This window comes from Leptodactylus fuscus, chromosome 8, assembly GCF_031893055.1.
Source record: "Leptodactylus fuscus isolate aLepFus1 chromosome 8, aLepFus1.hap2, whole genome shotgun sequence".
NCBI lineage: Eukaryota > Metazoa > Chordata > Amphibia > Anura > Leptodactylidae > Leptodactylus > Leptodactylus fuscus.
This window is the reverse complement of record NC_134272.1, coordinates 18,667,499-18,726,814: the sequence shown is the minus strand read 5'-3', so window position 1 is coordinate 18,726,814 and position 59,316 is coordinate 18,667,499. Positions and strand designations below refer to the sequence as shown.

General features: G+C 42.1%; 2 protein-coding genes and 1 long non-coding RNA gene across 3 annotated transcripts; 2 read left to right on the top strand and 1 right to left on the bottom strand.

Annotated features, from left to right (window-relative positions):
• The first annotated feature begins 1,543 nt into the window (after positions 1–1,543).
• LOC142217320 (uncharacterized) lies at positions 1,544–12,890 on the top strand. Its single transcript, XM_075285522.1, has 7 exons — positions 1,544–1,609; positions 3,716–4,008; positions 5,461–5,517; positions 7,753–8,052; positions 8,207–8,554; positions 8,791–9,105; positions 12,496–12,890. The coding sequence occupies exons 2-7, from the start codon at positions 3,732–3,734 to the stop codon at positions 12,861–12,863; spliced, it is 1,665 nt and encodes a 554-aa protein (XP_075141623.1). The 5' UTR covers positions 1,544–1,609; positions 3,716–3,731; the 3' UTR covers positions 12,864–12,890.
• A 490-nt stretch (positions 12,891–13,380) lies between these two features.
• Positions 13,381–58,564, top strand: LOC142217150 (uncharacterized). The gene is made up of 15 exons (XM_075285340.1): positions 13,381–13,466; positions 18,650–18,979; positions 19,887–20,222; positions 24,432–24,554; positions 25,261–25,611; positions 30,371–30,715; positions 32,026–32,238; positions 36,764–37,108; positions 38,200–38,412; positions 43,699–44,043; positions 45,123–45,335; positions 49,082–49,426; positions 50,506–50,718; positions 55,887–56,231; positions 58,122–58,564. Exons 1-15 carry the CDS (start codon positions 13,418–13,420, stop codon positions 58,562–58,564), a joined length of 4,209 nt encoding a protein of 1,402 aa, XP_075141441.1. The 5' UTR covers positions 13,381–13,417.
• LOC142217324 (uncharacterized) lies at positions 34,791–35,625 on the bottom strand. Its single transcript, XR_012717381.1, has 3 exons — positions 35,610–35,625; positions 35,451–35,500; positions 34,791–34,830 (listed from the first exon to the last, which is right to left on the bottom strand). It is a non-coding gene; the product is annotated as an uncharacterized LOC142217324 (long non-coding RNA).
• Positions 58,565–59,316: the final 752 nt, after the last annotated feature.

Sequence of the window (59,316 nt, the reverse complement as noted above, 5' to 3'; positions counted from 1 at the left end):
AGGCTGCTCACTACCGCCCTCCGCAACCTATAGTACAAGGGGAAGCGGGGGCGGCAGTGAGCAGGCCCGGGGAGGTTGGTAAATAGGCCGCTATCTGCTGGAGATACTCCAGCAGGTAGCGGCCTATTATAAAACAACAAAAAAAATGTTATTTTACATACTGTTCTCGCTGCTGCTCCCGCTGCCGCCTCCTCTTCACCTGGCTGTAACACATCTGCATCTCATTGTAGGTGGCATGATGACGCCATCTGCACTGAGACACAGAGGTCTAAACCAGCGCAGGAGAAAGCCGTATGGCTTGTTTTAAGAGCGGCCGTCCTCCTGCGTTACTTTAGGCAAAAAAAGTAATGCCATCCCCTCCGGAGTGCCGCCTGAGGCTGTCGCCTCACCTCGCCTCATTAGAGGTGCGGCACTGGTCCCATCGCAGCTCAATGGAAAGGGGGCTCGGCAGCCGGTGGTAACACCTGGACAATTTTCATTTCTGCCGCTGCAGTGAATACTTATAAATCAAGCAATTTTAGGATTCACTGTTTATAAGACCGGTGTGGTACAAGACAGGCCTTTTATGTATAGTTGCCAACTTTTTGTGTAAGATGTCCAGGAAACGCATGACGATGAAAATTTCCAAGAGGTCATTTTCCTTTTGTAATCCTCCACTTCTTTTGGAGGTGTGACATCCACTTTTTATTGTGTGCCAACCCCCCGTTTTGTGCCGTAAATATACAGTGTGCTGGCTACACCCCTTTTTATGCTGGCCACGTTCCTTTCTTCTGATGTGACTAGCACATAACATGATCATGTCTCCTATAACAGGACCAGGACACTAGGCTCAGGAGTGTTGCCCACTCTTCCGGGACTCCAGGAGGTCACCCCTTTTTGTGGGAACTGGTATGTATACCTTTATGGCATACTCATCCGCAAGATTTTGAGATCGTAAATCGAATTTAGGTGGGGGCCCCACGTGGTATAAATGCTGCGATTTGGCAGTGGCTTTTTTCCAGTCCCTGCTATCGAATCCCATCTACACCTTACAGAAAGATAAGCACAGCAGAAACGCTGTGATTTCAAAAACTGTTGCTTTTGATGTTCGAAAAAATGCAGCGCTTTTTCGCTACGGCCCGATACATGTAGCTTTAACAACACTTGAAAAATCTCCAAACAGATATTTTTTTCAATAGCATAAAATAAATGTCAAAAATATATACAACAAATAAATAATATAATTAAAAAAAACAGGAAAGTCAACAAAAAGTCACCTTGCTGATGTGAACACGACCATATTTCTGCAGCAGGTACACTATATGTATTTTTACAATTTCAGTTCAAATGTAGGGAACAGCTGCAGAAATGTCTGCAACAAATCTGGTACATGTGAATAAATCTTTACACAAATTTCTGACTTTAGATTACAAGGAAAAAAAACTGTCGACTAGAAATCCATCCACCATACCATACGTCCACCATAGGCTTAGCTGCACAGTAAATGCTCTGACACCAGCTGCTGACTTCGCTGCCCCCTCCCCGATGGGTGTGATGTTCCCGCCTGTTGTTTAACTTTTGAAGGGGCCAAATACAGGAAGGAGAAAGCGAAGGCACAGAACAGAGCAATGTAAGCAACTATAGTGCACTAAATACCATCTTATCTATAGTCTCTATATGTTATATAGTACTCCTGATGTAATGATTAACTCTATGTAGGTGATTGTGAACTATGTATTACATTAGCCTGAGCTCCTACAAGTCCCTAAACTCTCTGCTCTAGGCACAAAGATACATATACATATAGATAGATTTCTCCTTTCACTTTCAATGACTTCTACAGAAAGGAAATGCTTGAAACTAAAATGAAGAAAACCCTGAGAAAATTCTTGTAAGGCTCAGCCATGTCAGTAAGAGCAGAGGGTGGAGAACCCTGGGTGTTTATCTGCGCTCTAAACTGGGGGAAATATTAACTCTTGTTTGCCCTTTCTATAAGGAACAGCCAATGTAAAAAAAAACTACTACTGTCCTCGGTAACCCTAAGGTAAGAAGATTGTTCACGTTCAATGCATTTTATTTCAGTGTGTAATATCCAGAAAGATAATCCACAGAATCCGACATATTCAGGGAGTAGAATTCCCTTACCATCAACTTACCACTACTACTGTATTTTGCTATTTAAAGCAAATCCAGACATAATAGGTATATATATATATATATATATATATATATATACATACACACACACACAAACATGGACAAAATTGTTGTTCCCCTCGTTGAATGAAAGAACATCCTACAATAGTCACAGGAATAACTTGTCCAGCCACAGATTTTCAATGATCAAGGGACTGTGAGGGCCGTGGTAAAACCTTCAGCTTGTGCCTCTTTAGATAGTCTATGGTGAATTTTGACATGTGTTTACGGTCATTATCCATTTGTAGAAGCCATCTTCATCCTCCTCCTCTTTTCAATTTCAGCTTTTTTACAGATGGTGTTATGCTTGCTTCAAGAATTTGCTGATATTTCATTGAATCCATTTTTCCCTCTACCTGTGAAATGTTCCCCGTGACATTGGTTGCGACACAACCCAAAAGGATGACTGATCCAGCCTCCTGCTTAATGGTTGCAGAAATGTTCTTTTCCTGAAATACTGTGCCCTTTTTTCTCCAGACATACCTTTGATCATTGTGGCCAAAGAGATCTATTTTAACCTTGTAGATGATCTTTTGCAAACTTCTGAAGCTGAATTGTATGGTGAGGACGCAGGAGAGGTTTTCTTCTGATGACTCTTCCATGAAGGCCATACTTGTGCAGGTATCTCTGTACAGTAGAAAAATGTACCATAACTCCAGAGTCTGCTAAATTTTCCTGAAAGTCTTTTGCAGTCTGACGGGGTTCTGATTTGCCACACTGGCAATCCTAAGAGCAGCCGTCTCTGAAATTGTTCTTGGTCTTTCAGACCTTATCTTCACCTCTGCTGTTTCTGTAAATGCCATTTCTTAATTACATTTTGAACTGCGAAAAGGACAACTTGAGAACGCTTTGGCATCATCTTATAGCCTTCTCCTGCTTTGTGGGCCTCCACCATTTTCAGAGTGCTAGGCAGCTGCATAGAAAAACCCATGGCTGCTTTTTTTTGGTACAAGATTAGAGGCGGCACCAGGGATTTATAAAGATGTAAAATTTGCATCACTTGGTTTTTCCTAACAATGATAGTGAACAAGACATAACCCTAACTAGCTAATGAAGGTCTGAGGACTTGCTCAAAGTTATCGGGGCACACAAATCTACAAGGGTCCCAAAACTTTTGCAAGCTACTCCTTTCCCTTTTCACTCTAAAATTGTACTCAAACATAATAATACACTGATATTACTTAAAATTATTGACAAGAGTGTTTAATCTTTATGCCTTTTAAAGATCATTTTATCTTCAACTTGCGTAAATGTTCACAATAACAGTCATTTTGACCAGGGGTATCCAAACTTTTGAATGCCGCTGTATATGTGTACTGGGCCGATTTTTAAGTAGATATGGAAGAAAGACTTAGACAACCTGCAGCTGCCATGCAGAAGCATCAAATACCACCCCCCTACTCAAATTATTTATACTTTATTATAATAATGGGGCTATATATGTAATATAATGGGTCTGTCGCACAAAAGGCAACTCTATAACATTGTTTACAGTTAATGATATTAAGATAAGTGCATTAAGGAGGTTGTTTTGTGATAGCCCCTTATAGGAAGAGATGTGGATGACAGTCAGAGACACCCTGCTCTATGCTCTGGAGAATCTGGAGAAGATGGAATTTAAAAAGTTCCGAAAGCAGCTGCACGAAATAGAGGTCAAGGAGAATTATAAGAGGATCCCGAGGAGCAAACTGGAGGACAAGGATAGGGACGATGTTACTGACCTTATAAGGGAATACTATAAGGATGTCTATGGGGTTGAAGTGACCCTGGCAGTTCTGGACAAGATCAATGAAAAGCAAGTTGCAGAAGAGCTTCAGGAACACTTGAATAAAGGTAACAGGATGCCATAAACATATACACAAAATTACCTATAGCATTAAAGGGGTGGTCCAGAATAACTTTTTTTTTTTTTTATAATAAGAGGCCAGGGATGGGACCGATGACCTTGCTCCTGCACACCCTCACTATGACACCTTTTCAGGAAAATAGCATGGACAGCGCAAAAATGCTAAGACAATTTATGCCACAACTGGCATATAAAAAGACAATCTGGCATAAAATGATACAAAAGACACTTTACCAATGTAACAAACACATGCACAAAACTGTACATTAGCATCTTGAGTGGGATGTTACATCAGTCACACACACACTTAAGGCGCACCGTATATACTCGAGTATAAGCCGACCCGAATATAAGCCGAGTCCCCTAATTTTACCACAAAAAACTGGGAAAACTTATTGACTCAAGTATAAGCCGAGGGGGGGAAATGTAGCGACTACTGGAAAATTTCAAAAATTAAAATGTTTTTTTTTGGTGCAGTAGTTGCTGGGTGATGGGGAAGGGGAGGGGGTGTTTTGGTTGTCTGTCTGCCCCTTCCCTGAGCTTGAGGACTGGAATTTTTTTCCCCCACGTGGAATTCAGCCTGGCTGAATATAGGGTATCTGCAGTGCTCCTATTAACCCCTTCCCGACGGAACAGGAGCACTGCAGATACCCTATATTCAGTAGACCGGGCACTCTCAGACACAGGGATACCTAATGTGTTTGTGTTTCACAATAATTTTCTACTTTTATATGTATTCTAGGGAAAGGAGGGATTTAAAACTTTTATTTTATTTTTTTATAATATTTTTTTTAAAGCTTCTTTTTTTTCACTATTTTATGGGAGATTCTATACATTGCTATTGCGGCTGGTTATAGACCCCCCCCCCCCCCCTTCAAAAAAAAATAATTTATTTTTTTTTGCTTGACTCAAGTATAAGCTGAGGGGGGCTTCTTCAGCACAAAAAATTGTGCTTAAAAATTCGGCTTATACTCGAGTATATACTTTGTGTGTGGGGGATGGTTTCTACCACCTTATACATCAGTCCAGTCTGCTGATGCTTCTTCTCTACTTGTTAGAGAAGGAAAGGACAACTACGCATTCACCACATCCCCTCTGACAAGTAGAGATCAAGCATAGGAGAATGACAACATCAGACAAGATTAATACATAGGCCCAAGAGAGACCAAGGAGAATAGCACCAAAGTGTCCACCCATTTTAATCAATAGGTAGATGCAGCCATGAGCACTTGAAATAAAAAAGTAAGCGACACCATTGTCACCAATGTGATGAATCTGAACACAAACAAGATATTCTGAATAAATTTTAATTGACAAATTTCTTATTTTAATAAGTTCCCTCATTTATTAATATGATTTTATTTATCATTTACTTTTAATTCATGTGACATATCAGTCCACTATTATTAACCCTATTCCTACTGTATATTTTTGTGCAGTGGACCGATTTGTAAGGTTAACTCAATTGAAGGAAACAAGTTGTTTGGCTCCTGAAGGTAAGAATACAAGATTTCCTCTTTTCTCAGCTCCGTCTCCAAATGTTCCAAATACAGAACATTGTTGTCACAGAAAACCTGTTTTACGGGACGGCTGCGGACCATATCTATTTCTTATTTGATAGACCTATAAGTAGATTAGCTGCCATTAGATCACCAACAACTCTAATAGATGGAAAGGGCAGGCAGGAGAGTAAGAGATTTTGTCACCTGTACTCTGTATAGAGAAAGACTATTTGCTACCTGCACAAATTTGGTACATGTGGAAAGTCTTTCTTGGAAAAACAAAAATGTTATGAACAGATGTACTAAAGCAGGTGCTACACAGGAATTATCCACAGCCAATCCAGCAAAGCATCGAAGGATAAATCTAACACATTTTCACCAATTTGGACAGATTTTGGGTGGATTTGCCTCTAAGGTCCTGAACAACGTACCTAAACAAATCACCAAAGATTAAAAACAGACAGCGTACCCACTTTACTGTTCTCATGCTGATACCCATCCACCCCATCCCCCACTGTATATTTTTACCGAGCACCCATCATGATACATGTGACCACTATAACCAGTGACTGGCTACAGAGGTCACTCATGTATGTGCTGAGGGCCAGTAAACAGAGATCAGCATAGGCCAGGCAAGAACGGACAAGGGAGCAGCAGGGGATTGCCAAAATGTGTATTCTTTGTTTTTTATTTTATTATTATTATTGTTTATATATTTATATAGCACCCTTATTTCCATGGTGCTTTACATTTGGGGGTTACATACAATACACAAAATATACAGGTAGATAGAATACTAACAGTGACCAACTGGCACAGTGGGGTAGAGGGCCCTGCCCACAAGGGCTTACAATCTATGAGGGAAGGGGGGTAGAGACAGAAGGAGAGGGGGAAACTGTACAGGTGGCGGTGCGGTGACAGTGTTATTGGAGGTTGTAGGCCTTCCTGAATAGCTGAGTCTTCAGGGCCTTCTTGAAGCCTGTGATTGTGGGGGTCAGTCTTATGTGTCTTGGTAAGGAGTTCCAGAGTATGGGGGATGCACGAGAGAAATCTTGGAGACGGTTGTGTGAGGAGCGGATGAGAGCAGAGCGGAGTAGGAGGTCATTGGAGGATCTGAGGTTATGTGTGGGCAGGTAGCGTGAGATTAGGTCAGAGATATATGGAGGGGCCAGGTTGTGGATGGCTTTGTATGTTAATGTTAGTATCTTGAACTCAATTCGCTGGGCTATAGGTAGCCAGTGGAGGGACTGGCAGAGGGGAGCAGCTGATGAAGAACGGGGGGTGAGGTGAATTAAGCGCGCAGCGCAGTTTAAGGTGGACTGGAGGGGGGCGAGGGTGTTAGTTGGGAGTCCATGGAGAAGGCTGTTGCAGTAGTCTAGGCGGGAGATTATGAGGGCCTGGACGAGCATCTTGGTAGTTTCAGAGGTGAGGAAGGATTCGGTGGATGTTCTTGAGTTGGAGGTGGCAGGAGGTGTTGAAGGTTTGAACGTGTGAATTGAAATATGGGTCGGGGTCCAATGTTACCCCAAGGCATCGCGCCCGTGGGACAGGGGTAAGTGTGGTTCCGTTGACTTTGATAGATGGGTCGTGTGGAGGGGCCATATGGGGTGGGGCAAAGATGATGAACTCTGTTTTCTCCATATTGAGTTTGAGAAAATGGGAGGAGAGGAAGGAAGCTCCATTTATTCTGTACATTCAGATTTTGCTTTAACTCCTCAGGTAATGCCTTTTATTGTGGATTTATTGCATGCAGGATTTTGATATCAACGCTGTAGTCAATGGGGACATTTTACATTAAATCTGTGACTAGTTGATGGACTGAGGTCTTCATCCAACCTCATCTACTATGTAACTATGTAAGCAATAGAAAATGTCACACTGATGGATTAAAGATCTTCAAGGAGGGTCAATTTTTGTGCTAAATAATTCTGGAGCATATGAGTAATAACTGTAAGATCATGCATGCTATTGTATTCTGTGCAACACTCTCCTACACAGGCATGCAGTTAAAGTTTGCAGCAATACCATCTAGTGAGGACCTGTCCAAATAATGCAAAATGCTGTAAAACAAAATTTCACTCTCAATATGTTTTGAAGGCTTTCCAGTTCTCAGAGAACTGAGCTACCAGGCAGTACAGATAGGAGTAAGAGGGGTTATGTCAAAGGTAAAATAATTGAATATTAAAGTTTAAAAAACAAAAATACATTAGGATATTACGTGTTTTTCAGCCAGACCAATGGCACTAAGCCTAAGCGACACAGGGGAGATGGTCTGCTCCATCACACTGGAGACATTTTATCCTGGATATCTCCATATTGAATGGAAATGCAGTAAAGGTAACTCTACAGAAGTGTTATCGTCCCAAGAAGTCTACAGAGAGAGTCCTGAGCCAAGTTCATTCTCAGTGTGTAGCGAAGTCAGAATATCACAAGATTTCCTCCAATATCCAGAATCCACAGTACATGTCAGTTGGGAACATGAATATACAAATACCAAGGGGCAGCAAAAGTTCTCTATCAGTGATCAAGGTAAGAATAGATCCCTACAGAGAAATAACACTTTATCACTAATATTCATTTGTTGTGGTGGTGGTGGGGGGGTTACAATTAAATTGAAGAAGCTGAGATAGAAGGTGCTGGTTGGCCGAATCTTTACACTGGTACTTAACATTTCTCTCTGCAGATTTCCATTGGAGGCCAGTAGTGGATGACATACAGACACCGCCATGTTTATATCATGACACCCCGGTCGTCCTACAGTGTCACATATCAGGATATTATCCAGACGCTGTCACTGCAAAGTGGTTCAAGAAAAATAAAAAGAATCTAGAGTTATGTGAAGAATGTGATGAGGTTTCAATTCCAAAAATCAAATCAAGTAAAAATCCAGACAACACCTACAGCTGTACAGCAAGGCTAATGATGACACCTACACTAAGAAACCACCAGGGGGCAGAATATATTTGCCAAGTTGAGCATCCTTCTCTGGATACGGCGATCAAGAAAAGCACAGGAGGGATCAAGATGCTGGGTGAGGTTCTGTAAGATGTTGATATGTAAAAATAAAGCACTGCATACAGCGCTGGGCACAGACACGACAACCTGCCTATCTGCAAACTTGTATATTGTCTTCACTAAGCAATCAGATAATACTGTGTAGACGAGGTCTAGGAGGAAGTATTCACATTAAGGTTTGGAGTTTTTTGTTGTATTTTGTCACATTTTTTCTAATTATCTCTTTCTTTACAAATGTTCTTCTCTGTGCAGCAAAACCTCAGCTGGAGCCCATAAGGAAATCCCTGGTTGATAATATTTTGGTTCAGTTTTCGCTGCATCTTACAAAGTTTTACCCTAAAGACATCAAGGTGAAGTGGCATCGAGGGGAGGCCGAGAACAGAAAAGGGGTGAAGCAAGCCACGAAACACACAGAAACATTCACAGAACGAGAAGATTCCTTGTTTGAAGTTATGAGTGAATGCTGCATTCTGGGATGTGGCTTTGGGGATCCTCAGTATAAACTGTATGTAACCTGGGAGCACGAGGCAATGGAAGGGCCCGAGACTAGGGCATTGTCTGTAAGAGGTGAGAGTCCGTATTATTCTCCCATCTGTCATTCTGCTTTCTCCGACAATTTCATCCCCTCCATTCTGGGAGATATCTTTACACTAGGCTCTGTGCAGCCATATCTTGTATTCCTTTCATTGTTCATATACATATTATATCACACATCATATAAGACTACAATCAACAGAAAGTGACAGCACTCCATAACTGAAACAATAGTGGAATTTTGTTAATTCAGTGTTGCGACATTTCATCTTCCGCCAGACCTTTTCTTGGAGATTAATGAATAAAAATCTGCTATTTTTCAATTATGGAGTGCTGTCACTTTCTAGTAATTGAAATCTATTTGGATCATTGAGTCAAAGTCTTCTATGATGGCCCCCGGCTTTATTAGGCTGTGTTGCTGAAATGTATGCCACAACTCGAAACCTAAAAGTCTTATAGTAGTCAAGTCAATTAAAAGACTATTTCTTAGTTTCCCTCATTAAAGGAATTAAGGACTGTTAATTACATATGTCATCCATATTAGATCAGGGCCTGACACCCAGAACCCCTCACAGATCAGCTGATAAGGGTGTCAGCAGTCTCACAAGCCATATGATGTTATGCTAACTGGTCATATGGACTTTATTTATATAGCACCAACATATTCCGCAGCACTTTACAAATAGGAGGACGTGAACGGACAATATGAGACATTACAATGTGACAAAGAAATCAACATATAAAACAATAGGAGTGAGGACCCTGCCCATGAGAGTTATTCTATGGCCTGAACGGGGCTGAGCTGCAATACCAAACACCGCCACTGTACAATGGAGTAGAGAAGAGGCCATGAATGCTGCGGTCTATTTGGTGGGGTGACAAGTTTTGGACTTTCCCCTGTCTGATATGTCATTAATATTTTAGTTAATCATTTCCTATGGGGGTCGTACAACAACATACTGCAGTGCTGAGGGTAGGTTCAGATTTTAAACAAAACTTGAAGTGACGACTAAAACTTATCTTCTAATTACGGTAACTAATATTAAGATTAATTAATGTAAAGTAAGTTTGACGAATAAGTATAAGTCCTGCTATCTCATGTGAACTGGTATATGAACAGAGACTACTGATAATATCCAATAGACACCTCAGTACCTATCTGATCAATGCTTTTTATCAGGGTGCTGAGGTCTATATTGCTGCTGCAGTTATTGTCTCTTCCATCTCTTGTAAATATACAGCGCTGGATCAGTAATAGAGAGACATTTATATTTGCAATACAATCCCAAAATGAAGGGAAAGTATATTATATGGCTCTCTATGTGAGAAGAACAGGGGTGATAGGCTATGGGTCACTGGCTGCTATTGAGTTACTATCTGGATACATTTGTTATTAAGCAGCCAATTAGGTTATTTAGCTATATAACCTAATTGGCTGGTCTATAACAAATGTATCCAGATAGTAACAGGCTAGTAATAGCAGACAGTGAATTCATCACATTATAGCCCGGTTCACATCTGTGCATGGGTTTCCATTCAGGGAGTCCACTTGGGGACCCCCTACGAATGGAAGCCTAATCCGCATAAAAAAAGCGGTTATGTAAGGAACCCGGCAGACCCCATTGACTGTTCTCTCCACTTTTTTCATACAGAAACCACATGGACCCCATTATTGTGTATGGGGTCCGTCGGTTTACTAAGGTAATCACTTTTTTATGTGGATTAGGTTTCCGTTCAGGGGGGGTCCCCAAGCGGACTCCCCGAATGTTAACCCATGCACAGATGTCAACCGAGCTTTAGGATTTTATTCCCCAATCTTATTATTAGTAAATAAATATAATAAAGAGTTAAGTTTTAGTCGTCACTACAGGTTTTGTTCAGAATTCCATAGCACACACAACTTATCTTCCTGTATAGATGGATGTTCTAGTTGTAGCTTCAGATTTTGCTACAGATTTACGTTCAACTATGATATTTTACCGCTTGTTATTGTAGATTGTTTGTATATTTCCTACATTGCTTTATTGTGAAATTCAGTGGCCAATCTACAACATAGATGGGTGATAATGTAGCACATCTTTTGGTGAATGTGAGGTGGAGATGATTGGTTAGTGACTGGGATCAACTACTATGTATGCGCAGAGGCATATGCTGGGTTTATTAAGACACCGGAGCCTCTTGATAATTCAGGTGAATCATTCCCAGCCAGGTGTACAAAACCCCCCTGTGTATCAATAGGGGTGGTCAATACTGGTCTGGCCATCAGCGATTTATCCCGACTCTACCATACACTTACACGCTTGGTTTGGCCAAATGTGCATTTGCTTTGAACATAAAGAATAACGTAAAATCCAAAAACTGTAACAAATCTGCCATAGATGAATGTGACTTAAAACATGAGCTAATAATCTCAAAGGTGGGATGTTTTGTTCAGCCTGTGACATATCAGCTCTGCTAGTGACAGACATCATGATATAACATACAATGTATAAGATGGGATCCTATTATGCAGATATATAGGAGGGACAAGCTCCTACACTGGTCTATCTGGCACAAGCACTGTACGTATGTTATTTATACCTAAGGAGGGATTGTCCCGTTCAGCTCTTGTACTTTCGATTCAGATGTTTGGGACTAATTTTTTTCTGCAATATATCTGTCTGAATTTACCCTAATACTGTCAGGGTTACCTTAGGGCTGGACACAATCTGACTGGCACCACTATGGCTACAGGGAAAGTGAGGAGTGGGATGTGAAAATGGGGGAAATGGGGAGTGAAAATGCGAAGAGAGAGGGACACAAGTTTTATTACTAACGATAACACTGCTGTTAATACTGTGCAAACCTCTACCGATCTACTGTGAAACCTCTCTAAAGACAAAGCCTTGAGACTGAGAAAGACTTGTGTATAAGAGATGAAACATTGCTGTCATGAGGCAATACAGTACTTTCACATTTTTTCACCTAATTTTGGGAGTGCTGCCTGATTTTGATATCTATCTCATATCTATCTATCTATCTATCTATCTATCTATCTATCTATCTATCTATCATGTATCTATCTATCTATCTATCTATCTATCTATCTATCTATCTATCTCCTATCTATCTATCTATCTATCTATCTATCTATCTATCTATCTCCTATCTATCTATCTCCTATCTATCTATCTATCTATCTATCTATCTATCTATCTATCTATCTATCTATCTATCTATCTCATAGCTATCTATCTATCTATCTCCGTCCTCTACTTCTTCATTCAGTTCCAGCATCAGTTATTAGAGAGACAAGATACAGAATAAGTATAATAGACCCTGAGTTACAGAGAACCTCTATATGTTGGTTAAAGAATATTACAGAATCACACTACATAAAATGAACTGTTTTCATAGTAATAATCTGGATATTTTCTCCCACAGATCTGCCCTGGATCCCGTGTGTAGATGAGATATTTGTTCTCAGGCTAGAGGATAATCTCAGAACACGCATGATGTGCAGGATTACTGGATACTTCCCCGCTTCACTGACTGTGTCTTGGCATAAAAAAGTGAATGGAGCTGTGTCTGCAGTGCAGGACGGCGGGGACATAGCTACAGAGGTTGAACCACATAAACGGAAAAACACAACATTTGCTTGTACAGCAATTTTATGTTTTACTCCTAATGCTGAGAAAGACCAAGGGTCAGAATTTATCTGTAGGGTGGAACATCCTAGCCTGGAACATCCCATAGAGAAAAGCAGCGGACCCCTACATATATTACTGCCTGGTGAAGAGGAGCGATTGTAAAATCTGTAATGCTGTGACACTGTTCATTTCTGTACCCCATGTTTAAGTGTACCCCATTCAGCAGTGGGCTGAATTCCTTGCACTTTCAGTTGTTCAGGGAAGTGCCCATAAACTGGATACACATTTTGTTACAACTGTTTATGCCGCACATTTCACTTCTATGAAACACAATAAAAAAAAAAAAAAAAAAAAAAAAAAACTAATGTAAACCCCTCCTAAGATACAAAGGTCAGGGTCTTGCAATACTTGAGCTCAATAAAATAATTCAGCATAGACAGAAAACATATGCAGATAACAGAGTCCAAAAGTGCAGCTACTATAGCTATAAGAAAGCTCTGGGTCATATAAATATATCATACGTGTAAGTATAGACTCACAAGAAAAAAAAACATACAAAATGAAATATCGGTTGCTTGCAATGAGGCACTGTAAGAGTTAATATACAAAGTGAAAGTAAATATTTCCTCAGCAAATCTTTCACGGAGCTTAGAAGCCATTCAGTTTTGTAACAACAACTACAAGCAGTGAGATATCGGAGAGGATCTGAGCTAGAAATGGACATCACAAAGAAATATGTCGCCTTCCTTCTCCTGTGCCATACAGGTCAGTTTTATTCCACTTTCTAATGTGTGATGATGGCAATATATATGAGTGAGGGGCTGAGAGGACTTCACAGGATTTAGCTGGCACATGAAGGTGTAAGTGAGGACTGGGGAGAAAAAAAATCTCAGAATTTCCTTCTGTCTGCAATAAGAGGCCATGGGCACTATGTCCTGGCCCCTTGTCTAAGACCCACCTCACAGCTGAATATAGCTTACTGTATATCTAACAGCAAATTTATTGTATGCCTTTATTTCCTGTCCTGACTTGGGCTTGAAAAATCACAGCAAAATCTTCAACAAAAAAAAGCTGCGTCTCATGTGGGGCCTCAGCCTTAGCCTTTGGGTTCTGGAAAGAGGGAAGAAACAGACTTAAATCTTTGTATATTCTATTAGATTTCTAGAAGACAATTATTTTTTCCCTGTACAGTAGCAACAATCATCACTTCTCATCACTTTTATCATGTTTTTTCATGTTTAGCTTTTTTTGTACCAAATCCTGATAAAAAAAAACTATAGTGACTTCTTTATGAGCTGCCACTTCTGAGAAATACGTACTTCCTACTAATATTATAAAGTTGAAAGTTTGTGTGTTTGGATGTTTGTGGGTTTGTGTGTTTGGATGTTTGTTCCGGATTCACGCCAAAGTGCCCCAACGGATTGCAGTGAAATTTGACATATACCTCCAATGACACCCGGAAAGAAAGATAGGTGCATTAACATCACTGTAGGATGCCGAGTTTTCCAACCGCAAGCCCCCAAAGCACGGCCAGTGGAGGCTGAAGGACCTGCGGTGATGTCATCGCAGCCGTGCATGCTGTTACCCCATTGGACCATGCCATGGATGGGGCGGTGCTCTAGAGGCTCAGGCCGGCCTCCGGCCCTTCACGCCACTCTGAGATTGGAGCGGCCGCTACAGAGGGTGGAACTACAGCAGCTCACAGGGGCCGCGCCACACGAACACCATGGTGTCGCATATGCGGGCTCCCAAACATGCCGGCTTCGGAGGAGGCTGTCTTCCATCGGTAAGTCTGGCCGGGGCCCCAGGAACTGCCACATAGCTCCCCAAAGCGCCGTCCTCATTGGTGGTAGAAGAGCCAGTGTAGTACTCCATAAGATACATACAGAACTACAACACCCAGCAGACCTATATTTTACACAGGTCTTCTGCAGCCAGCTACCTGTCTTTCATTACTGCTATCTCTCCCTCCATGTAAATCAGACAGTCCTGTGGAAAATATGATACTTTACACAGGTCTGCTTTATATGGAGGGAGAGGCAGCAGTCCTACATAAGGCTAAGTTCACACCTGCGCTGGCGTCCACTGGGGGATTCTGCGCTCCATTCTGTTTTAAAAATGTGGAGAGAAAAGTCCTGTAAGCAGTGTTTTTTTCTCTGCATTTTTCCACCCTTTTCAGGCGGCAACTGTGGCTGACCCCATTATAATCTATGGGGTTCATGGGTAACCTCTTCTTCAAAGTGATTTTATCATTAAAATAGCAGTTTTAAATTAATAGCACGTAGGAATAGCTTCTATAAAGACTATTCATCGCTTACTTTTATCTTGAAGGTCCGTGCCGCCATTTTTGAATTTTTCTTCTTTATGCTAATTGCACTCAGAAAGCACAGGGGGTGTGCCCTCGGGGGGGCATGTCCTGTGTACTATGAGCGCAGCATTCCAGCGCCACCTTTCTTCTGCTCCGTCTGGCACTCTCCTCCTCTTCTTGCAGAAGATTACTGCAAAATGGCCGGCGAAACAGCCGACTACGGATGTCCACTGCCCATTTTGCAGTGGTCTATTATATCAGAGACCACTGAATGGTCCTTACTAGAGATGAGCGAACACTGTTTGGATCAGCCGTTCCGAACAGCACACTCCCATAGAAATGAATGGAAGCACCTGGCACGTACACTTTGTCGGCGGCCGGTCGTCGTGCCAGCTGCTTCCATTCATTTCTATGGGAGCGTGCTGTTTAGAATGGCTGATCCGAACAGTGTTCACTCATCTCTAGTCCTCAGCAGTCATGACGGTGTTATTGTCTGTCATGATGCTGATGTGACCTCTGAGACCAAATCAGTGGTCTCTGATGTCAGGCAGAAGTGTCAAAGGGTTTGATTGTTTGTATGGGACATTATACTGAATGACATTATACTATGTGGAGAGGCCACTATGGGACATTATGCTGTGTGGAGAGGCCACTATGGGACATTATGCTGTGTGGAGAGGCCACTATGGGACAGTATTCTGTGAAGGGAGTCTATGGGGCATTATTCTTAAAGGGGTTTTCCAGGCATTGGATAAACTCTAAGAGGCCTGGGGCAGTAGTAACATAAAAATAAATAAATAAATAAATAATTAAAAAAATATACTCACCTGTTACTGGGGCTCTCCATTTGGTAGTTCACCTTGCCTCATTCCCCAGAAGCCCTGCTACTTATGTGGTCAATCAGTAGCCCCAGTGGATGCTGGAGAGTTCAATGTATGTGAAATTCAATGTATTCAAATTCAATGTATGTGAATGGGGCTATTTACATGCCAATTTTCATGTCCTATGTGATGAAATATGTAATACTGATGAATATGTGATGAAATAGATTCCTGTACAAATTATGTATTTTATCTGTGTGTTCAGTGTCTCAGAGGAGTTTGCTTAAATGCGTGAGCGCAGCCTATGTAATGAGTATAGTAATAGTAATGCAAAAGCCACAGCTTGGATAAGGAGGTGGAAATCCCATGTGTTATTGCAATTACGGTAGCAAGCCACAGTTACTGACCATTGCGACACCAGAAAGTATAGAAACCATAAAAAGCCATGTGGCACAGGATCCTGCAGATTCTTTGGAACTTAGCATGGGTTTTGTCCATATCATAAGTATCGGCGTCCACCACCGGGGCGCTCAGGACTGTGGTTTTCACCACACTTTGTTATTTCTTGTGGGGTTTATTCATTGCTCCTTTTTGGTCAATCTCTCCTGATGAACCTGGAGCTAATGTATCACTCGAGGGAAACGCGTTGAGAGGATGATTTATCCATTAGGGTATGCAGCTTGATTTGTAGTCAGTTCAGGCACAATATTTTTAATGCCTGACAGTGTGTCCACGTTCTATCTACGACCCAGGGAGTCAAGGTTTAGACATTGGATGTGTTTGTCATGAATACACGACCTTGATATCTCCCATTATATGGTTGAACTTTGGATACACTTATTCAAAACATGTTGCAATTGGTATCAACAACTATGTGACTCTTGCTGTCACTGCCCATGCATATTTAGAGCTATTTTTTCTGGGAACTGGATGCTATATATGTGTTCCTTTTCCCTTGATTCCCCAAATGTTTTTTCTCTAGTGGGGGGTACTAGGGGCAACTGTTTAATATATATGGCTGGGTAAAGCATGGCCAATTACAATAATACTAATACGCCATACTAGAATTTGATATGCGCTGTTTGAAGTGTGGTGTTACAGCCATAAAACCGCTACCCTAGTTTATTTCGGTCTGGAGACGGAATCAGTGTCATTCTATTCAGACCTGATCGCACCGCATGTGATATCGACCACTCATTTGGTTCATCTATGTGCCAACATTAATTACATCTGTGAATGACATACTAATACTAATTAGCATACTAATTAGCCTTGTGAATGACCTGTTTTATGTAAATAAACCTAAAATGTAACAAGACTGTCCTTTGGCTTTAGCGTTACCCAAAGACAGTGAATATCTCTTAGCCATGTTGCTCCCTTTTCTGTGCTATTTGTATATTAGTGTCTTGTATTATCGTAAGGGGTGAGTGGTGGCGGCATGAATGTAAGAGGGCGCTTCACTCCTGTGTAGCCTAGTGTAAGAGGTGAGCTGGATTGGAATGTGAAAGCGAAGTTTCCTTTTTTTTCCCCCCCTTATCAGTATTTCCTTGGAGTGTGGGAGGAAACACACACAAACACAGGGAGAAATTACAGATGTTTGTTCTTGGCAGGATTCCAACCCAGGACTTCAGCACTACAAGGCTGCAGTGCTAACCACTGAGCCACCATGCTGCATAGCAGAGTTTCCTTTTATAGTTACATCTAGAGTCAAATGTGTGTGTCAGATACCCCACAAAATTGGTATATAGTGAGTGGATGTATTTTGGGGGAGACATCCGATCCTTGACATCCTACTATTACCCAGTTTCACAGATCCCTTTAAAACATTCAAATGTGGGGTTAAGTTTGACCTTTCTGTTGCCTGAAGTGAAAATTAGGTTTGACTACCACTGCACATGCACACCATTCAGCACTGAAGCTGCTTAAATCAGAAAAGTCACTAAGAATCCAGTACAGTACGTACAGTACAGTGATTGAAAGAAGCCGGAGACATACACCTAGCCTCAGTGATCAGCTGAAAGCAGTTGTCTAGGAATTGGATAAGCTCTGGGGTGGCCCTGGGCAGTTACTTCCAGGGACCGAGGCATGGTGCACAACTGAACAAGGGGCAGGTAAGTCTGTTTTGTTTTTTTTTTTTTTATGTTACACCTGCCCCGACCTTCTAGAGTGTGTCCAGTACCTGGAAACCCCTTTAAGAATATGTTCCATAGACACACAATATAATGTTCCATACTAGGCCCTTCACATAGTATAAAGTCCAACAGGGGACCCTTCACATCTTATAATGTCCCATAGTGGCCCCTTAACACAGTATAATGTCCCATATTGGCCCCTCCATAGAGTATAACATCCCATAGTGGCCCTTATGAATTTTCCAGAAATTTCAGCTTCAGTGGGGCCACTGTTAAGCACTATAATATGAGGGGCCATTGTAGACCAGTATACTGGGGTAGACACTGTGGAGCATTATGCTGTGTGGGGATACTGTGGAGCATTTTATACTGTGTGGGAAGCATTGGGCAACATTATATGTTTATTGGTATTTTTTGTTTATTTTGCGTATTCATTCATATAGGTATCTTCAGTTATTTGAGGTTTGATGTACTGTTTATGTACCTAGTAGATAGAAAATTGTAGGCTTCTCAACATTATATACACTGTGTGGGGGGCCACAGGACAACTGTAATATACATTGGGGAGGGGGGCCCACAAATTTTGCAGGCAAAATTTTAGTCCAAAATTAAGTCCTGCCATCAGTGAATCACGCTGTGTACTGCAGCGTTCATGTATCATGTGTATTACACTTTGTGTTCATGCAGGTGCAGCTTTGGAGATTTTTGGTCCTAGAGCTTTTCAGGCTACAATGGGCTCAACTGCTCAGATTCCCTGTTCATATACAGTAGAGAAACCCCCTGTGGATCCCAGATTTTTTGCTGCTTTTTGGTACTTTCATGGAAAAGAAATCCTGAGCTATGATGATGAAATAAGAACAACCAATTCCAGATATTCACTAAACATAGAGAAAGCATTAAATGGAACAGTGGATCTCTATATATCTAAAATATCTATCTGGGATGCCGGGGCCTACACCTGCTCAGTGCTCTACAGCCCAGTAAAGAAGGAGAAGGACATCATCGTGTACATTAAAGGTAACTACAACCTTGACCATATATTTTGTGGAACATCTGTGAAACTACCGGTAGATACAAATGTGTAGTAAATCCAGATTCACAGAAAGTGAGAAATAAAATATAGCTTTTTATTTGATAAAATATAAAAAGCCCCAGGCTAAAAAATACTGTATGATTGTTATAGTCATAGAAAATATAGAACAGCACACAGAAATATAGCCGGTTTGTTATGAAACTCAGGCCAATGCAATTGCACTCACTGAATTCTATAATATACAGAAACAACCCCAAGCTAATAACTCAGAAACAATGTTATCACAACATCCTCACACTAAAGCCGGATTCACATCTGCGTTCAGTCAGTGTAGTCGGTCTGTGGGTAATTGGCCACCAGACTTAGAAAGCCAAGACTATCAGGCTATCTGTATTCACTAGCTGAGATAAATTCTAGGATAATGATCTGTAAAGATCTACTGTGTAGATCTATTATATGAAGCAAACACACATACATGCAGGTATACAAGTTCATCAGGAGAAGTATAGTTTGTTCCGAGGGTAGAATAAATTGCAGTGATAGCTGCATGTCCTGGAGCCCAACCTCGGTTATTCTGAAGTACTGGAGCCCACCATCAGTCTCCAGAAAATGGAGTTATCTCTGCAATTTATTCTGTCTTCCGAACTTGATATCTAAAGTCCATTAATAGGGTTTTACAATACATTTCTTAGAATGGGTCTTCAATATTAGATTAGAAGATGTCAACAGCTGGCACACGCACCAATCTGCTATTTGAAGAGACTACAGATGATCTCCCTAGAGTTGAGTTGATTGAAAATGAATGACCTCTCCTAAGGATGCTATTCCTAGAAAACCCCCTATAAAATGAATGATATGTATATGTATATTCAACTAACTTTTCATGATCAGTTGAGACAGCATCTCCACGGGTTGTGATCACTGATAATGCTGTGGGTATAAATGAAGAGAGTGTTCTTCGTTGCTCCGTCACTGGATTCTACCCTGAGGACATTGATATCAAATGGTTCAGGGGCACAGAGAGACTGTATAGTGTTACTTTGGATGGACCCTGGAGAAATCTCAATGGAACCTACAATGTGGACAGTGCGGTGACCATAACACCTACTGAGGAGGACAGAGAGAGGAACTTCTCATGTAGAGTCCAACATGAATCTCTTAAGGATCCCCTCCAAAAAGACTTCAAGCTGATATATAAACGTAGAGAAATCCTTAATACAACAATTGGTGAGTAACACAATTCAAAGTCATTCAATGAAGTTTTTTTTACCCATTTTGAAATGTTTGAATTTGCACCCCTTTATACATATAACTACTACAGGGGAGACAAAGTGACAGTAATGAGTGTATGAAGAAAAAGATCTGTGATAATGATGTATGTGATACAGCTATGCTTCTGAAAATATATTCTGGATTTGTTTCAAATATTTCAAAGAAATTAAGATTTGACCTGAATAGAGATGAGCGAACACTGTTCGGATCAGCCGATCCGAACAGCACGCACCCATAGAAATGAATGGAAGCACCTGTGACGCTGACTTTGCCGGCAAAGGTGTTTCCATTCATTTCTATGGGAGCGTGCTGTTCGCTCATCTCTAGACCTGAATCCAAAACTTTGGGGGTTCATCACCCGCAAACCTGGAAGTGAAATTATTATTACAGTCTTCAGACCCCAGAATATAATAAGTGGAGGCCCAGGGAAGGTGCGGGTAAATATGACAAACAGTGAAACTCACCCTCCCTCATCTCTCCGGAGCTTTCTCATGGCATACTTCAGGGTACTCTTCTGGTCTCTTGGTGACTTCACATCTCCTGGGGCCACTGCTGGGGTCTCAGCAGTCACATGGGGCACACCAACTTCATAAAGTGTGCATTAAAGGGAGTGCCAAAAACTCCACTTATACCAGTATAACAGTTTCACTTCTAGTTTGTGACAAACTTATTTCCCTGTCGTCCTACCAGTGGCACAATATGGGGTATTTCTGCCCCTGTGTGCTGGTAGGACAGGTGGATTTTTAATTAGCCAATTAAATAATCATGGCTTGCCCTATAAGAGGGCACAAGGACCTGCATGTTTTTTACTGTCCTGTGTGACCGGACAGGTGGTGAGGAGGCCTGTGGCCTCTTGTAGGGGTTGGAAGAAGGTGTCTGTTTACCCCTTCTTCTTTCCCTTTTTTCTCTTTCCCTTTTCTTTCTGAGAGGTTTAGGTTTTGTCTTACCTGCTCTGCAGGGTGTTCTGATGGCTCAGCTGTGCACAGCTCATTCACTGCCCAGTAAGGTGAGTCTCCAGCTTTCCTCTATGTTTAGTGCAAACTAAACGCACTGATACTTTTTGCTATGGGCACTCTGTCAACTTCCTTTCTGTTGTAGAATTTGTGTGGGAGCTTTCAGCTTTCCTTTATGCTTAGTGCATAGTCTGAGCACTTATGTCGATTGCTATGGCTTGTGCGCATCGGTCTGGCCGGGCTTCGCCCGCTGCCCTAAAGCGCAGCTAATGTGAACAGCAGCCTGTAAGATGGCAGTGAGTTTTCCAGCAATTCCCACAGCTCTGGTGAGGTAAGCTGAAGGTGCACCAAGACTACTTTGTGAGTGAGCAAGTCCCTTTTTTTTTGTGTTTCTGTCTGTAAGGAAACAGACTTATGTTGAGTGCACCGGGTCTAGAGTTTTATACTGTTTGTACTCTACCCGAAGGCTAGATCTGCCTGCTGCCATCTGCGGCATCTGCCTGTGGGCTGCCTGACTAACGCCTACTGTGTCGGCTTGACTACCTGGCTCATCTCACTGTTGCTTACTTGGGCAGCTATCTGCAGCATCTGCTCCTGTAGGAGCATCATGAGCAGAAGCATATTGCTGGTGCTTCTTCACTTTGCAAAGCTGTGAAAGTTTGTTCAGACAACATGACCACTGTATTCTATATGAACAAACAAGATGGCACCAGATCTCCAGCCCTGCTGAGAGAGGCGAAGCTTATATTCTCCTGGGCAGGAAAGAATCTGACCCAGTTATCCACTGTTCACATCAAGGGCTCCCTGAACATAGTAGCAGATCAGTTGAGTCAGGGTATCATTGTATCCGGTGAAAAGTCACTCAGTTCAGACGTATTTCAACAGATCGTCCAGAGATGGGGTCTCCCGGAGGTCGATCTTATGGCAACCCGTCTCAATGCCAAGGTGGGGACGTTCTGCTCTCGGTACCAGGAGGACAATCCCTTGGCAGTGGATGCCCTGTCCATCCCGTGGAGGTTCAGGCTGTTCTACATCTTACCTCCAATTCCAATCATACCATGGGGTATTGATAAAATAAGACAGGACCAAGCCTTGGGATTTGCCATAATTCCGTTCTGGCCAAAAAGGGCTTGGTTTGCCCAGCTCATGTGGATGAGTCAAGGCATATACTGAAGGCTCCCCCCCCCCCTCCTCCCAGACCTGGTAACCCAAGGAGAGCTGAGATACCAGGATCTGAGGAGACTCAACCTGACAGCCTGGAGGTTGACCAGTCCCTCTTAAGGAATAGAGGACTGTCTCAAGCCGTTCTGAAGACTCTTGCAAGCGCTAGAGCTGTGTCTACTAATAACAACTACAGAAGAATTGGTAAAATCTTCAATGCCTGGTGTCTTGAACATGAAGTGGACTCCTCCGATCCCCCAGTGAGGGCGATCCTGGATTTTCTTCAGAACAGATTAGACAGAGGGCTCGCTGCTGCCACCCTAAAGGTACATGTAGCCGCTCTGTCCGCCTATCTGGGGAGGCGTTTGTCTCAAGATCCTTTAGTAAGCACGTTTATGAAAGGGGCAACTAAGCTGAGACCTGTGGTTACCACACATGTCCACCAGTGGGACCTCAATACGGTCCTTTCGGCACTACTCACAAAGCCTTTTGAGCCTCTGGAAGAGGTCAAACTAAAGTTATAACATCAGCCAAAAGAGTCAATGAGCTGCAAGCTCTGTCTTCGGAGAAGCCATATACCTCCTCTCTCCGGATCGTGTTCAGCTTAGGTTCCTTCTGGGCTTCAGACCCAAAATTCCTTCCATCACAAATATAAACCAGCTGATCACCTTACCAGCTTTTTTCCATCTCCTTCCTCTGCTGACGAAGAAAAGTTCCATACACTGGACCTCGTGAGATGCCTGAGGATCTACCTCCAGCATACGCATTGCTTCAGAAAGTCTGGAAAACCTCCTCATCAACTTCTTGGGGAGACACAAAGGGCTTAAGGCTTCCAAAGCCTCAATTTCATGCTGGGTCAGGGAGACAATTAAGTTCTTTTATTCAAGGGCGCATTCCACAAGGTTGGTTACCACCTCCTGGGCAGAGACAAAAGCCATGTCTCTAAGTCAAATTTGCTCTGCTGCATTTTGGTCCTCAGAGGCAACCCTTGTGTCCCACTACCGCCTGGACACTCGTGCTTCAGAAGCTACAGCTTTGGTTACGGTTTAAGTGCAGTTTGTGGTGAGGATCCACCCTAGGTGATTACTTGCTAACTCCCCATATTGTGCCGCTGGTAGGACGACTGGGAACAAAGGATTATGAAGATAATCTTGTTTCCCTTAGTCCTAACAGCGGCACAAGACTTCCCGCCCAGAATAAGTTTGTCATTGTTATAAATATATTGTGTTACCTATGTATAATTATGTTACTCTTGTATATACACACAGGTGGGTGTGCCCTCTTATAGGGCAAGCCATGATTATTTAATTAGCTAATTAAAAATCCACCTGTCCTACCAGCACACAGGGGCAGAAATACCCCATATTGTGCCGCTGTTAGGACTAAGGGTGCATTCACACTACGTATACTGAAGCTTATTCTGAACGTAAAACACGTTCAGAATAAGCGGCGTATAAAGCAACTCCATTCATTTCTATGGGAGCCGGCATACGAGCACTCCCCATAGAAATGAATGGGCTGCTTCTTTCAGTACGAGCACTCCCATTGAAGTGAATGGGAAGTGCCGGCGTATACGGCTTGCCATGAGCAGAGCTTACCGTACACGCCGGCACTTCCCATTCACTTCAATGGGACTGCTCGCAGTGAAAGAAGCAGCCCATTCATTTCTATGGGGAGCGCTCGTATGCCGGCTCCCATAGAAATGAATGGAGCTGCTTTATACGCCGCTTATTCTGAACGTGTTTTACGTTCAGAATAAGCTTCAGTATACGTAGTGTGAATGCACCCTAAGGGAAACAAGATTATCTTTATAATCCTTCGTTCACCTGAAACTAATCTTTTGGCTGAACCATCCAAACCTGTAATGAAATAAATGTTCAGCGGTTTACCCATTTCTACTAATAAATTGTATATATGCATTGTATGTGTGTTAAAGATGGAAAGCCCCATCAATGTGATTGAGGTTATATAAGACATGTATGTTTCACCACATCTAGCATGTACTGAATATATTTCTAGTAAATCTATCTTTATTAATATATTTTACCAGATACAAAACAGATGCCGGAGAATCAGAGTCCTGCAATAATAATAATAATTGTTGGGGTCGTGTCAGCGGTGGTCATTGTGATCCTTGTAGTTTCACTTTTATTTTGCAAATACAAAAACAAAAGTAAGTACTCCCTCCGTCTACATACTGCAGGTTTTAGGGGTTTTTTTTGTTTCTATTCTTACATGTACATACAGACCGGTAGGAAATTCATGGCTCACAGACGAGAATATCTTGTATCACAGTAATATAATGGAGGGGGGGAAGTCCACCGTAATAGATATTTCTCTAACATGGTGAATTTTCACAGTATCACTTATTTTTAGACAATGGGGCGTTAGAAGTTACTTTGTTAGATATCTATGCAAATATGCAAATCCAACCTAACAACCCCTTTTAGGCTAAGGGCCCACGTAGGGTTTTGCGCACGCTTAAATGATTAATAGGTGGAAGCCCAAGAGAGGTAAAAATAAACCCCAAAACACTCATACTTGCTGTCAGTTACCCCTCTTGGGCTGCCTCGTAGTGACCTAGTTCAGGTGACACTGACCTTTTAGTTTATTTTAAGTTACGTTTGTTTTATTTCTATTTTTTTGCTTGTGTCACACAAATGAATGCCCTATGTGGTGCTCAAGCCATGTAGTTGCAGTATTACATTGGAATGGCTTTCTGTTAAATTGAAGGGTCTGTGTACTCTCTATGTTACATCGTTTTATAACTGGAATAAGATACTTTTTTTTAATGCATGAACAGGAGATATACTGTGAGAAATTGTATTTATGTACATATGTAATAAATGTCTCTGTATTCATGTACTGTATTGGTACAGGAACTTCACCTGATCTGGAGATTGGAGAAATTATAGTACCAAAACTGACACTGAATGAGGAGGCCACGCTGGAGTGTACACTACGTAACTATATACAAGGTGTTCACAATGTAACATGGTATGAAAAGAGGATAGAGAAAGATAACCCAATAGCTATACCAAAAACTGATCAACGTAGACCTACAAGCACAGAACCAGATAGACAATCAGGTGACCGGCACACCTACAAGTCCTATCTGACTCTCAGACAAGTACAACAATCAGACCAGGGAATAAAATATATCTGCAGAGTGGAAAATTCATCATCTGGGCAGAAGATGGAGAAGAGTACAGGATGGTTAAATGTGACAGGTGAGTAGAAACTGATATTATATGGGAAAATTGATATGACGTTACTTACATATACACAGACACATATATGCACGGTTCATTTTGTGTACCAGTAAAAAAAAAACATATATATATATATATATATATATATATATATATATACACACACACATATATATGTCTTGAATTTGGAAAAAAAATCATATTTGATTTATCACTAAAGAAGGGTTTGGTGAATGTGCATATGAAACTGGTGGGTTCGGTACCTCAAACAAGGTTAAGAACTACTGCCTGACGCCCTGCTGTGTAGGGATGTCGTCCTGAGCTCTATCTTATGGTTACCTATAATGCTGCGGCTTTCTTTCTCTAAATTTTGGATATCCATACTGTAATTTCCCAAATTCTGAGTGTATTCCCAATTTCTTATTTCTGCTGGTGTCTAGAGGGATCTACTTGGTTTGGGGGCGGCCAGATGGCCTTACCTTCAGATGTTCAGCTCTGGGCTCTGCCAGATGTGATGCTCCTATTGCTTACACTCAGTGCTGTAGGGAGGGTTCTTGTCTTGTACTTTAAGTCCCTTTTTTGTTCTTATTTCTTATTTTCCTTAAAAAAGTCATTTTTAACTAATCACATCCTTGCATAGCCTTTAGAAAGGCTATTCCACACCTACCTTTTGTACGCAAATCGCCTCAATAGTTTTTGAATAAGTCTGTTTTTATTCATATGCTAATTAGCTTCTCCATGCATCCCGGAAGTCTCTTTGTGCAATGTCTTCTGTATATACAGCACAGGCTACTGACTCCTCCTCCCTGCTCTCATACACAGCAGGGAAAGGAGAGCTGGTGGACAACGTCCTGTGCATGGAGAAGCTAATTAGCATATGAATAAAAACGGACATATTCAAACACTACTGAGGTAATTTACATACAAAAGGTAGGTGTGGAATAGACTTTCTAAAGGCTATGTAAGTATGTGATTAGTTAAAAATGACTTTTGTCAGTGATAGAGCCCCTTTAAGATATTTTTAGTCTACCTTTGATCTGTCTTCCATGGAGTCAATGTATTCCAGGTTTTGTCTTACAGGTAGCTCATTACAAGGTATAAATTCAGGAGCTTATGTTCAGTGCTACTTACTCCTTCTTACTCCTCCTACCCTTTATTTTCTACCCCGGCTCACAGTGGTGATGTTGAATTCTATCATTGACTAAGCTCAAATTATTGGTCCTAATCGGTGGGGAGTCTCAAGCTGAGGCCTAAGAATCAGCCGCTAAATCCGCAGCAAGATCAACCGAGACGCTTTTTTTTTCAGTTTCCTGCGTCAATAGTTTTCAGTTGAAGGCAGAATGAAGAAAGAATATGCCGCTTAGGGTAAAATGCCAGAAAAATCAGCGCCAGATTCCACTGTATGAACAGGGTCTTCAATTTTGGATATCGGATGTCCCTCACTCCTTTCTAAAACCACCCAAACTACAGTAAATATTGACTTTGGAATAAATGCACAAAACACTTTATTTTGGGTGTCAAAATGGCCACAGCTTTATTAAACTCACAGAAGAAAAATAATGACAGGAGTAGTCAGGTGAAGATCAGGGGTAGGGAACCTTGGCTCTCCAAGGAAATGGAGAGTGACCATTCCGGTGGGGGCAGCCAAGTGACGCCAAGTAACACTCTGGCACAGAGAATTTTTGAAGGTCTCACCACATCACACACACATGAACAATGACAGTTAAGGGTGGAGGCTTTTGGATTTCCCATTGTCTATTCGTGTAAAATATGCATTCATCCGACTAAACAGTGCATTACCCTCATCGGCTCCAGTCGAACGCTTATTTTCTCGAGTGGGAATAATTCTCTCACTGAGAAGCAACTGCCTGTCGGACAAAATATTTGAAATCCTTGTTCTTCTGAATGCAAACAAGCACATAACTTAAATAATGTATAATAACTTTTCTAGTTTTGAAAATAAACTTAAAGGGGTTGTCCCATCACAAGGATCCTATCTATACTGCTTGTTAATGTGGATTTAAGACTTTTCCTAAATACATTGCTTCATCAAAACTGCTTTGTTTGTCCATTATATTACTTTATTCAATTTTTTGTGGCCACAGCCCTGACTTAGCTGCTCATGAGTCAAGTGATGTATCTGCTGCTCTCAGGGGGGAGGAAGGAGGGGCTAAGTGCATGGGAGCGAGCCTGTGTATCTAGCTATTCCTGTGTCTACACCACATGACCTAGGTCCTGCACTCAGATAGAGGAGAGGAGCTGCTTTAATTTCTTCTGTTCTCCCAGTTATCAGGCTAGCTAATTCAATTGTGTTCATTATGGCAGAGACAGGCAGTCTCTGTATGTAACACAGAATGGAGTTGCTGCTGCCTGTACTTCATAGTCCAATATGGGTGGGCGGAGCTACATGCAAATTTGGGGGCCGAGCTAAACGGCAGGTTGCATGTGAAACCCCGCCCACCAAATGATGCAAGAAACCAGGAAGAAAGAAGATTTTACAGCAGTAAAGACTGATGAGTGAGGTGGGAATACCCCTTTAAAGTTCTTTTTCCATTTAGCCTATGTTCAATTGTTCCATTTTTTGTTTTTTATTACATTTTTTGTTTAAATTTTTCAAGTATTTTAGTATTTTTAAAATACTTTTGAAGTAGTATTTAGTATTTGTATTTAAAATACTTTCTCAAACTATTTTCCTGAACACTGGCTGCCGTAGTCAAGACTCACATCGTACTCCAAGTGTTTTGAGTGAATGTTTGCTGCCGCTGCCCCACCCTTTCAGCAACAGCCCGCCTCTGAGCTTCTGCTTCCTGCACAGTCTCAGTAACTCTCTTGGATGCCATATATTCATCAAATTGCTGACGTCAATGATTCGTCTGTTCTGGCATTTCAGCAGCTGGCTTGCTGCTGAACTTGTTCCTCATGCCGTGCCTGTGATTGTTCTGGCATCTCAGCAGCTCACTGGGATGCCATATAATGAGCATGTTCCGGAGTTTAAGCTGCTCTAAGAGCCGCTTGATGCCTAGCTTGCTCAGTCCTCCTTAGCTCCGCTTGAGGAGAAATCTGTTGACTTCTGGCTACCTTCCTAGCTCTTGTTTTTTCAAGAATTTTGTGAAAAATTAGATTTTTGTTTTCCTGGCAAGTTTAAAATTGGGAAACTGCCAATGTGGATTAAAGTGAAAACAACAAATAAAAAGTAAATCAAAATTCACTAAGGAACACAAACTGATCACAACACAAACAACAAAATCTGAGTTGCTAAGCAACCGAACAACAATGAACCCAAAACCAAGCACAAATTGCAAAGCAAGTAATAAATTCCGATTAATGAAGCAAAAGACCATAAGTAAAGAGAATGAAACGAAACCAAAACAACAATCCTGCAATTACCATACTGTATACCTAATCACTTAAACTCAAAACTGCAGCTATTTTTCTCTATTACAGCACAAGCAATATGACTGGTGAAATTTTTTTATCCCATTAATTTTTTTTTTATTATTCACACATTTTTCATTTCTCTCTGGACCCAATTCTGAAGTCCACGCAGACAGAGTCGTGGGCAGAAACTAGTTTATAATATTAGTAGGATAGTATAGTATTAACATAAATTGATTATAGTCATGAAGCCATGTCATTTACTGGGATAAAAAGTATCCTATGTTTTAATCCAGATTACAAACTATCTATGTGCCAAATTTCATCCAAATCCGTTCAGCCATTTTTTGCGTGATTGAGTAACAAACATCCAAACTTTCACATTTATAATACACTCCTGTAAGGAGTTTGCTCTTGTTCCCGGGTTTCCTTAGCTATGTCGAGGAGACCATGTGGGTGTCTACCATATACCAACTCGAAAAATCTGTGGAGGACTGGGGTACCTCCCGGATTGCAAACATTAAGGGCCCCTTCACACGGAGTTTACGCTCCATGTATTCTGTACATTTTACACGTGTAAAAATACACGTGTAAAATGTGGTTAGCCATTGAGTTCAATGGCATGTTCGTATACGAATGAAGACGCGCGTTATACGAAAAAGCCATTGAACTCAATGACTAACTACATTTTACACGTGTATTTTTAGACATGTATAATGTACAGAATAGACAGCGCGTAGACAGAATACACAGAGCGTAAACTCTGTGTGAAGGGTCCCTAAATAGGGCAGTAGGTAATCCCAATCTTTGCCGTCCTTGCTAACCACCCTCTTTAGCATATTCTTTAAGGATTTATTAAACCCCTCCACTAGGCAATCTGTCTGGGGTTGATATACAGACGTTCGCAGGTGTTAAATTTTCAGGAGTTTACACATTTCTTTCATTACCTTGGACATAAAAGGAGTCCCTTGGTCAGTCAGGATTTCCTTGGGTATACCTTTCCTAGAGAATATATAAAACTTCACCACAACAGTATCTCGGACCTGCCTGGTGTGTTCCTTGGTCTTCTTGATGATCTCTGTGCATTAAACAGAACCCTGAGCCTATCACAGAGCAGGTGCATTTATACGGAGACTTGGTTACACACAGGTGGATTCTATTTATCATCAGTCATTTAGGACAACATTGGATCATTCAGAGATCTGAACTGAACCTCTGGAATGAGTTTGCTGCACTAAAGTAAAGTGAGATCATCTGGTTTCCCAAAAAATTTAATCTCCATATCATACAATGGCATAAAATACAGATATGGGAGATATTAATATGAGAAGTAGGAGTTGTAGTTATACACTTGTGCCTTATGCATTGAATGCTTCTGTATTCACATATTGTATTTCTGCAGGAATTCTGCCTGACCTGAAGATTGGAGAAATCATAGTGCCAAAAATGATACTGGGTAAGAGTGCCACGCTGGAGTGTACACTACAGAACTATATACAAGGTGTTCACACTGTAATATGGTATGAAAAGAAGGAGGACACAGAACTGATAAATGCTGCATATGATCAACGTAGACATGTAACCATAATAAAAAGCAGTCAGCCAGATGACCAGCAAAGCTACAAAACCTATCTGGCCCTCACACCTGTAACAAGAGCAGATGATGGAATAAAATATATCTGCAGCGTGCAAGGTCCAAACTCTGAGGAGATAATAGAGAACAGTACAGGATGTCTACAAGTGAGCGGTGAGTAGAAACTGATATTATATGGGAAATGATGTATATATATCCAGTATGTCACTCATACCTCTGACTCATATACGTGATATAACACTGTAAGGCAAAATTATCAATATCAGAATCATTTCAATTAAAGGGATTGTCCCACAAATAAACATGATTATCTGAAGGCAGAGGAAATAGGGGGCATCACAGGAAGTCCCCTCCGTGAATGATGTCTCAAGAGCTGTGTAAGCACATCTGACAAGGCTTACATCCTTCACTTATGTCAATGGCACGGATATCAAAAATAATGAAATAAAACTTAACTTTTATATTAACTATTATAAGTTGTTTTATTTTATTATTTTTAATATTCTTGCCATTGACATAAGTGAATTGTGTACAACAATAGACCATCTAAATTTTCCAAGGCTCCTCCCATGAATGATGTCTCAAGAGCCATGTTTGCATTGACCACTACATCTGACAGGGCTAAATCTCCGATCTGAGTAACCTCCGATCAAAGACACTGTGGGTGGATGTCTGCTGGTCATAATAGCAGGTAACCACTGGTGGCGCCAGCTCATCTTCAGTATGCCAGATGTTGGAAAGGAGGTAAATATGGAAAAAGTATTAGTTCCTTACATAGAAAATAACATGAAATACGGTTTTATTCACATTTATATCAAAGGCCTCCACTGTAGATTGTATTCAAATAATTTAGAAGCTTAGCATCAGAAATTTTCTATGAAGTCGTCTCCTACAGCTGTACCTGTACATTTATTATATGACGGCCACAGCTCCTGAACATACATTGAACCATGAAATAGAATCATCTTTACATATAATTCTCTAGTCAAAATGTTTACAAGGCAGGCACAGGATAAAAATTATATGACTAATAGTCATTTATCAAAAACTCAATGTTTCAGCCTTAGGGCTGGGGCCCCACGTTGCAAAAATACAGCGTTTTGTCCATGGCAGAAAAGCAGCATTTTCAAAAACTCGCAGAATGTCAATTATACCTATGGAAACGCGTGTGTTTTCTGTATAGGTGGAATAGGTGCAGTAAGTCCGCAGAGGAAAACTCTGCAGACTTTCTCTGAAAAAAGCTGCGGAAAAAACTGTGATACGTTTGCGACACATTTTTTCTGCTGTGTTTTTTTTTTTCCTATGTCGGCTACATGGGGACTTAGCCTTAAATGGATTTCTACTGCACTATTTCTCTATTTCTAACTATATGTAAACTTCTTCAAAATTAAGATTGGTCACTGACTACACTGGAGATTATGAATAACCTGATTGATTATTAATAATTGTATATTTTCATATAGAACACGAGACTCCAGGTAAAATAAATACACAAGAGCGGAGGAAGGAGGACATAGCATATTCATCTTCAGGCTATACATCTACTGATGAACAAGAGATGATGAAAACTCCACAACTGAGTCATAAAATATCTGCTGAACAAGAGACTGAGCAATTGTCGGAGGCTGAAAAAATTGAAATTACGCCAAAACATAGAAACAGCAAAGGACTGTGTGGTAAGTCTCTGGACTGAAGACACTGATATGTATTAGGAAATTTTGGAAACATAGAAATGTAATCCTTTCCTGATCAATGGACTAAATTATCACAACTAGAGATGAGTGAATCGATTTTGTAGAAGTGGAATTGGATCCAAATTTCAGGAAATCTTCAATTCACCAAGAATCCGGATTTCTTCATGCTTCGATGCATCAAATCAGCCTCCACTGCAGGGACAACTCCCAGTGCTCCACCAGCATACCACATGTGCAGGGGCACAGCGGTGTCACACTGTTCTACACCTCGTTTGCCTTGGCAAATGGAGTCACACAGGGGAGGAACTCCTCCGTTGTCTCAATCAAGAAATCAAATCCTGGCTTTCTCCAAGAGAACTTAAAATTGGAACCATGGTGTCTGACAATGGGAAAAACATGGTGTCGGCGCTATGTCTAGGTGGGCTGAGCCACGCAACCTATATAGCGCACGTGTTCAATCTGGTTGTCAAGTGTTTCCTTAAGTGTTCTACCCATCTGCAAGATATCCTAAAAATGTCAAGGAAACTTTCATACACTTCAGCTACTCATACACAGCCAAGCAAACCCTCCTTGAGCTGCAGCGGCAGAACAGCCTCGCATATCACAGGCTGATATGCGATGTTTCCACCTGTTAGAAGTCAACCCTCCATATGTTGGCTCGTCTATACAGAACAAAGAACAGAGAAAAGCCATAAACAATTTCTTGATGATACAAGAGGACACTTACTCCCCCGGGTAACTATGGGAAGAATATGCAAATCCGCCTTCCATGATGTAATTAGGAAGACAGTTGCTGCCTCATTGTTGCAAACCAATAGAGGGCGCTCACTGGAATGTGCAAGCCTGTCTTAAGACAGGATTCCAGTGAAATAACCCAATAATGGCTGCTCCCTTTAGCCTCATGCCCGACCTTCCAAGAGGCCTTTGTTTAGCAATGACGCTGGGATTATTACCAGGTTATAGTCTCTCAATCGAGGACAGCTGTTTCGATCTGGTTGGATCTCATCAGCCCGATGTAGAGAGGACTATAACCTGGTAGAGGTGAGAGGCTTAGACAGGGTTCGGGGGATATTGTCACTCCTTAGGGAGAGACCACCATATAGGTGTGTGGAGACTTGTTAAGCCTTTAGCACTCCACTTTGCAAGGAACTATGGGAAGAATATGCAAATCCGCCTTCCATGAGGTTATAGTCCTCTCTACATCGGGCTGATGAGATCCAACCAGATCGAAACAGCTGTCCTCGATTGAGAGACTATAACCTGGTAATAATCCCAGCGTCATTGCTAAACAAAGGCCTCTTGGAAGGTCGGGCATGAGGCTAAAGGGAGCAGCCATTATTGGGTTATTTCACTGGAATCCTGTCTTAAGACAGGCTTGCACATTCCAGTGAGCGCCCTCTATTGGTTTGCAACAATGAGGCAGCAACTGTCTTCCTAATTACATCATGGAAGGCGGATTTGCATATTCTTCCCATAGTTCCTTGCAAAGTGGAGTGCTAAAGGCTTAACAAGTCTCCACACACCTATATGGTGGTCTCTCCCTAAGGAGTGACAATATCCCCCGAACCCTGTCTAAGCCTCTCACCTCTACCAGGTTATAGTCCTCTCTACATCGGGCTGATGAGATCCAACCAGATCGAAACAGCTGTCCTCCATTGAGAGACTATAACCTGGTAATAATCCCAGCGTCATTGCTAAACAAAGGCCTCTTGGAAGGTCGGGCATGAGGCTAAAGGGAGCAGCCATTATTGGGTTATTTCACTGGAATCCTGTCTTAAGACAGGCTTGCAAATTCCAGTGAGCGCCCTCTATTGGTTTGCAACAATGAGGCAGCAACTGTCTTCCTAATTACATCATGGAAGGCGGATTTGCATATTCTTCCCATAGTTCCTTGCAAAGTGGAGTGCTAAAGGCTTAATAAGTCTCCACACACCTATATGGTGGTCTCTCCCTAAGGAGTGACAATATCCCCCGTCCCCCGGGTAACTTTAACATTAGCCAGCGGCCACTCATGTGTGACACCTGCCATTACCTCGTTCCCTTGGAGGAGTGCATGGCAGCTGTGGGATGCGGTGGGGGTAACAGGAGTAGTATGGGCTTCATCAGCAGAAGCTTGAGTCACTGACGAGCAGTTCTCTTCACCCGTATAGTGAAGAAGCTGCTAGACACAGAACAAAACTTGAATCATCAGGTGGTGCTATACGTAGAGTGCACCCTGCCACCCGTCGTGGAAGATCAGCTGGACTTCTGGGCAGCCAAACTGGATTTGTGGCTGCAACTGGCCGAGTTTGCCCTGGAAAAGCTGTCACACTCGGTCAACTGGTCACTGTACGGCCTCCTAAAGCTGTTGCTCCCACCACATTATATCGACTTGCAACTCTGTGGCCTACTCTCGCTGCTGCCACTTCTGCACTCTTTCACTGCGTCACTGTATAGCCTCCTGAGGCTGTTGCTACCTCGACATTATATTGACGTGCCACTCTTGCAACTCACACTGCTGCCACTTCCACACTGTATGGGCCCCTCATGCTGCTGCCACCTCCTCACTCTGCCACTGGGTCACTGTATGCCCTCCTACGGCTGCATTCACACGGAGTAACACTGGGCGTAATTTGAGCTTATTTTTACAGGCATAAAAATCCGAGATTCGTATTAACGTTGCATTTACGTAGCGTTTTTTTTTTTTTACTATGAGCGCATACGCGGTATTTTTTGCTTGCGTACACGCTCCGCATTTTTTAACAGAGCGTGTACGCGAGCAAAAAACACCGCATACGCGCTCATAGTGAAAAAAACACCGCGTAAATGCAACGTTAACGCGACCCTCGGATTTCTACACCTGTAAAAATAAGCTCAAATTAAGCCTGGCGTTACTCCGTGTGAATGCAGCCTAAGGCTATTATTGCCTCCACATTATATTGACTTGCCACTCTGTGGCCTACTGAAGCTGCTGCCACCTCCACACTCTGCCAATGGGTGACTGTATGGCCTCATAAGGCTGCAGCAACCTCCACACTACTGCAACTGGGTCACTGTATGGCCTTCCTCACGCTGCTGCCACCTCCACACTATATACTGGGTCACTGTATGGCCTCATAAAGCTGCTGCAACTTCTACATTATATCACTTTGCCACTCTTGCAACTCACGCAGCTACCATTTCTGCACTGTATCTGCCCCTCATGCTGCTGCCACCTCCTCACTCTGCCACTGGGTCACTGTATGCCCTCCTAAGGCTATTGCTGCTTCCACATTATATTGACTTGCCACTCTTTGGCCTACTCAAGCTGCTGCCACCTCCGCACTCAGCCAATGGGTGACTGCATGACCTCATAAGGCTGCTTTCTACTCCACACTCTGCCACTGGGTCACAGTATGGCCTCATAAGGCTTCTGCAACTTCCACACTATATACTGGGTCACTTTATGGGCTACAGCCTCATAAAGCTGCTGTAGCTTTTGCATTATATCACCTTGCCACTCTGTGGCCTCCTCATGCTGCTACTATCTCCACTCTGTCAAGGAAGCTCTACTTGTATAAGCATTTACTATAACAGGCTCTGTAGACATCTATGTGGAATCAGCAGACGAGGGTGTCAAAGGAGTGCACGCTTTGATGCTACTGTAGGATCTTGAGCTTCTGCATGGTTATTTATACCTGGTAATAACATTGACCTGTAATGCTGAGTTCACACTCGTTTTATTTGGTCAGTTTGGGCCCCCAAATAAGTGAAGTGTTCAGCGGTTTTAAGAGTGAAACCTGTTTTGCGTCATACTCAATGAGTGTCTGACTACCACAGCAAAATCAAAAAGGAATATATACCGAGCAACCACAGATGATACACTTAAATTAGTTGTGCACAAGATACAAGAGAGATTCACAGCAGCAGTGGTTTCATCCAAAACCCCTTGGGGAACGACAGATGCACAAAGATGACCGATGGATGTGAAGAAAACTGCGCTACTCTCTTGGGATTGACAACACACGCACTTTATTCCGTTTTCTTAAAAACACTACCACAGCAGACTCCCCAAGTGTGTTACTGCAAGGCACAGTGTTCTACACAACTATACAGGCTCTCTGCAGTCAGGAAATAGCTTTGTTTTTTAACGTTATTCACCGCGAACCAGTACGGATAGAATCAAATCTTTTTGGGAAATCCAGAGAAGCAGCTGAATGGAATTTTCCAAAACTTCGCTCATCTCTAATCATAACCATAAATAACAGAAAACTTATAGTCAAATATCATGTGTTATTTATATCACATAACACAATGGCATTATTTTCATCGATATCCGACTACATCCCTGTATGTGTCCACCACAATGTCCGCTCTGAAGGTCTCACATATGATGGTTACTCACTAGGATGATCTTTCTCTACAAATTTAAGCTCAATATCTTATAATAAAATGAGATGGAGATACAGGAGACATTAGTGGGAAGTAGGGTTTGTAGTTATGTCATATATCCTAAATATCTCTGTATTCATTTATTGTATTTGTGCAGAAACTCTGCCTGATGTGAAGATTGGAGAAATCATAGTGCCAGAACTGATACTACATAAGAGGGCCACGCTGGAGTGTACACTACATAACTATATACAAGGTGTTCACACTGTAATATGGTATGAAAAGAAGGAGGACACAGAACCGATAAATGCTGCATATAATCAACGTAGACATGTAACCATAATAAAATGCAGTCAGTCGGATGACCAGCAAAGCTACAAAACCTATCTGGCCCTCACACCTGTAACAAGAGCAGATGATGGAATAAAATATATCTGCAGAGTGCAAGGACCAAACTCTGAGGAGATAATAGAGAACAGTACAGGATGTCTACAAGTGAGCGGTGAGTAGAAACTGATATTATATAGGAAATGATTTATATATATATCCAGTATGTCGCTCATACCTCTGACTCATATACGTGATATAACACTGTAAGACACAATTATCAATATCAGAATCATTTCAATTAAAGGGCTTGTCCCACAAATAAATATGATTATCTGAAGGCAGAGGAAATAGGGGGGCATCACAGGAAGTCCCCTCCGTGAATGGTGTCTCAAGAGCCATGTTTGCATTGACCACTACATCTGACAGGGCTAAATCTCCGATCTGAGTAACCTCCGATCAAAGACACTGTGGGTGGATGTCTGCTGGTCATAATAGCAGGTAACCACTGGTGGCGCCAGCTCATCTTCAGTATGCCAGATGTTGGAAAGGAGGTAAATATGGAAAAAGTATTAGTTCCTTACATAGAAAATAATATGAAATACGGCGTTATTCACATTTATATCAAAGGCCTCCACTGTAGATTGTATTCAAATAATTTAGAAGCTTAGCATCAGAAATTTTCTATGAAGTCGTCTCCTACAGCTGTACCTGTACATTTATTATATGACGGCCACAGCTCCTGAACATACATTGAACCATGAAATAGAATCATCTTTACATATAATTCTCTAGTCAAAATGTTTACAAGTCAGGCACAGGATAAAAATTATATGACAGATAGTCATTTATCAAAAATTCAATGTTTCTTAGGGCTGGGGCCCCACGTTGCAAAAATACAGCGTTTTGGCCATGGGGGAGAAGCAGCATTTTCAAAAACTCGCAGAATGTCAATTATACCTATGGAAACGCGTGTGTTTTCTGTATAGGTGGAATAGGTGCAGTAAGTCCGCAGAGGAAAACTCTACAGACTTTCTCTGAAAAAAGCTGCGGAAAGAACTGTGATGCGTTTGCGACACATTTTTTCTGCTGTGTTTTTTTTCCTATGTCGGCTACATGGGGACTTAGCCTTAAATGGATTTCTACTGCACTATTTCTCTATTTCTAACTATATGTAAACTTTTTCAAAATTAAGATTGGTCACTGACTACACTGGAGATTATGAATAACCTGATTGATTATTAATAATTGTTTATTTTCATGTAGAACACGAGACTCCAGGTAAAATAAATACACAAGAGCGGAGGAAGGAGGACATAGCAAATTCATCTTCAGGCTATACATCTACTCACGAACAAGAGATGATGAAAACTCCACAACGGAGTCATAAAATATCTGCTGAACAAGAGACTGAGCAATTGTTGGAGGCTGAAAAAATTGAAATTACGCCAAAACATAGAAACAGCAAAGGACTGTGTGGTAAGTCTCTGGACTGAAGACACTGATATGTATTAGGAAATTTTGGAAACATAGAAATGTAATCCTTTCCTGATCAATGGACTAAATTATCACAACTAGAGATGAGTGAATCGATTTTGTAGAAATGGAATTGGATCCAAATTTCAGGAAATCTTCAATTCACCAAGAATCCGGATTTCTTCACGCTTCAATGCATCGAATCGCATTTTTTTTAATAAAATGGCTCCTTAACATGTTAGGAGAAGGGGCAGGGAACTCTGGGAACGTGGGATCACTCACAATGCCAAGTGTGCAGCTAATCAGCAGACAGCTGCCCCTGTGATGTCACAACCCTATAAAAACCAATAGCTATTTTAGGTACAGCCATTTCACATCCCTCTTACTGCAGGGACAGACAACAGAACAAGCTAGGGACAGTGATAGAAGTTCAGGGAAAGAGGATTGCAAGTGAAGGGAAAATATAGGGAGGAAATCAAAGAAGAATTTGGGGTGGTTGCAGCGTCACAAACAGAAAGAAACATAATACACAATGCAGCGCTCACTGCCATTATACTGCTGCTCATTACTCAAACCTGTGTGTTCAAGGTGAAACACAACAAGCCTTTTAGAGCAAAAACAGTGAATTATCATCCACACAGACCTGCACTCATCTGTTCTCACGCCTTTTTTTTAGTGAGGAAAAAAATTAGGGGCTTATTGGTCATAGTGTTCCGAGTACACAATTATAGGCCATCTCTCAATACAGTCTTGGCAAAAATCAATATTTCTTAGCCACTAATCTCTACAGTTACTGGTTGTTGTAACACTTATTTAAAGGTGTTTATTAGTGGGGAAACAGACAAGGGGCATATTTGCCATTCTGTTCCAAGTATAAAATTACAGGCCATTTTGAAGTACAATACTGCCCAAAAAAATCATAATTCTTATTAGTAATCTCTGCCTTTATCAAGCTTTTTTTAAAGGTATTCATTAGTGTGGAAAGAAATAAGGGGCTTAGTTACTGTTCTCTACAAAGTAGAAAATTACAGGCCTTTTTGTCCTGTATTAATTTCCTGTATTAATTAACAGGAGAATAAGGGACCGTGGGAACAGGGGTCACTTATGGAGACCTGAGCTCCCAGTGTCATCTGCATCTGTCCATTTCTGTTCCATCAACTAGAAAAATACTCTATGCTGTGGGCTCAGAGCCACAATACAGTGAGGAAGAGCTACTACAGGACAGTCAGCAGCTAGTGCCCATCCAAGATCTGGAGGAGACATCCTCTGCTTCCTCCGGTAGGCAGGCAAGTAGTGATAAGGAGAGTGGGGTGGGAACTGGTGTTGTGAGCTGTCAGGCTCCTACCTCATATACCATTGAGACAGACATGAGTGACCTGCAAACATTAATGGATGACAATGTAGCTGACCGCAATTGGAAGCCAGGTGATGAAGAGTCTTCATCGTCTTCGGGAGAAGAGGTGGGCAGCTTAATTATGAGGCAGTGGTGGAATCAGCAGCGTGGCAGCAGAGGTAGGTCAGGAGCCATATGTGCCCAGGGTAGACCACCTGCTTCGCAGCAGCCTACCTGCCCGGAAAGCAGGGGTACAGGGGTTCGCGGAGGCAGCGGCAGTCAGTTAGTGTGCAGTGTTGGGGGTAAAATCACCTACTCAGTGGTGTGGCAGTTTTTTGTTAAGCCACTGGGGAGGTGAACATGGCCATATGTTCAATCTGTCAGCAGAAGGTGAAGCATGGGCAGGGTGCCAATGTTAGCACCACAGCCCTGCGTCATCATATGCAGCGCCACCATAAAGTGACCTAGGAGAACTGTGGTGCCAAAGTGGTGGTCCGGCCTGCCGCAGGAAATGTTGCATCACCCAGTGGCATGCACCCCATTTCAGGCAGTCATGGTTCCACCACCTCAGCCAAAGGAAACTGAGTGTCCTTACCATCCTCTGCTGGTCGTGATGCTCCTGCTCCACCTCCTCGTCCTAGCCAGTCATTGCGTCAGCAATCAATCAGAGAATCTATATCTAAGAGACAACAGTATGCGTACACTCATCCAACGATGCAGAAGCTGAACGTGCTCCTGTCCAGGTTGCTGGTGCTGCAGTAACTTCCTTTCCAATTGGTGGATTCTGCACCTTTCAGAGAACTCATGGCTTGTGCCGAGCCAAGGTGGAAAATCCCAAGCCGTCATTTCTTTGCCAAGAAGGCAGTACCAGTCTGCACAAATATGTAGAACAGAAGTTGGGCCAGTCCTTGAGCCTGACAGTACTGACGGTGTCTTCCAAAGTGTACGGCAGCGGCGAGGTGTGGAGCTGTAACTAAGGTCTAGGACAATATATGTCATTTACGACCCTCTGGGTTAATGTGGTGCCTGCCCAGACACACCATCAACTTCTACCTCCACATTCTCACGCCATTGGTCCTGCAATGTCCGCCTCATCCTCCACTGTCCTCAGCCTCCATTGCAGAGACAACTCCCAGTGCTCCTCCAGAATACCACATGTGCAGGGGAACAGCGGTGTCACACTGTTCTACACCTCGTTTGCCTTGGCAAATGGAGTCACACAGGGGAGGAACTCCTCTGTTATCTCAATCAAGAAATCAAATCCTGGCTTTCTCCAAGAGAACTTAAAATTGGAACCATGGTGTCCGACAATGGGAAAAACATGGTGTCAGCGCTATGTCTAGGAGGGCTGAGCCACGCGACCTGCATGGCCCACATGTTCAATCTGGTAGGCAAGTGTTTCCTTAAGTGTTCTACCCATCTGCAAGATATCCTAAAAGTGTCAAGGAAACTTTCATGCACTTCAGTCACTCATACACAACCAAGCAAAACCTCCTTGAGCTGCAGCGGCAGAATAACCTCGCATAAAACAGGCTGATATACGATGTTTCCACCTGTTAGAAGTCAACCCTCCATATGTTGGCTTGTCTATATGAACAAAGAAAAGCCATAAACAATTTCTTGATGATACAAGAGGACACGTACTCACCTGGGTAATTTTAACATTAGCCAGTGGCCACTCATGTGTGACACCTGCCGTTACCTCGTTCCCTTGGAGGAGTGCATGGCAGCTGTGGGATGCGGTGAGGGTAGCAGGAGCAGTATGGGCTTCATCAGCAGAAGCTTGAGGCTAGAGTCACTGACGAGCAGTTTTCTTCACCCGTATAGTGAAAAAGCTGCTAGACACAGAGCAAAACTTGAATCATCAGGTAGTGCTATACGTAGAGTGCACCCTGCCACCCGTCGTGGAAGATCCGCTGGACTTCTGGGCAGCCAAACTGGATTTGTGGTTGCAACTGGCCGAGTTTGCCCTGGAAAAGCTGTCACACTCGGTCAACTGGTCACTGTACGGCCTACTAAAGCTGTTGCTCCCACCACATTATATCGACTTGCAACTCTGTGGCCTACTCCCACTGCTGCCACTTCTGCACTCTTTCACTGTGTCACTGTATAGCCTACTGAGGCTGTTGCTACCTCGACAATATATTGACTTGCCACTCTTGCAACTCCCACTGCTGCCACTTCCACACTGTATGGGCCCCTCATGCTGCTGCCACCTCCTCACTCTGCCACTGGGTCACTGTATGCCCTCCTAAGGCTGCATTCACACGGAGTAACGCCGGGCGTAATTTGAGCTTATTTTTCCAGGCGTAGAAATCCGAGGGTCGCGTTAACGTTGCATTTACACTGCGTTTTTTCACTATGAGCGCATACGCGGCGTTTTTTGCTCGCATAAACGCTCCACGTTTTTTAACGGAGCGTGTATGCGAGCAAAAAACGCCGCATATGCGCTCATAGTAAAAAAACAGCTGCGTAAATGCAATGTTAACGCAACCCTCGGACTTCTACACCTGTAAAAATAAGCTCAAATTACGCCCGGCATTACTCTGTGTGAATGCAACCTAAGGCTATTATTGCCTCCACATTATATTGACTTGCCACTGTGTGGCCTACTGAAGCTGCTGCCACCTCCACACTCTTCCAATGGGTGACTGTATGGCCTCATAAGGCTGAAGCAACCTCTACACTACTGCCACTGGGTCATTGTATGGCCTTCCTCACGCTGCTGCCACCTCCACACTATATACTAGGTCACTGTATGGCCTCATAAAGCTGCTGCAACGTCTACATTATATCACTTTGCCACTCTTGCAACTCACGCAGCTACCATTTCTGCACTGTATCTGCCCCTCATGCTGCTGCTACCTCCTCACTCTGCCACTGGGTCACTGTATGCCCTCCTAAGGCTATTGCTGCTTCCACATTATATTGACTTGCCACTCTGTGGCCTACTGAAGCTGCTGCCACCTCCGCACTCAGCCAATGGGTGACTGCATGACCTCATAAGGCTGCTTTCTACTCCACACTCTGCCACTGGGTCACAGTATGGCCTCATAATGCTTCTGCAACTTCTACACTATATACTGGGTCACTTTATGGGCTATAGCCTCATAAAGCTGCTGTAGCTTTTACATTATATCACCTTGCCACTCTGTGGCCTCCTCATGCTGCTACTACCTCCACTCTGTCAAGGAAGCTCTACTTGTATAAGCATTTACTATAACAGGCTCTGTTAGACATCTATGTGGAATCAGCAGACGAGGGTGTCAAAAAAGTGCACGCTTTGATGCTACTGTAGGATCTTGAGCCTCTGCATGGCTATTTATACCTGGTACTAACATTGACCTGTAATGCTGAGTTCACACTTGTTTTATTTGGTCAGTTTGGGCCCCCAAATAAGTGAAGTGTTCAGCGGTTCTAAGAGTGAAACCTGTTTTGCGTCATACTCAATGAGTGTCTGACTACCACAGCAGACTCCCCAAGTGTGTTACTGCAAGGCACAGTGTTCTACACAACTATACAGGCTCTCTGCAGTCAGGAAATAGCTTTGTTTTTTAACGTTATTCACCGCGAACCAGTACGGATAGAATCAAATCTTTTTGGGAAATCCAGAGAAGCAGCTGAACGGAATTTTCCAAAACTTCGCTCATCTCTAATCATAACCATAAATAACAGAAAACTTATAGTCAAATATCATGTGTTATTTATATCACATAACACAATGGCATTATTTTCATCGATATCCGACTACATCCCTGTATGTGTCCACCACAATGTCCGCTCTGAAGGTCTCACATATGATGGTTACTCACTAGGATGATCTTTCTCTACAAATTTAAGCTCAATATCTTATAATAAAATGAGATGGAGATACAGGAGACATTAGTGGGAAGTAGGGTTTGTAGTTATGTCATATATGCTAAATATCTCTGTATTCATTTATTGTATTTGTGCAGAAACTCTGCCTGATGTGAAGATTGGAGAAATCATAGTGCCAGAACTGATACTACATAAGAGGGCCCCGCTGGAGTGTACACTACATAACTATATACAAGGTGTTCACACTGTAATATGGTATGAAAAGAAGGAGGACACAGAACCGATAAATGCTGCATATGATCAACGTAGACATGTAACCATAATAAAAAGCAGTCAGCCAGATGACCAGCAAAGCTACAAAACCTATCTGGCCCTCACACCTGTAACAAGAGCAGATGATGGAATAAAATATATCTGCAGAGTGCAAGGACCAAACTCTGAGGAGATAATAGAGAACAGTACAGGATGTCTACAAGTGAGCGGTGAGTAGAAACTGATATTATATGGGTATATGATTTATATATATATCCAGTATGTCGCTCATACCTCTGACTCATATACGTGATATAACACTGAAAGGCAAAATTATCAATATCAGAATCATTTCAATTAAAGGGAATGTCCCACAAATAAATATGATTATCTGAAGGCAAAGGAAATAGGGGGGCATCACAGGAAGTCCCCTCCATGAATGGTGTCTCAAGAGCCATGTTTGCATTGACCACTACATGTGACAGGGCTAAATCTCTGTGATCTGAGTAACCTCCGATCAAAGACACTGTGGGTGGATGTCTGCTGGTCATAATAGCAGGTAACCACTGGTGGCGCCAGCTCATCTTCAGTATGCCAGATGTTGGAAAGGAGGTAAATATGGAAAAAGTATTAGTTCCTTACATAGAAAATAACATGAAATACGGCTTTATTCACATTTATGTCAAAGGCCTCCACTGTAGATTGTATTCAAATAATTTAGAAGCTTAGCATCAGAAATTTTCTATGAAGTCGTCTCCTACAGCTGTACCTGTACATTTATTATATGACGGCCACAGCTCCTGAACATACATTGAACCATGAAATAGAATCATCTTTACATATAATTCTCTAGTCAAAATGTTTACAAGGCAGGCACAGGATAAAAATTATATGACAGATAGTCATTTATCAAAAATTCAATGTTTCTTAGGGCTGGGGCCCCATGTTGCAAAAATACAGCGTTTTGGCCATGGGGGAGAAGCAGCATTTTCAAAAACTCGCAGAATGTCAATTATACCTATGGAAACGCGTGTGTTTTCTGTATAGGTAGAATAGGTGCAGTAAGTCCGCAGAGGAAAACTCTACAGACTTTCTCTGAAAAAAGCTGCGGAAAGAACTGTGATGCGTTTGCGACACATTTTTTCCTGTGTCTGGCTACATGGGGACTTAGCCTTAAATGGATTTCTACTGCACTATTTCTCTATTTCTAACTATATGTAAACTTTCTCAAAATTAAGATTGGTCACTGACTACACTGGAGATTATGAATAACCTGATTGATTATTAATAATTGTTTATTTTCATGTAGAACACGAGACTCCAGGTAAAATAAATACACAAGAGCGGAGGAAGGAGGACATAGCAAATTCATCTTCAGGCTATACATCTACTCATGAACAAGAGATGATGAAAACTCCACAACGGAGTCATAAAATATCTGCTGAACAAGAGACTGAGCAATTGTTGGAGGCCGAAAAAATTGAAATTACGCCAAAACATAGAAACAGCAAAGGACTGTGTGGTAAGTCTCTGGACTGAAGACACTGATATGTATTAGGAAATTTTGGAAACATAGAAATGTAATCCTTTCCTGATCAATGGACTAAATTATCACAACTAGAGATGAGTGAATCGATTTTGTAGAAATGGAATTGGATACAAATTTCAGGAAATCTTTGATTCACCAAGAATCCGGATTTCTTCACGCTTCGATGCATCGAATCGCATTTTTTAAATAAAATGGCTCCTTAACATGTTAGGAGAAGGGGCAGGGAACTCTGGGAACGTGGGATCACCCACAATGCCAAGTGTGCAGCTAATCAGCAGACAGCTGCTCCTGTGATGTCACAACCCTATAAAAACCAATAGCTATTTTAGGTACAGTCATTTCACATCCCTCTTACTGCAGGGACAGACAACAGAACAAGCTAGGGACAGTGATAGTAGTTCAGGGAAAGAGGATTGCAAGTGAAGGGAAAATATAGGGAGGAAATCAAAGAAGAATTTGGGGTGGTTGCAGCGTCACAAACAGAAAGAAACATAATACACAATGCAGCGCTCACTGCCATTATACTGCTGCTCATTACTCAAACCTGTGTGTTCAAGGTGAAACACAACAAGCCTTTTAGAGCAAAAACAGTGAATTATCATCCACACAGACCTGCACTCATCTGTTCTCACGCCTTTTTTTTAGCGAGGAAAGAAATTAGGGGCTTATTGGCCATAGTGTTCCGAGTATACAATTATAGGCCATCTCTCAATACAGTCTTGGCAAAAATCAAAATTTCTTAGCCACTAATCTCTATAGTTACTGGTTGTTATAACACTTAAATAAAGGTGTTTATTAGTGGGGAAACAGACAAGGGGCATATTTGCCATTCTGTTCCAAGTATAAAATTACAGGCCATTTTGAAGTACAATACTGCCCAAAAAAATCATAATTCTTATTAGTAATCTCTGCCTTTATCAAGCTTTTTTTAAAGGTATTCATTAGTGTGGAAAGAAATAAGGGGCTTATTTGCCGTTCTCTACAAAGTAGAAAATTACAGGTCTTTTTGTCCTGTATTAATTTCCTGTATTAATTAACAGGAGAATAAGGGACCTTGGGAACAGGGGTCACTTACGGAGACCTGAGCTCCCAGTGTCATGTAATGGTTGTGTCTTGATCAAGAACCCAACAATTATAGACTGTTTGACTCGGTCCCAAGTCACATCAGACACCCCCAGCCAAGACTCGGTGGGTTCGTCAGACAAAACCCTTAGTTGGCATGGCCTGCGAGTAGGCTCTGTACCCTTACATGTCCTCAAACTGCATCTGTCCACTTCTGTTCCATCAGCTAGAAAAATACTCTATGCTGTGGGCTCAGAGCCACAATACAGTGAGGAAGAGCTACTACAGGACAGTCAACAGCTAGTGCCCATCCAAGATCTGGAGGAGACATCCTCTGCTTCCTCCGGTAGGCAGGCAAGTAGTGATAAGGAGAGTGGGGTGGGAACTGGTGTTGTGAGCTGTCAGGCTCCTACCTCATATACCATTGAGACAGACATGAGTGACCTGCAAACATTAATGGATGACAATGTAGCTGACCGCAATTGGAAGCCAGGTGATGAAGAGTCTTCATCGTCTTCGGGAGAAGAAGTGGGCAGCTTAATTATGAGGCAGTGGTGGAATCAGCAGCGTGGCAGCAGAGGGAGGTCAGGAGCCATATGTGCCCAGGGTAGTCCACCTGCTTCGCAGCAGCCTACCTGCCCGGAAAGCAGGGGTACAGGGGTTCGCGAAGGCAGTGGCAGTCAGTTAGTGTGCAGTGTTGGGGGTAAAATCACCTACTCAGTGGTGTGGCAGTTTTTGTTTAGCCGCTGGAGAGGTGAACATGGCCATATGTTCAATCTGTCGGCAGAAGGTGAAGCATGGGCAGGGTGCCAATGTTAGCACCACAGCCCTGCGTCATCATATGCAGCGCCACCATAAAGTGGCCTAGGAGAACTGTGGTGCCAAAGTGGTGGTCCGGCCTGCCGCAGGCAGTTTTCTTCACCCGTATAGTGAAAAAGCTGCTAAACACAGAGTAAAACTTGAATCATCAGGTGGTGCTATACGTAGAGTGCACCCTGCCACCCGTCATGGAAGATCCGCTGGACTTCTGGGCAGCCAAACTGGATTTGTGGTTGCAACTGGCCGAGTTTGCCCTGGAAAAGCTGTCACACTTGGTCAACTGGTCACTGTACGGCCTACTAAAGCTGTTGCTCCCACCACATTATATCGACTTGCAACTCTGTGGCCTACTCCCGCTGCTGCCACTTCTGCACTCTTTCACTGTGTCACTGTATAGCCTACTGAGGCTGTTGCTACACATTATATTGACTTGCCACTCTTGCAACTCCCACTGCTGCCACTTCCACACTGTATGGGCCCCTCATGCTGCTGCCACATCCTCACTCTGCCACTGGGTCACTGTATGCCCTCCTAAGGCTGCATTCACACGGAGTAACGCCGGGCGTAATTTGAGCTTATTTTTACAGGCGTAGAAATCCGAGGGTCGCGTTTACATTGCATTTACACTGCGTTTTTTCACTATGAGCGCATACGCAGCATTTTTTGCTCGCGTAAACGCTCCGCGTTTTTTAACGGAGCGTGTATGCGAGCAAAAAATGCCGCATATGCGCTCATAGTAAAAAAACGCAACGTAAATGCAATGTTAACGCAACCCTCAGACGTCTACACCTGTAAAAATAAGCTCAAATTACGCCCGGCGTTACTCTGTGTGAATGCAAAGATGAAAGAAGGACATACAGCCCAATGGGTGACTGCATGACCTCATAAGGCTGCTTTCTACTCCACACTCTGCCACTGGGTCACAGTATGGCCTCATAATGCTTCTGCAACTTCTACACTATATACTGGGTCACTTTATGGGCTATAGCCTCATAAAGCTGCTGTAGCTTTTACATTATATCACCTTGCCACTCTGTGGCCTCCTCATGCTGCTACTACCTCCACTCTGTCAAGGAAGCTCTACTTGTATAAGCATTTACTATAACAGGCTCTGTTAGACATCTATGTGGAATCAGCAGACGAGGGTGTCAAAAAAGTGCACGCTTTGATGCTACTGTAGGATCTTGAGCCTCTGCATGGCTATTTATACCTGGTACTAACATTGACCTGTAATGCTGAGTTCACACTTGTTTTATTTGGTCAGTTTGGGCCCCCAAATAAGTGAAGTGTTCAGCGGTTCTAAGAGTGAAACCTGTTTTGCGTCATACTCAATGAGTGTCTGACTACCACAGCAGACTCCCCAAGTGTGTTACTGCAAGGCACAGTGTTCTACACAACTATACAGGCTCTCTGCAGTCAGGAAATAGCTTTGTTTTTTAACGTTATTCACCGCGAACCAGTACGGATAGAATCAAATCTTTTTGGGAAATCCAGAGAAGCAGCTGAACGGAATTTTCCAAAACTTCGCTCATCTCTAATCATAACCATAAATAACAGAAAACTTATAGTCAAATATCATGTGTTATTTATATCACATAACACAATGGCATTATTTTCATCGATATCCGACTACATCCCTGTATGTGTCCACCACAATGTCCGCTCTGAAGGTCTCACATATGATGGTTACTCACTAGGATGATCTTTCTCTACAAATTTAAGCTCAATATCTTATAATAAAATGAGATGGAGATACAGGAGACATTAGTGGGAAGTAGGGTTTGTAGTTATGTCATATATGCTAAATATCTCTGTATTCATTTATTGTATTTGTGCAGAAACTCTGCCTGATGTGAAGATTGGAGAAATCATAGTGCCAGAACTGATACTACATAAGAGGGCCACGCTGGAGTGTACACTACATAACTATATACAAGGTGTTCACACTGTAATATGGTATGAAAAGAAGGAGGACACAGAACCGATAAATGCTGCATATGATCAACGTAGACATGTAACCATAATAAAAAGCAGTCAGCCAGATGACCAGCAAAGCTACAAAACCTATCTGGCCCTCACACCTGTAACAAGAGCAGATGATGGAATAAAATATATCTGCAGAGTGCAAGGACCAAACTCTGAGGAGATAATAGAGAACAGTACAGGATGTCTACAAGTGAGCGGTGAGTAGAAACTGATATTATATGGGTATATGATTTATATATATATCCAGTATGTCGCTCATACCTCTGACTCATATACGTGATATAACACTGAAAGGCAAAATTATCAATATCAGAATCATTTCAATTAAAGGGATTGTCCCACAAATAAATATGATTATCTGAAGGCAAAGGAAATAGGGGGGCATCACAGGAAGTCCCCTCCATGAATGGTGTCTCAAGAGCCATGTTTGCATTGACCACTACATGTGACAGGGCTAAATCTCTGTGATCTGAGTAACCTCCGATCAAAGACACTGTGGGTGGATGTCTGCTGGTCATAATAGCAGGTAACCACTGGTGGCGCCAGCTCATCTTCAGTATGCCAGATGTTGGAAAGGAGGTAAATATGGAAAAAGTATTAGTTCCTTACATAGAAAATAACATGAAATACGGCTTTATTCACATTTATGTCAAAGGCCTCCACTGTAGATTGTATTCAAATAATTTAGAAGCTTAGCATCAGAAATTTTCTATGAAGTCGTCTCCTACAGCTGTACCTGTACATTTATTATATGACGGCCACAGCTCCTGAACATACATTGAACCATGAAATAGAATCATCTTTACATATAATTCTCTAGTCAAAATGTTTACAAGGCAGGCACAGGATAAAAATTATATGACAGATAGTCATTTATCAAAAATTCAATGTTTCTTAGGGCTGGGGCCCCATGTTGCAAAAATACAGCGTTTTGGCCATGGGGGAGAAGCAGCATTTTCAAAAACTCGCAGAATGTCAATTATACCTATGGAAACGCGTGTGTTTTCTGTATAGGTAGAATAGGTGCAGTAAGTCCGCAGAGGAAAACTCTACAGACTTTCTCTGAAAAAAGCTGCGGAAAGAACTGTGATGCGTTTGCGACACATTTTTTCCTGTGTCTGGCTACATGGGGACTTAGCCTTAAATGGATTTCTACTGCACTATTTCTCTATTTCTAACTATATGTAAACTTTCTCAAAATTAAGATTGGTCACTGACTACACTGGAGATTATGAATAACCTGATTGATTATTAATAATTGTTTATTTTCATGTAGAACACGAGACTCCAGGTAAAATAAATACACAAGAGCGGAGGAAGGAGGACATAGCAAATTCATCTTCAGGCTATACATCTACTCATGAACAAGAGATGATGAAAACTCCACAACGGAGTCATAAAATATCTGCTGAACAAGAGACTGAGCAATTGTTGGAGGCCGAAAAAATTGAAATTACGCCAAAACATAGAAACAGCAAAGGACTGTGTGGTAAGTCTCTGGACTGAAGACACTGATATGTATTAGGAAATTTTGGAAACATAGAAATGTAATCCTTTCCTGATCAATGGACTAAATTATCACAACTAGAGATGAGTGAATCGATTTTGTAGAAATGGAATTGGATACAAATTTCAGGAAATCTTTGATTCACCAAGAATCCGGATTTCTTCACGCTTCGATGCATCGAATCGCATTTTTTAAATAAAATGGCTCCTTAACATGTTAGGAGAAGGGGCAGGGAACTCTGGGAACGTGGGATCACCCACAATGCCAAGTGTGCAGCTAATCAGCAGACAGCTGCTCCTGTGATGTCACAACCCTATAAAAACCAATAGCTATTTTAGGTACAGTCATTTCACATCCCTCTTACTGCAGGGACAGACAACAGAACAAGCTAGGGACAGTGATAGTAGTTCAGGGAAAGAGGATTGCAAGTGAAGGGAAAATATAGGGAGGAAATCAAAGAAGAATTTGGGGTGGTTGCAGTGTCACAAACAGAAAGAAACATAATACACAATGCAGCGCTCACTGCCATTATACTGCTGCTCATTACTCAAACCTGTGTGTTCAAGGTGAAACACAACAAGCCTTTTAGAGCAAAAACAGTGAATTATCATCCACACAGACCTGCACTCATCTGTTCTCACGCCTTTTTTTTAGCGAGGAAAGAAATTAGGGGCTTATTGGCCATAGTGTTCCGAGTATACAATTATAGGCCATCTCTCAATACAGTCTTGGCAAAAATCAAAATTTCTTAGCCACTAATCTCTATAGTTACTGGTTGTTATAACACTTAAATAAAGGTGTTTATTAGTGGGGAAACAGACAAGGGGCATATTTGCCATTCTGTTCCAAGTATAAAATTACAGGCCATTTTGAAGTACAATACTGCCCAAAAAAATCATAATTCTTATTAGTAATCTCTGCCTTTATCAAGCTTTTTTTAAAGGTATTCATTAGTGTGGAAAGAAATAAGGGGCTTATTTGCCGTTCTCTACAAAGTAGAAAATTACAGGTCTTTTTGTCCTGTATTAATTTCCTGTATTAATTAACAGGAGAATAAGGGACCTTGGGAACAGGGGTCACTTACGGAGACCTGAGCTCCCAGTGTCATGTAATGGTTGTGTCTTGATCAAGAACCCAATAATTATAGACTGTTTGACTCGGTCCCAAGTCACATCAGACACCCCCAGCCAAGACTCGGTGGGTTCGTCAGACAAAACCCTTAGTTGGCATGGCCTGCGAGTAGGCTCTGTACCCTTACATGTCCTCAAACTGCATCTGTCCACTTCTGTTCCATCAGCTAGAAAAATACTCTATGCTGTGGGCTCAGAGCCACAATACAGTGAGGAAGAGCTACTACAGGACAGTCAACAGCTAGTGCCCATCCAAGATCTGGAGGAGACATCCTCTGCTTCCTCCGGTAGGCAGGCAAGTAGTGATAAGGAGAGTGGGGTGGGAACTGGTGTTGTGAGCTGTCAGGCTCCTACCTCATATACCATTGAGACAGACATGAGTGACCTGCAAACATTAATGGATGACAATGTAGCTGACCGCAATTGGAAGCCAGGTGATGAAGAGTCTTCATCGTCTTCGGGAGAAGAAGTGGGCAGCTTAATTATGAGGCAGTGGTGGAATCAGCAGCGTGGCAGCAGAGGGAGGTCAGGAGCCATATGTGCCCAGGGTAGTCCACCTGCTTCGCAGCAGCCTACCTGCCCGGAAAGCAGGGGTACAGGGGTTCGCGAAGGCAGTGGCAGTCAGTTAGTGTGCAGTGTTGGGGGTAAAATCACCTACTCAGTGGTGTGGCAGTTTTTGTTTAGCCGCTGGAGAGGTGAACATGGCCATATGTTCAATCTGTCGGCAGAAGGTGAAGCATGGGCAGGGTGCCAATGTTAGCACCACAGCCCTGCGTCATCATATGCAGCGCCACCATAAAGTGGCCTAGGAGAACTGTGGTGCCAAAGTGGTGGTCCGGCCTGCCGCAGGCAGTTTTCTTCACCCGTATAGTGAAAAAGCTGCTAAACACAGAGTAAAACTTGAATCATCAGGTGGTGCTATACGTAGAGTGCACCCTGCCACCCGTCATGGAAGATCCGCTGGACTTCTGGGCAGCCAAACTGGATTTGTGGTTGCAACTGGCCGAGTTTGCCCTGGAAAAGCTGTCACACTTGGTCAACTGGTCACTGTACGGCCTACTAAAGCTGTTGCTCCCACCACATTATATCGACTTGCAACTCTGTGGCCTACTCCCGCTGCTGCCACTTCTGCACTCTTTCACTGTGTCACTGTATAGCCTACTGAGGCTGTTGCTACACATTATATTGACTTGCCACTCTTGCAACTCCCACTGCTGCCACTTCCACACTGTATGGGCCCCTCATGCTGCTGCCACATCCTCACTCTGCCACTGGGTCACTGTATGCCCTCCTAAGGCTGCATTCACACGGAGTAACGCCGAGCGTAATTTGAGCTTATTTTTACAGGCGTAGAAATCCGAGGGTCGCGTTTACATTGCATTTACACTGCGTTTTTTCACTATGAGCGCATACGCAGCATTTTTTGCTCGCGTAAACGCTCCGCGTTTTTTAACGGAGCGTGTATGCGAGCAAAAAATGCCGCATATGCGCTCATAGTAAAAAAACGCAACGTAAATGCAATGTTAACGCAACCCTCAGACGTCTACACCTGTAAAAATAAGCTCAAATTACGCCCGGCGTTACTCTGTGTGAATGCAAAGATGAAAGAAGGACATATAGTCCCAAAAGGTTGAAATATTCAACATATACAACAATAATTATGAAAAACGTTTTTTTATTCATGAAAAATTCATATTAAAAAACATATATACACAAAATATGAAGAACAAGACACAGAACACCAAAATTCAAAAGAACCGGACAACCCACAGAAACGGGCATCCAACTGTAAAATCACCATAAACAGAATAAATATAGGTCTTGGCATTGAGGTTGTTGCTGATTGCCTATACAGATATAACTAGACTTGTATATGCTCAGTCATATGCCCTCCCCCATCTTATAGTAAATAAACGTAATCAGAAGTAGGGTAAAGGGCATTTCAATATTGAAAAAATATGCTATCAACACTATATAGCATTCTATCACAAATACATACATACATCATATATACATACATACCCTATACTTGCCTTACATGAGTGATATGGCTTATTTGACTTTGTGATAGAATGCTATATAGTGTTGATAGCATATTTTTTCAATACTGAAATGCCCTTTACCCTACTTCTGATTACGTTTATTTACTATAAGATGGGGGAGGGCATATGACTGAGCATATACAAGTCTAGTTATATCTGTATAGGCAATCAGCAACAACCTCAATGCCAAGACCTATATTTATTCTGTTTATGGTGATTTTACAGTTGGATGCCCGTTTCTGTGGGTTGTCCGGTTCTTTTGAATTTTGGTGTTCTGTGTCTTGTTCTTCATATTTTGTGTATATATGTTTTTTAATATGAATTTTTCATGAATAAAAAAACGTTTTTCATAATTATTGTTGTATATGTTGAATATTTCAACCTTTTGGGACTGTATGTCCTTCTTTCGTCTTTACTTCTAGTTTTCTCGGTTGAAGTATGCTTTTCACGATTGGGCTGATTTATGAGAGTTAATTATGTGTATTTGACTGTATCGGAACTCTCCTGTGCTATGCTTGTTTTCTCTCTGTGTGAATGCAGCCTAAGGCTATTGCTGCCTCCACATTATATTGACTTTCCACTGTGTGGCCTACTGAAGCTGCTGCCACCTCCACACTCTGCCAATGGGTGACTGTATGGCCTCATAAGGCTGCAGCAACCTCCACATTACTGCCACTGGGTCACTGTATGGCCTTCCTCACGCTGCTTCCCCCTTAACACTATATACTGGGTCACTGTATGGCCTCATAAAGCTGCTGCAACGTCTACATTATATCACTTTGCCACTCTTGCAACTCACGCAGCTACCATTTCTGCACTGTATCTGCCCCTCATGCTGCTGCCACCTCCTCACTCTGCCACTGGGTCACTGTATGCCCTCCTAAGGCTATTGCTGCTTCCACATTATATTGACTTGCCACTGTGGCCTACTCAAGCTGCTGCCACCGCCGCACTCAGCCAATGGGTGACTGCATGACCTCATAAGGCTGCTTTCTACTCCACACTCTGCCACTGGGTCACAGTATGGCCTCATAAGGCTACTGCAACTTCCACACTATATACTGGGTCACTTTATGGGCTATAGCCTCATAAAGCTGCTGTAGCTTTTACATTATATCACCTTGTCACTCTGTGGCCTCCTCATGCTGCTACTACCTCCACTCTGTCAAGGAAGCTGTACTTGTATAAGCATTTACTATAACAGGCTCTGTAGACATCTATAAGATAATCCTTTAATAGTCCCACAGTGCGGAAATTTCATCTATGTGGAATCAGCAGACGGGGGGTGTCAAAGGAGTGCACGCTTTGATGCTACTGTAGGACCTTGAGCCTCTGCATGGTTATTTATACCTGGTACTAACATTGACCTGTAATGCTGAGTTCACACTTGTTTTATTTGGTCAGTTTGGGCCCCCAAATAAGTGAAGTGTTCAGCGGTTCTAAGAGTGAAACCTGTTTTGCGTCATACTCAATGAGTGTCTGACTACCACAGCAGACTCCCCAAGTGTGTTACTGCAAGGCACAGTGTTCTACACAACTATACAGGCTCTCTGCAGTCAGGAAATAGCTTTGTTTTTTAATGTTATTCACCGCGAACCAGTACGGATAGAATCAAATCTTTTTGGGAAATCCAGAGAAGCAGCCGAATCAAATTTTCCAAAACTTCGCTCATCTCTAATCATAACCATAAATAACAGAAAACTTATAGTCAAATATCATGTGTTATTTATATCACATAACACAATGGCATTATTTTCATCGATATCCGACTACATCCCTGTATGTGTCCACCACAATGTCCGCTCTGAAGGTCTCACATATGATGGTTACTCACTAGGATGATCTTTCTCTACAAATTTCAGCTCAATATCTTATAATAAAATGAAATGGAGATGCAGGAGACATTAGTGGGAAGTAGGGTTTGTAGTTATGTCATATATCCTAAATATCTCTGTATTCATTTATTGTATTTGTGCAGAAACTCTGCCTGATGTGAAGATTGGAGAAATTATAGTGCCAGAACTGATACTACATAAGAGGGCCACGCTGGAGTGTACACTACATAACTATATACAAGGTGTTCACACTGTAATATGGTATGAAAAGAAGGAGGACACAGAACCGATAAATGCTGCATATAATCAACGTAGACATGTAACCATAATAAAATGCAGTCAGTCGGATGACCAGCAAAGCTACAAAACCTATCTGGCCCTCACACCTGTAACAAGAGCAGATGATGGAATAAAATATATCTGCAGAGTGCAAGGACCAAACTCTGAGGAGATAATAGAGAACAGTACAGGATGTCTACAAGTGAGCGGTGAGTAGAAACTGATATTATATGGGAAATGATGTATATATATCCAGTATGTCACTCATACCTCTGACTCATATACGTGATATAACACTGTAAGACACAATTATCAATATCAGAATCATTTCAATTAAAGGGATTGTCCCACAAATAAATATGATTATCTGAAGGCAGAGGAAATAGGGGGGCATCACAGGAAGTCCCCTCCGTGAATGGTGTCTCAAGAGCCATGTTTGCATTGACCACTACATCTGACAGGGCTAAATCTCTGTGATCTGAGTAACCTCCGATCAAAGACACTGTGGGTGGATGTCTGCTGGTCATAATAGCAGGTAACCACTGGTGGCGCCAGCTCATCTTCAGTATGCCAGATGTTGGAAAGGAGGTAAATATGGAAAAAGTATTAGTTCCTTACATAGAAAATAACATGAAATACGGCTTTATTCACATTTATGTCAAAGGCATCCATTATAGATTGTATTCAAATAATTTAGAAGCTTAGCATCAGAAATTTTCTATGAAGTCATCTCCTACAGCTGTACCTGTACATTTATTATATGACGGCCACAGCTCCTGAACATACATTGAACCATGAAATAGAATCATCTTTACATATAATTCTCTAGTCAAAATGTTTACAAGGCAGGCACAGGATAAAAATTATATGACAGATAGTCATTTATCAAAAACTTAATGTTTCAGCCTTAGGGCTGGGGCCCCACGTTGCAAAAATACAGCGTTTTGGCCGTGGCAGAAAAGCAGCATTTTCAAAAACTCGCAGAATGTCAATTATACCTATGGAAATGTGTGTGTGTTTTCTGTATAAGCTGCGGAAAGAATTGTATTGCATTTACAACTTTTTTTTCCATCAACGTCTTTTTTCCTCATTTCCCCTGGGTAGACTACTATTGGAAAGAAGCCCGGTAGCATGTACATGCATCACATGACGCCAGACCCCTTTCCATTAATAAGATGTATATCGGAGATAGTGGTCGGTGAACGAGGCTTTCCTTGACCGATATCCTGGTGCTGCAGAGCCCTAGTCATCTCCAGCTGGCCATGGACCCCACTATCCTCTGTCACACCCCTGTGATCTCAATTGTTATGCCACTGGCTATGACTCTATTCACACCTGCAAAGGAATGTTCATTGGAAGTTTCCACCGCTGTCTCCATCATTATTCTTCCTGGCTAAACAAAAGTCACTACCCCAGAATTTGATGGACCCAATTATAAGTCAATTGAGTTCAGCAGGAGCATTTGATGGCCTTTGGGTGACAGATCTACCACTGCATTGTAGCTTTACTTCTAAATGTAAATATGAAAACATTGTGGATCTCTTCTATGGAGGTTTGAATTGTAGCTGCACTTTTATTATGTGACGGTCATAGCCCACTGGAAAACGCAGAGGCATGAGACAGACGACTATATTTCTTACATCACTATTGAGGACAGAAGTAAGAAAAAAAATGAAAAAAGAAATTGAAACTGACACCTATTTCCAACTACATATAAATATTATCTGTAAATCCTAAAATGAAGAGAGGTGATTGTGTACACTGGGGATCAGGTATGTTAGACATGACACATGACACTCCCCATGTTAAATGATTCCTAATGACTAGAGATGAGCGAGTACTGTTGGGATCAGCCGATCCGAACAGCACGCTCGCATAGAAATGAATGGACGTAGCCGGCACGCGGGGGGTTAAGCGGCCGGGCGCCGTCAATGCGGAAGTACCAGGTGCATCCATTCATTTCTATGGAGCGTGCTGTTCGGATCAGCTGATCCCAACAGTACTCGCTCATCTCTACTAATGTCCTGATATCTGTAATTGTCTAACCACATAAGGAATTTCAGTCTAAAAAACAATTGAAATTTTTTTATTTCATGCAGAGTCATTTCTACCCCAATCACCGAGAAGTCCACAAAAGGAAGACACTGTGGAAACTCCAGAGTTGACCCATGAAACATCTATTGACCAAGAAAATGGTCAATTGAGAAAAGACGATAACCATGAAAATACAAAGGTAATGGGGAATGGAAATAGTACCAGTACCAGGGAAGATGCAGAGAAACTGAGCAAGGAGGAGAATAAGAATGAAAAAACGTCAACATTCAGTGACAAACCATGTAACGATGAAGAAAGTGAACTGGAAGAAAACTGTGAGAAATTGAGGAGAACAAGTAATGAAGGTTTATATTCAACCGCTAAATCGCCAGAGGACACTGACAATGAAGAGACACGGCTGAGCTGTAGCACAAAACCGGAAGAAGGAGATGATGATGACAAGACTAAGCATAAAAAACATATGAATGTATATCCTAGTGTATACTAAACTACAAACCCCCCCCCCCCAAAAAAAAAAAAACAAAAACAAAAACAAAAAACAAAACCTAGGACAAAATGTATATCACAAAGTATAAACTTTATTACAATAAAATTACATATATGAACCAACAGAAATGACAAAAATTACATATAGGGGAACAAATACACCCAAAAAGATACGAGACTGGAGGGGGTATAAGTATGCAAATTATATATTAGCAGGGTCACAGATGCTACCAAAGTGAAAATGGCCATACATGAGTAGGATCTACACCAAAGTGAAAGATATACAACTTAGTATAAACCACATGAGGGTTCAAGTAACAATCCAACACATGAAAGGATGGCATGTAACCAGCAAATAAAGACCCATAGTAACGTTACCTATACCACCATTCAGACTCGCATCCTGACCCGACACGTGTTTCGCCTGACCAGTTCTCTGTCAAGGGACAAATGACTCACTGGCCGTGTGGGTATATATAGGGACATAGATATGCCGCAGCTGTGCTCATTTTACCTCATTATATGCCTCCGTCTCGCCCCCCATGACGCCAGTGTTTATCCTCCGAACGGCAAATACATAAAATGGCCGAAAATGATGTTAATGTGCATGCGTGGCAATGAAGCGATCACAAGAGGTAAAACCTCAGCGCTCTACAATAAGATGGCCGCCGCGCACGCATGAGCTCTTAATAAACAGAGCTGCTGGTTTTATCATGAAGGCAAACTGACATTTGGAATATGGAGACATATAGG

Coding starts and splice junctions, on each gene's coding strand:
- LOC142217320 (XM_075285522.1), top strand. CDS start 3,732: ATGTGGATGACAGTCAGAGACACCCTGCTCTATGCTCTGGAGAATCTG. Junction 4,009..5,460: donor TCAGGAACACTTGAATAAAG/GTAACAGGATGC, acceptor ATTTTTGTGCAG/TGGACCGATTTGTAAGGTTA. Junction 8,053..8,206: donor GTTCTCTATCAGTGATCAAG/GTAAGAATAGAT, acceptor TTCTCTCTGCAG/ATTTCCATTGGAGGCCAGTA.
- LOC142217150 (XM_075285340.1), top strand. CDS start 13,418: ATGGACATCACAAAGAAATATGTCGCCTTCCTTCTCCTGTGCCATACA. Junction 32,239..36,763: donor AAACAGCAAAGGACTGTGTG/GTAAGTCTCTGG, acceptor GTATTTGTGCAG/AAACTCTGCCTGATGTGAAG. Junction 45,336..49,081: donor AAACAGCAAAGGACTGTGTG/GTAAGTCTCTGG, acceptor GTATTTGTGCAG/AAACTCTGCCTGATGTGAAG.